Source organism: Carcharhinus amblyrhynchos, chromosome 32, assembly GCF_965287045.1.
Source record: "Carcharhinus amblyrhynchos chromosome 32, sCarAmb.v2.hapA, whole genome shotgun sequence".
In the NCBI taxonomy this organism is placed as follows: domain Eukaryota; kingdom Metazoa; phylum Chordata; class Chondrichthyes; order Carcharhiniformes; family Carcharhinidae; genus Carcharhinus; species Carcharhinus amblyrhynchos.
Genome location: NC_137355.1, coordinates 19560850 through 19632938, shown reverse-complemented (window position 1 = coordinate 19632938; position 72089 = coordinate 19560850). Strand labels below are relative to the sequence as shown.

The 72089-nt window shown below is 49.0% G+C and overlaps 1 protein-coding gene across 1 annotated transcript; it reads right to left on the bottom strand.

Moving 5' to 3' along the window:
• Nucleotides 1–22779: 22779 nt before the first annotated feature.
• On the bottom strand, nt 22780–50608 carry LOC145360772 (uncharacterized). Its single transcript, XM_080216192.1, has 5 exons — nt 50526–50608; nt 48279–48419; nt 35350–45568; nt 32339–32571; nt 22780–31403 (listed from the first exon to the last, which is right to left on the bottom strand). Exons 3-5 carry the CDS (start codon nt 45428–45430, stop codon nt 31248–31250), a joined length of 10470 nt encoding a protein of 3489 aa, XP_080072318.1. The 5' UTR covers nt 45431–45568; nt 48279–48419; nt 50526–50608; the 3' UTR covers nt 22780–31247.
• Nucleotides 50609–72089: the final 21481 nt, after the last annotated feature.

Genomic DNA, 72089 nt, shown 5'->3' with positions numbered 1-72089 from the left:
GGAAACTCCAAAGCAGCCCCACCTGATTGGCACCCCATCCACAAACATTCAATCCCTCCACCTCCCTCGCTCAGGGGCAGCAGTGAGTACCATCTATAAGATACACTGCAGCAATTCACCAAAGATCCTTAGACTGTGAGAGCCTTCTTCCTTCTTCCTCGAATGGTGATGGCTAACACGAGGGGACATAGCTTTAAATTAACGGGTGCTAATTATAGGATGGATGTCAGAGGTAGGTTCTTTACTCAGAGGGTAGTAAGGGTGTGGAATGCCCTGCCTGCAGCAGTTGTGGACTCGCCAACTTTAAGGGCGTTCAAATGGTCAGTGGATAGGCATATGGATAACATTGGAATAGTTTAGGTTAGAGGGTCATTAGATTGGTTCCACTGGTCGGCACAACATTGAGGGCCGAAGGGCCTGTACTGCGCTGGAATGTTCTATATTAGACAGCACCTTCTAAACCCACAACCACTTCCATCTAGAAGGACAAGGGCAGCAGATACACGGGGAACACCACCACCTGCAAGTTCCCCTCCAAGCCACTCACCATCCAGACTTAGAAATATATCACCATCCCTTCACAGTCGCTGGGTCAAAATCCTGGAATTCTCTCCCTAACAGCATTGTGGGTCAATGTGGACTGCAGTGATTCAAGAAGGCAGCTCACCTCTAAGGGGTAACTAGGGATGGGCAATAAATACTGGCCCAGCCAGCAGCGCCCGTGTCCCACAACTGAATACAAAAATCCTGTTTCCTTCTCTCTGCTGCCCAGTGAGAGTATGAGTCTAGTCACCACCTGCTCATTGGCTCCTGACTGGGTCACAGGTCAACGAAAGCGAGAAAGATTTGAGTTTGCCTAGCGCCGTTCACAACTTTAACCCAACACAAAGTGCATCGCAACCAATGATGTAGCTTCTAGAGAGTTCTTTTTAACTCATTCGTGGGACATGGGTATCACTGGCTGGGCCAGCATTTATTGCCCATCCCTAGTTGCCCCTGGAGGGCAGTTGAGAGTCAACCACATTGCTGTGACTCTGGAGTCACATGTAGGCCAGGCTGGGCAAGGACGGCAGATTTCCTTCCCTAAGTGAACCAGATGGGTTTTTCCGACAATGGGTCATCAGTAGATTCTTAATTCCTGATATTTTTTATTGAATTCAAATTCCACCATCTGCCGTGGCGGGATTCGAACCCGGGTCCACAGAATATTGGGCGAGTTTCTGGATTAATAGCCTAGCGATAATACCATTAAGCCATCGCCTCCCTGTTGTCACTGTTGTAATGCAGGAGATGCAGCATTCAATTTGTGCACAGCAAGATCCCAATAACAATGTGATGTTGACCAGCTTGTTTGTTAATGAGAGCACCATGGTGGGGAGGTGGTGGTGGTGGTACTGTCACTGGGCTAGAACTGCCAAGGCCCAGGCTGTTGCTCTGGGGGATATGAGGTCAAATTTTGTAGAAATTAAATTCAATTAATAAAATCTAGAATGGAAAAGTAGCCTTTAGCAATGGTGACCATGAAACTACTATCGTTAAAAACCCATCTGGTTCACTAATGTCCCTTTGGGGAAGGAAATCTACCATCCTAAACCTACATGTGACTCCAGAGCCACAGCTGACTCTTAACTGTCCTCTGAAATGGCTGGGCACTCAGTACAAGGGCACTTTTTCAGGAGACTAAGGAAATTTGGCATTTCAACTATGACTCTCACCAATTTTTACAGATGCCCCATAGAAAGCATTCTTTCTGGTTGTATCACAGCTTGGTCTGGGCTCCTGCTCTGCCCAAGACCACAAGAAACCACAAAATACTGTGAACGTAGCCCAATCCATCACACAAACCAGTCTCCCATCCATTGACTCTGTCTACACTTCCCACTGCCTTGGAAAAGCAGCCAGTATAATTAAGGACCCCACCCAGCCCGGATATTCTGTCTTCCATCTTCTTCCTTTGGGATAAAGATACAAAAGTCTGAGGTCCCGTACCAACCAACTCAAGAACAGCTTCTTCCCTGCTGCTGTCAGACTTTTGAATGGACCTACCTCACATTAAGTTGAACTTTCTCTACACCCTAGCTATGACTGTAACACTACATTCTGCACTCTCTCCTTTCCTTCTCTGTGAACGGTTTGCAAGAAACAGTACTTTACACTGAATGTTAGTACATGTGACAATAATAAATCAATTAATAAAGTAAGCAGGGAGGGTGACAATGCTGGCCCAGCCAGCAATGCCCACATCACATGGAAGAATACATTTTTAAATTGTCCATTCATTTCTCAGTAGGATTGCAGTCTTGTCATTGGGATCTCACTCAAGCAGTTGGGATTAGGTGATGGATATGGATGAGGGATGATTTAGTCCATCTCCATTTATCCATTCAGTAAAGCGTTTTCCCCAACTCCCTTCCTGTGCATCAGCAATTGATTCTTCTAAGACTCAGCTCTCTCAAGGGACCTTGCTCACAATTTCTTAAGAGTTTGCTGGTTTCTTTTTATTTTGAACTTGCCTTTAGTAATTTTCTACATCTAACTTTCCCCAACCATTCACCTGGGAAGGTTTGTCTCTCTGTCACTGGTTTTCAAGACTAAAAGATACCCACACTTCTCTAATGACAGTTTTATAGAATCCTTACGGAGCAGGAAGAGGCCATTCGGCCCATCGAGTCTGCACCAACTACAATCCCACCCAGGCCCCATCCCTGTAATCCCACATATTTACCCAACTAATCTCCCTGACACTAAGAAGCAATTTAGCATGGCCAACCAACATAACCCGCACATCTTTCAGACTGTGGGAGGAAACCAGAGCACCTGGAGGAAACCCATGCAGACATGGGGAGAATGTGCAGACTCCACATAGTCACCCGAGGCTGGAATTGAACCCAGGTCCCTGGTGCTGTGAGGCAGCAGTGCTAACCACTGTGCTACCGTACCCACCCTGTGAGCTTTGTTTGATTTGATTTGATTTATTATTGTCACATATATTGGATACAGTGAAAAGTATTGTTTCTGGCATGCCATAGAGACAAGGCATACCGTTCATGGAGAAGGAAAGGAAAGGGTGCAGAATGTAGTGTTGCAGTCATAGCTAGGGTGTAGAGAAAGATCAACCTAGTGTGAGATAGATTCATTCAAAAGTCTGACAGCAGCAGGAAAGAAGCTGTTCTTGAGTTAGTTGATATGTGACCTCAGACTTTTGTATCTTTTTTCTGAAGGAAGAAGGTGGAAGAGAGAATGTCCGGGGTGTGTGGGACCCTTAATTATACTGGCTGCTTTTCTGAGACAGCGGGAAGTGTAGACAGAGTCAATGGATGGGAGGTTGGTTTGTGTGATGGATTGGGCTACACTCATGACCTTTTGTAGTTCCTTGTGGTCTTGGGCAGAGCAGGAGCCCATACCAAGCTGTGATACAACCCGCTTTTGTGACTGAAACATGTTCAGATTCGAAGTGTCCCATTGGTGGTGGCATCTGGAGGTCGATGAGGACAGAGTCCTATTGCTGTGCTCATGGTTAATCTCCAGTGGTTTGCCTGGTTGAATTTTCCTGACCTTATCCTTTGCTATCTCTTGTCTATATTTTCCGAGAGCTGTATATTTATCTGTGTTCAATGTTACTGACCATTGTTCTACTTAATTTACATTTATTATTTACAGTGATGTTGCCAGGGACCCGGGTTCGATTCCCGGCTCGGGCTACTGTCTGTGTGGAGTCTGCACATTCTCACCGTGTCTGCATGGGTTTCCTCTGGATGCCCCGATTACCCCTCACACTCAAAAGACATGTAGGTTAGGTGGATTGGCCATGCTAAATTGACCCTTAGTGTCCCAAGATGTGTAGGTTAGGGGGATTAGTAGGATAATACCTGGGGTTCCGGGCTTAGGGCCTGGGTGGGATTGCTGTCGGTGCAAGCTTGATGGGCTGAATGGCCTCTTTCTGCACTGCAGGGATTTTATGATTCTATGATTCCAGTGACTGAGTTATAGGGAGTGATTTGACAGGCTAGGACTTTTTATTTGGAGCGCAGGAGACTGAGATGATCTTACAGAGGTGTAGAGGATGATGAGAGGTACGGATTGGGTGAATGAACTCAGTCTTTTCCCCGGGGTTGGGGAATCGAGAACCAGAGAGCACAGGTTTAAGGTAAGAGGGGAAAGATTTAATGGGAACCTGAGGAGCAATGTTTTTACACAGAGGCTGGTATATATGTGGCTGAGGTGCTGGAGGAAGTGGTTGAGGCAGAGACATTGACAACATTTAAAAAGCATTTGGATCTACACTTCCCGCTGCCTTGGGAAAAGCAGCCAGCATAATTAAGGACCCCCCACACCCCGGACATTCTCTCTTCCACCCTCTCCCATCGGGAAACAGATACAAAAGTCTGAGGTCCCGTACCGACCGTCTCAAGAACAGCTTCTTCCCTGCTGCTGTCAGACTTTTGAATGGACCTACCTCGCATTAAGTTGATCTTTCTCTACACCCTAGCTATGACTGTAACACTACATTCTGCACCCTCTCTTTTCCTTCTCTATGAACGGTATGCTTTGTTTGTATGGTGTGCTAGAAACAGGACTTTTCACTGTATACTAATACATGTAACAATAATAAATCAAATCAAATCAAATGGATAGGAAAGGTTCAGAGGGATATGGGCCAGATGCAGGTAAATGGGGTTTGGCTTAGAACAAAGAACAAAGAGCAACACAGCACGGGAAACAGGCCCTTCGGCCCGACAAGCCCACGCCACCCATTTTAACACTCAGTGAGTGCCTCATTCCAATCCTCCTTCTACCTACGACTTTTGTCTACGCCTCATGGACTCCACAATACAGGGGTGCAAATCTAGAGAATTATGTGTGCACCAGGTTAAGGGAGGTCTAAATTAGGGACAATTTATTAACATCAATCAGCCTAAAAGCACGTTTTTGGGGTGTGGGAGGAAATACCCGGCTTAGATGGGCATTTTGGTCAGCATGGGCCAGTTTGGGCCGAAGGGCCTGTCTCCATGGATTCTGTGATTATACGGCTCTATGATTCAGCTAACTCTTCAGAATCTGTCCCTCCAGACTTGGCACAGGGCAGTAATCTGTTACATCTGTTGCTAAAGTGTGTGTTTGTCTGCAGTAAATATCAGTAGTGTCACTCAAACACAGTGTGGCCGCTCCGAACCCACACATGGATTAAAACTGGCACCTTCCACTCTCATTAGCTCAGCACGCAGCAGGTTTAAGCTGTGAACTATTAGGTAGTTCTGAAAGGAGTGGCTGTGTTACCTTAACATCTTCCTCAATCAATGGATTACTTTAACATCTGTTCAATGATGTTACGTAGACAAGAGATAAACCACAGGACTGACTGGTGTGTCTGTTTTGCTTGGTTGAGTAGACAATGTAGCCCGTGACCCAGAGTTGTGCTGACATGCTCTGTCTGTCTAACGCCAACCTCACACATCCACTGCAGGCCATCCACAATCTCTCGGCTACGTTCATCATCCAGATACATCCAGGACTGCCTCTCTGGCTGTTGTCCTCACTCTGCTCTCTCACAGACATGAACCTGGGGTAATGCAGATATTTTCTTTCCTGGATGTCGCTGTTTAAGAGTCCTGTTTGCTCTTTGCAATATCAAACACTTCTCTATTAGTCTAATGGTCTATATTGGAATTCTATTAATTCGTGGGAAGGCTGGAAAGGTGTTTTAATTAAAAGCTGGACAACACTCCTGAACGGACAAAATCATTTCAATGTTATCCGTAGAATTCCACAGAATACACAGCACAGAAACCAGTCGATCGACCCCTACAGTCTTCACTCCACTCCGCTCACCCTCATCTCCAGTTCCACCCTCATCTCAGCCTATCTGCCTTCGAGCAGAGAGGTTTGAGGGGGGGCCAGGGTGAAGTGTACAGTATTGTGTGCAATTTTGGTCTCCTTTCCTGAGGAAGGATGTTCTTGCCCTCAAGGGAGCGCAGTGAAGGTTTACCAGGCTGATTCCGGGGATGGTGGGACTGATGTACAAGGTGAGATTGACCAGGTTAGGATTGTTTTCACTGGAGTTCAGACAAATGAGGGGAGGATCTCATAGAAACTTATAAAATTCTAACAGGGATAGATGCAGAGAGGATGTTCCTGATTGTGGGGGAGTCCAGAACCAGGGGGTCACAGTCTGAGGATTCGGGGTAGATCATTTAGGACAGAGATGAGGAGACATTTCTTCACCCAAAGAGTGGTGAGCCTGTGGAATTCATTCCCACAGGAAATAGTTGATGCCAAAACATAGAATGTATTCAAGAGGCAGCTGGATATAACACTTGGGGTGAATGGGATCAAAGGTTATGGGGAGAAAGCAGGATTAGGCTATTGAGTTGGACGATCAGCCATGATTGTGACGAATGGCGGAGCAGGCTCGAAGGGCTGAATGGCCTCCTGCTCCTATCTCCTGTGTTTCTATAACCTTGCCCCCTTGGGCAGATCTCCCCTCTTTCACCAAGGAAAACAATCCCAGCCTCTCCACCCCTAACCTCGGGGCTGAATCCCCCTCATTCCCGGAACCCTTCTGGTAAATCTCCCTCCGAACCCTCTCAAGGACCCTCACAAACTTTGGAAAGTTTGGAGGCCGGAAGTGGACAGAATCTTCTTCTTGTGGCCGACCCAGAGATTTATTCAGACTCAAATCTCACCCATGTTACTAATAATGAGTATTAACACTGGCAAGGACCTATTGGGGTTAATGATGTATTCTGCACACTATTCTACATAATTCCATGCTGACTTTAGCTCCTGTCTCTCTGATTACTCTGTGCATTTTCAAAGGAGAAAATTGAGACACTGATGACACTTCACACACACAGACACCAAACCTTTCATTAAAGCCATTTGATCAAAGCGTGCAGCAATTCGTTTTAAATTTCAAGACTAATATGCATTTTAAATGCCTAATTATGTGATGTTGAAGCTTCAGTGTTCAAGCTGCTTGGGGCTTTCTTAGCTGTCGAACAACAGCCTGTCTGTAACGAAACATGGGATCGGTTTTCCTAATTGCAAATTTGCACCTTATTGAACTTCCCTCAGTGATGGTCAAAGGACAGGACTTTCAGGCTTGACCAGATTTACCTGAGAGTTTCAGAGCACAGCAACATTCCAACACCAGGGCACGCTTTCTGTCTTTTGTCAGAAGGACAGTTTGGTGGGATGTAGCTATTCCCTCATTATAACACGGGGGGGTGCAGAGCGAACTACACACAGTATCTCACCCTGTGCTGTACCTGTCCTGGGAGTGTTTGATGGAGGACAGTGCAGAGGGAGCTTTACTCTGTATCTAACCCCGTGCTGTACCTGTCCTGGGAGTGTTTGATGGAGGACAGTGCAGAGGGAGCTTTACTCTGTATCTAACCCTGTGCTGTACCTGTCCTGGGAGTGTTTGATGGGGACAGTGTAGAGGGAGCTTTACTCTGTATCTAACCCCGTGCTGTACCTGTCCTGGGAGTGTTTGATGGAGGACAGTGCAGAGGGAGCTTTACTCTGTATCTAACCCCGTGCTGTACCTGTCCTGGGAGTGTTTGATGGAGGACAGTGCAGAGGGAGCTTTACTCTGTATCTAACCCCGTGCTGTACCTGTCCTGGGAGTGTTTGATGGGGGACAGTATAGAGGGAGCTTTACTCTGTATCTAACCCCGTGCTGTACCTGTCCTGGGAGTGTTTGATGGGGGACAGTGTAGAGGGAGCTTTACTCTGTATCTAACCCCGTGCTGTACCTGTCCTGGGAGTGTTTGATGGGGGACAGTGTAGAGGGAGATTTATTAAGTATAAATTAAGTTTAATTAAATTGCTGCAGCATCTGGGAATTAACCAAAATGTGCTTTTAATTGGCCGTGTTTATGAACACACAATAGAAATCCCCAGAAAGAGGCAGGATGTGAACTGGGAGCTGTGGTGTGGGAGACGTACATGAGTCTGCTCCCTTTGTACACAGCAATGCTGTCCTGACTGCATGCTGAAAATGAGATCCAGCAGAGTGTGTGTCTAGACAGCCTGGCCTGTGACAGCTCCCATTAATGTTCGCGCACACACAGCAGAGAGACTCAGCGCCCAGGATGCTGTTGCTAAGGGAGATTAAAGAGATCTGAGATACTTTAGAGGATTAACCAGAACTTCTCCCCACCACTCAATACAACAAAAGCCCTCCTCCCCCCCGAGACATACAGACACGCTCACACATACTCACACATATAGCAACACGCTCATATGTATATCAACATACACCAACACGCTTCCAGATCAACATATCATACATACATTGCCAGGCTCAGACAGTGGTGCCAGGGTGGTGGAGGTAGGGGGTGGGGGTGGGGGTGGGGGGGAGGTGCTGTCTGTTAAACAAGCTCAGGGGGGAAGCCCAGCTATTACACTGAGCAATGGAGCGTGGAATTAGAGGGACATGAGACCAATGATCCCCTCCCCCACCCCCAATGTCCCCTCCCCATTCTTGTTAAAATCCCACCGAGTTAAGATAAAATTCTCTCCTCTGAAATTTGCTCTTCTGGAAATATTGTTAGTAGTGCGGTGAAGTACAGGACAGGTACAGCACGGGGTTAGATACAGAGTAAAGCTCCCTCTACACTGTCCCCCATCAAACACTCCCAGGACAGGTACAGCACGGGGTTAGATACAGAGTAAAGCTCCCTCTACACTGTCCCCCATCAAACACTCCCAGGACAGGTACAGCACGGGGATAGATACAGAGTAAAGCTCCCTCTACACTGTCCCCCATCAAACACTCCCAGGACAGGTACAGCACGGGGATAGATACAGAGTAAAGCTCCCTCTACACTGTCCCCATCAAACACTCCCAGGACAGGTACAGCACGGGGTTAGATACAGAGTAAAGCTCCCTCTACACTGTCCCCATCAAACACTCCCAGGACAGGTACAGCACGGGGTTAGATACAGAGTAAAGCTCCCTCTACACTGTCCCCATCAAACACTCCCAGGACAGGTACAGCACGGGGATAGATACAGAGTAAAGCTCCCTCTACACTGTCCCCATCAAACACTCCCAGGACAGGTACAGCGCGGGGTTAGATACAGAGTAAAGCTCCCTCTACACTGTCCCCCATCAAACATTCCCAGGACAGGTACAGCACGGGGTTAGATACAGAGTAAAGCTCCCTCTACACTGTCCCCCCATCAAACACTGCCAGGACAGGTACAGCACAGGGTTAGATACAGAGTAAAGTGAGCCCCCATGAAACAGCTCTGATGAAGGGTTATCCAATCTTGAAATGTTGGCTCTATTCTCTCTCCACAGATGCTGTCAGACCTGATTTTGATTTGATTTGATTTATTATTTGGATTTGATTTATTATTGTCACATGTATTAACGTACAGTGAAAAAGCATTGTTTCTTCTGTGCTATACAGACAAAGCATACCGTTTTTTAGAGAAGGAAAGGAGAGAGGGCAGAATACAGTGTTACAGTCATAGCTATTGTGCAGAAAAAGATCAACTTAATGCCAGGTAGGTCCATTCAAAAGTCTGAGGGCAGCAGGGAAGAAACTGTTTTTGAGCCGGTTGATATGTGATCTCAGACTTCTGTATCTATCCTGCTGAGATTTTCCAGTATTTTCTGTTCCAGATCGCAGCATCTGCAGTATACTGCTTTTATCTTAGTGAAGGAACAGCGACATATTTCCAAGTCAGGGTGGTGAGTGACTTGGAGGGGAATCTCCGGGTGGTGGTGTTCCCATGTGTCTGCTGCCCTTGTCCTAGTTTGTACAGTCCGTGGGTTGGGAAGGTGCTGTTGAAGGAGTCTTGGTGAGTTGCTGCAGTGTAGGTGGGGCACATGGCTGTCACTGTGCATTGGTGCAGGAAGTGGAAGTTTAAGTTGCTGAATGGGGTGTGAAGGAGCAAAATGATAAGGGAAGGGGCATCCTGGAATAGGTTTTGGAGCAGGGAAGTTCTCAGCAGAGATGCTAAGGCAGCTAGTTCTTCATAGTGAGGTGAGTGTGGGAGCTGTGATATGGAGTGTGGAACAGAGGGAACTGGAAAGGAGATACAGGCTGGGCTTCCATAGAATTCTACAGTGCAGAAGGAGGCCATTTGGCCCATCGAGTCTGCACTGACCACAATCCCAACCAGGCCCTATCACCATAACCTAAGGGGCAATTTAGCATGGCCAATCCACCTAACCAGCACGTCTTTCAGACTGTGGGAGGAAACTGGGGCACCCAGAGGAAATCCATGCAGACACGGGGAGAATGTGCAGACTCCACACAGACAGTGACTCAAGCTGGGAATCGAGCCCAGATCCCTGGCGCTGAGAGGCAGTAGTGCTAACCCACTGTGCCACCTCGGCCATGCAGAGCCACTGGGCCAATTTTTTTTTACTCATCGTGGGACATGGGTGTCGCTGGCTGGGCCAGCATTTATTGCCCATCCCTACTTGCCCCTTGGAGGGCGGTGGAGAGTCGACCACATTGCTGTGACTCTGGAGTCACATGTAGGCCAGACTGGGTAAGGACGGCAGATTTCCTTCCCTAAAGGACATCAGTGACCCAGATGGGTTTTTCTGACAATCGACAATGGTTTCATGGTCATCAGTAGATTCTTAATTCCAGATATTTTTTATTGAATTCAAATTCCATCATCTGCCTTGGTGGGATTCGAACCCGGGTCCCCAGAACATTAGCTGAGTTTCTGGATTGATAGTCTAGTGATAATACCTCTAGGCCATCGCCTCCCTTGTACTCATCTCCAATTCGCAATGTCCACACAGGTGCAGCACTGGAGAGAGTGACTGGGTGTTTCCTGCCTCTCTGTGGCCTCGGGAGGGCACTGAGGTCAAGTTGAACACCCTACCCTTTAGCAAGGAGCTGACCTGGGAGGTCAGGATTCTGTATGAACCTGCACCAATACGGTTCAAGGCGGGATACATTGAACATAGAACACTACAGCACAGTACAGGCCCTTGAGCCCTCGATGTTGTGCCGAGCTATGTCCAAACCCAAGATCAAGCTATCCCACTCCCTATCGTTCTGGTGTGCTCCATGTGCCTATCCAATAACCGCTTGAAAGTTCCTAAGGTGTCCAGTTCCAATTGAGTTGGTTTCTGCGTTCAGTTCTTTTGGCTGGGGGGCAGGATTCTGAGGCTGAACTTAGGGAATTATATAAGTGAAGCCTGGTTGACTGAAATATTTGGGCACCGTTCGGATCACTGAGCTTTCTGTGCACCTCAGATAACCCACGATGCTCCAGGCTGAACTGTCAGTGCGGGGCGAGCCAGCCCAGGGTGATGAGTGGAAACTAAGACAGATTACATAACACAGGCTATAAATATTGCAGCAGCGAGACAGATCAGTTTTTTTTGTCCAATTAAGTGTCATCTTTGGGAGCGGGGACCCTGAGGCAAAACCACAAACAGGCTTGAGACTGTTGATTGTACCTTTCCCTGTAACCATCCCCCTCCAAGCCCAACTCCAAAATGATATGAATAGGAAGGGAATGTACACTTCATTCTTTCTGAATATTTAGTTAGCAATTCGAGTTACCATCGCTCTCCGAATGCAATTTGCAGTACGAGTATTGGGCTGCCAAAGAGACATTCATTGGCAATTGAGAGCTTTCGAGAGTTCTTCAGTCTAATATTATCAAATGTTTGGATTTGGTAGATGAAAAACAAAAGTCCTTTTTAATACCAAGGGTCAGAGGAAATAAAAACAGGTCAAAATAAACCAGAAAACGCTAGAAATACTCAGCAGGTCTGGCGGTGTGTGTGGAGAGAGGAACACAGTAAATATCTCAGGAAGATGACTTCACATCAGAAACGGAAGGTGTTAGAAATGTGGCAGGTTCAGAGTATCTGCAGATGGGGAAGGAGAACGGGCTGAGCTGATGAAGGAGAACGGGTTGAGGCGATGATTTAGAATCACTGAATTGAATCACGTCATTGAATCCCTACAGTGTAGAAGGAGGCCATTCAGCCCATCAAGTGTGCACCGGCTCTCCAACAGAGCATCCCGTCCAGGCCCTCTCCCTGTAACCCCATCTATTTGAGCGGCACAATAGCACAGTGGTTAGTACTGCTGCCTCACAGCGCCAGGGACCTGGGTTCAATTCCAGCCTCAGATCACCATCTGCGCAGATGCTGTACGTTCTTCCCATGTCTGTATGGGTTTCCTCTGGATGCTTTGGTTTCCTCCCACAGTCCAAAAGATATGCTGGTTAGAAACATTGGCCATGCTAAATTCTCCCTCAGTGTACCCGAACAGGAGTGTGGTGACTGGGGGATTTTCACAGTAACTTCATTGCAGTGTTAATGTAAGCCTACTTGTGACACTAATAATTAAACTTTAACTTTATTTTCCCCTCTACTTCCCCTAACCCACACACCTTGGGACACTAGGGGTAATTTAGCATGGCCAATCCACCTAGCCCACACATCTTTGGAGTTTGGGAGGAAACTGGAGCACCTAAAGGAAATGCAGACACAGGGAGAGTGTGCAAACACCACACAGACAGTGAACTGAGCTGGGAATCAAACCTGGATCCCTGGCGCTGTGAGGCAGCGTTACTAACCACTGTGCCACTATTGAACTCAACGTTGGGCCTGGAAGCCAGTGAGGTGCCTCAGTGAGGAATGAGGTGCTGTTTCTCACACACAGGTGGACTGAGGACAAAGTTCAGTGTGGGAGTGGGGCCAAGAATTAAAATGATAGGCTTTTGCTTTTCTGTTGTATATCGAATATATATATATATATATATATATAATTGATCCATAGCACAGGATGTGTTGAATTGTACAGGTTCTCAGCTAGCTCGCTGCACACAGTTTCAGACACCTCATTCTAGGGAAGATGTTAAAGCAATGAAGAAGATGCAGTGTAGCGTCTGTGGGATGGTACAGAGAATAAGGATTTACTGTTCTAACAAGAGGCTCAAAGAGTTTTGACGCTTTTCACAACAAATTGGGTGGTAGGGTTAAGATTGTGGAGGATTATAATGAGATTAAATAGTGAGTGTTTATTTTCACAGATCACTGAGGCAGTAAACAATCAGAACAAATTTCAGAAAAAATTTCAAGCTTTATTCCTGGTTGGAAATGAAAGCGGGTTCTGTGCACTCTTTTAGAAAGGAATTAAGCCTTTGGTTGAACAGGTGGGATATTAAAAAATCTACAGAGTCTTCCGAGGAGGGCACCGGGATTAAATTGGGTGGGATATTAATTTGGAAGTTGTGACACCACTGTGCCTTTAAGAAATATATTCTTTTGATCATGTTCTCTGCAGTTTGTGAGCAAGCCTGCTTTTTAAAATGATTTTCATGGTGGCAGCTGCCGCCTGCTTGGGTCTCCTTCTATTGCTGCTTAACTGGGGCTGTGTTAGTTTTTAATCTGGGCCTCATGTGATGATCTGGAGCTTTTAATGAGTTTATGATCTTTTGAATAGCTTGGGAGAAGAATGATTGACAGGTCAGGTGACAAGAGTTCTTTTACTTTCAGGTTGCTTTGCTGTTTGCAGTTTAGTTAGAAGATGTGTGGGCTCCTGGCTGAAGGCAGTGTGTGACTCTCTCTCCCTGGTATTAGAAATCCTGCTTTGTGGGAAGCAGTTTTCTTGCCTTCCTGGAGTGAAAATTCTGATGTTGGGGGTTTTCTAGTTTGAGGCCAGAGTGCCACTATCTCTCGCTCGAGGTGCTGGGATTTCCAGAATGGAGAAACCAGTGTTTCAATACTCCATCCAAAGGCAGGAGCTGCGGGGCTGCAAAATTACAGGAGCATTTGTATTTTCTGTGCTAAGTCTGAGATGGGTGTATGTTTCGAAAGAGGTTTGTTGTGTTGGTACAGAACATTTAGATGTTAAGGTTTATACAATATCATGGTTGTTTTTGTTCTTATTTGTTATTGGTAAAAGTTATTGCTAATTTTCTTTTCATACATGTTAACTATATTCTTAAATAAACTTTGTTTGATAAAAGCTCCCTACTGGGTTACTTGAATCACACCTGGGGTGAAACACCTTATGCTTGCCTGTGCCAAATTCAAAACGCAGAATGTATGGGCTGGCTGATTTCATAAAATACCCCAGAGTTTCTGATCTGGATTATAACAGAATGAGCAGGAGAGTGGGGTGAGGGAGTGGCTGGGGGAGTGGGGTTAGGGAATGGCTGGGAGAGTGGGGTTAGAGACTGGCAGGTAAAGTGGGGTTAGGGAGGGGCAGAGAGAATGGGGTTAGAGAGCAGCTGGGAGAATGGGGTTGGGGAGTGACTGCAAGAGTGGGGTTTGGGAGTCACTGGGAGAGTGGGGTTTGGGAGTGACTGGGGGAGCAGGGTTAGATTTTCCCTAGAGAGTGCTGAGAATGTGGAGCGCCTGGGACAAATAGCACAGATACACACCCAAGGGTGAGTTTGAGTTTGATTTGATTTGATTTATTATTGTCACATGTAATGGTATACAGTGGAAAGTCTTGTTCCTTGCATGCTATATAGACAAAGCGTACTGTTCATAGAGAAGGAAAGGAGAGAGTGCAGAATGTAGTGTTACAGTCATAGCTAGGGTGCAGAGAAAGATCAACTTAATGCAAGGTAGGTAGTGGAGAGAATGTGGGACTCGCTCAAATCTTTGGACTGTGGGAGGAAACCGGAGCACTCGGAGGAAACCCACACAGACATGGGGAGAACGTGCAGTTTCTGCACAGACAATAACCCAAGCCGGGAATCGAACCCAGGTACCTGGTGCTGTGAGGCAGCATTGCTAACCCACTGTGCCACTGTCCTGGTCAACATTCTCATTCCAGCACCAGGAAAACAAAAGGAGCAGCTGGACTCGAAACATCAGCTCTTTTCCCTCCTTACAGATGCTGCCAGACCCGCTGAGATTTTCCAGCATTTCGGTTTCGGATTCCAGCATCCTCAGTAATTTGCTTTTATCCGGGAAAGCAATCAATTAAATAAACCTCGCTCCTGCTCCTGGGATCTTGCTGTGCGTAACAAGAGTTTCCATGTCTGTTACTGCACTGGAGAGTGTGTGTGTGAGGTGTCATCCCTAAGCGAGGGGTCAGTATAAATGTGGGTGTTGGATGGGAATGCCCACCTCTCTCACTCCGTGGGGATATTTATCACCATCACACACAGACAAACGGAGAGTGGGATTATATTCCCAGTGTGTGTCACTGCCCATGGTGTGACTCATTCAATTATACAGCTCCATTATCCCTGACACATGATGGGATTTCGAGTGATGATCTTTTGCAAATGCTAATCCAGTTTTCATTCTTTGTTGCCCGTGATTTAAAAGGGAAATTGCAAAACAAACAATAATTTGAGATTTGTTTTGGTTTAGGGAGAATTGGAATTGGGCTCATGTGCTTTCTCACACATCTATGTTGTGAGCAGCAAGATAACAGACCTTATACAGGGAGTGACAGTGTGGAGTATTAACAGAAACCAGCTATTGGTCTGCACCAGTGTTACAGCTCAATACGAGCCTCCTCTCCCCTCTACATCAGACACTTCATCAACATCACCTCCTAATCCTTCCTCCCTCGTGTGTTTATCCAATAAACCCCAACATATCAACAATATTCACTTCAGCCGCTCTCTATGGGAGTGAATCCCAATCCTTCCACTCCCTTGTTGGAGCGGTTCCCACATTCTCCCCCACTCCCCATGGGAGTGAGTCCCACACTCTCCCCCACTCCCCATGGGAGCGAGTCCCACACTCTCCCCACTCCCCATGGGAGTGAGTCCCACACTCTCCCCCACTCCCCATGGGAGCGAGTCCCACACTCTCCCCACTCCCCATGGGAGTGAGTCCCACACTCTCCCCCATTCCCCATGGGAGCGAGTCCCACACTCTCCCCACTCCCCATGGGAGTGAGTCCCACACTCTCCCCCACTCCCCATGGGAGCGAGTCCCACACTCTCCCCACTCCCCATGGGAGTGAGTCCCACACTCTCCCCCATTCCCCATGGGAGCGAGTTCCACACTCTCCCCCATTCCCCATGGGAGCGAGTTCCACACTCTCCCCCATTCCCCATGGGAGCGAGTTCCACACTCTCCCCACTCCCCATGGGAGCGAGTTCCACACTCTCCCCATTCCCCATGGGAGCGAGTTCCACACTCTCCCCCATTCCCCATGGGAGCGAGTCCCACACTCTCCCCACTCCCCATGGGAGCGAGTTCCACACTCTCCCCATTCCCCATGGGAGCGAGTTCCACACTCTCCCCATTCCCCATGGGAGCGAGTCCCACACTCTCCCCACTCCCCATGGGAGCGAGTTCCACACTCTCCCCACTCCCCATGGGAGCGAGTTCCACACTCTCCCCCATTCCCCATGGGAGCGAGTCCCACACTCTCCCCACTCCCCATGGGAGCGAGTTCCACACTCTCCCCACTCCCCATGGGAGCGAGTTCCACACTCTCCCCATTCCCCATGGGAGCGAGTTCCACACTCTCCCCATTCCCCATGGGAGCGAGTTCCACACTCTCCCCCATTCCCCATGGGAGCGAGTCCCACACTCTCCCCCATTCCCCATGGGAGCGAGTCCCACACTCTCCCCCATTCCCCATGGGAGCGAGTTCCACACTCTCCCCACTCCCTATGGGAGCGAGTTCCACACTCTCCCCCATTTCCCATCGGAGCGAGTCCCACACTCTCCCCACTCCCCATGGGAGCGAGTTCCACACTCTCCCCCATTCCCCATGGGAGCGAGTCCCACACTCTCCCCACTCCCCATGGGAGCGAGTTCCACACTCTCCCCCATTCCCCATGGGAGTGAGTTCCACACTCTCCCCCATTCCCCATGGGAGCGAGTTCCACACTCTCCCCATTCCCCATGGGAGCGAGTTCCACACTCTCCCCCATTCCCCATGGGAGCGAGTCCCACACTCTCCCCACTCCCCATGGGAGCGAGTCCCACACTCTCCCCCATTCCCCATGGGAGCGAGTCCCACACTCTCCCCCATTCCCCATGGGAGCGAGTCCCACACTCTCCCCATTCCCCATGGGAGCGAGTTCCACACTCTCCCCATTCCCCATGGGAGCGAGTTCCACACTCTCCCCCATTCCCCATGGGAGCGAGTCCCACACTCTCCCCACTCCCCATGGGAGCGAGTTCCACACTCTCCCCCACTCCCCATGGGAGCGAGTCCCACACTCTCCCCCATTCCCCATGGGAGCGAGTCCCACACTCTCCCCCATTCCCCATGGGAGCGAGTCCCACACTCTCCCCACTCCCCATGGGAGCGAGTCCCACACTCTCCCCCATTCCCCATGGGAGCGAGTTCCACACTCTCCCCACTCCCCATGGGAGCGAGTTCCACACTCTCCCCATTCCCCATGGGAGCGAGTTCCACACTCTCCCCCATTCCCCATGGGAGCGAGTCCCACACTCTCCCCACTCCCCATGGGAGCGAGTTCCACACTCTCCCCACTCCCCATGGGAGCGAGTTCCACACTCTCCCCATTCCCCATGGGAGCGAGTTCCACACTCTCCCCATTCCCCATGGGAGCGAGTTCCACACTCTCCCCCATTCCCCATGGGAGCGAGTTCCACACTCTCCCCACTCCCCATGGGAGTGAGTTCCACACTCTCCCCCATTCCCCATGGGAGCGAGTCCCACACTCTCCCCCATTCCCCATGGGAGCGAGTTCCACACTCTCCCCCATTCCCCATGGGAGCGAGTCCCACACTCTCCCCCATTCCCCATGGGAGCGAGTTCCACACTCTCCCCACTCCCTATGGGAGCGAGTTCCACACTCTCCCCCATTTCCCATCGGAGCGAGTCCCACACTCTCCCCCATTCCCCATGGGAGCGAGTCCCACATTCTCACGGCCTGACTACATTCCAGAAACACTCCAATGGTTGTGCACAGAAAGATCCTACAACAGCCATGTGATAGTGACCAGGTATTCTGCTTTGGTGCTGTTGAGTGAGGAATAAATGCTGGTGGGGAGGACGGGGAAGGGGAGGGGGAGAAGGGACCTGCTCTCCCTCAAACTCGTGCCACTGGTATGTTATAAACCAACCTGACAGGGTCGAATGTTTTTGCCCAAGTTGCTGTGTCGTCAGTTTCTGTTTAACCCAAAGTTAAACACCAATAAGGTCCCTATCCCTGCATCCCCACATATTTACCCCATAAATCCCTCTAATCTACACATCCCACAACGCTAAGGGGCAACTTAGTGCGGCCAATCCACCTAACCCACACATCTTTGGAAGGTGGGAGGAAACTGGAGCACCCGGAGGAAACCCACACAGACACGGGGAGAAGGTGCAGACTCCACACAGACAGTGACCCGAGCTGGGAGTTGAACCCGGGTCTGTGAGGTTTTTATTGGTGTTGCTTTCTCTCTCTTGCTGTGTCTGTGACTGGGAGAAGGGGGAGTGGAGGAGTTGGGGGGGGGAATGTTGAGTAATTTATCAGTAAGTAGGGTCTTGATCACTGGCAGCAGCTATACTGATGGCCCTTCCAGAATTAAATGCTGAGTAAATACCTCCCACCGTCGATGACACTCAATAAGTCTCGCCAATTTCACCAATGAACCTTTTTTGCTAGTGATCTGCCCCAGGCTGGGTGTCTCAGCCAGTGACTGGGTACTGCGGTGAATTGTGGCCTTCAGGATTTCACATCGAATAGAAACTGTGGGGGTTCTGAAAGAGGCAGTAGCAATGCTGCTGGCAGGATTGATGGAGCAGGTTTGATCTCTTTACTCAAGGACTGTGACAGAGACCCAAAGTGGCCTCGATAATCGTCAACTATTGAGGGGGAAGGTCAGTTGTGTTTTGCATTCATATTAAATGATTTTATAAGAAGGAAGAATTAACATTCATAAACCTTTTTTCACAACATTAAGACGTCCCAAAGTGCTTTTTATCCAATTAAATATCACTGTTGTACTGTAAGAAAGGTGGTGGTCAATTGGTACAGTGATTCACACTGGCGATGTTGGGGGTGTGGTGTAGGGGGTTGCCCAATGATACCCTGAGCATTCTGCTGCTGGCCTTTCCAGCAGGATCAGCAACACCGCCCCCCAACCCCACCCTCACCCCTGCCCCCCACCCTCACCCCCCCACCCCACCCTCACCCCTGCCCCCCCCCCACCATCACCCCTGCCCCACCCCACCCTCACCCCTGCCCCCCCCACCCTCACCCCTGCCCCCCCACCCTCACCCCCCCACCCCACCCTCACCCCTGCCCCCCCCCCCACTTCCAACCCCCACCCATCTCTCTCTCTCTCTTGCTCGCTCTCCCCACACCACACATCACCCCCCCCCCCACCCCTCCCAGTGTTGTAAATGATCCAAAGCCAGCTCACCCAGAAAACAAAGCACTTTTGGGAAAAAAAAACCACATCCCTGAACTTTGAGAGTTCCAAAAAAACCCAGCAATTAAAGAGTTAAAATGGGCAGCTCTATCTTTCTCTCTCTGTCCTTTAAATCTAACCTCCTCCCCTCCTTCCTTCCCAAAGGATAGATTTACTGAGGTTTCAGGACAGACTCCCTCCTGCAGCTCTCACTGAGAATTCTACAGCACAGAATGAGCTATCCTTTCAGCACTCTCTGTGTATGTCAGATAATAACCTAACGCTGCTGGCAACCCGCTGGAGTCCTGAGGCTTTACAGCCTCACTCACAGCGCCTCACACAGAGATAAGCACATAATGGGTTAACCACTCATAGAATCAACTCCTAGTGCTGGAGAGGTTTGGGGACCAGAAGCCAACTCCCGGCTCGGGTCACTGTCTGTGTGGAGTCTGCACATTCTCCCCATGTCTGTGTGGGTTTCCTCTGGGTGCTCCAGTTTCCTCCCACACTCCAGAAACATATGGGTTAGGTGCATTGGCTGTGCTAAATTGCTCTGTAACTGTCTCAGGATGTGTAGGTTAGAGGATCAGTGGGGATAGGAGCTGGGGTGGGATTATTGTCAGTGCAGACTCGATGGGCCGAATAGCCTCTTTGTGCACTGTAGAGATTCTATGAATGATATAGATTGAGTGACAGGGAGTCAAGCTTTGGACTATAACCTTCCCACAGAGAGAGAGAGAAAGACCAGCCCCCATCACTGTTGTACTCTGACAGCTTTAGCTCCAAGTTGCTGCTGCTTTTGACACGGGTGGAACTGTTCACAAACACAAAAGGAAACGATTTGCCTCCTCCAAGATTGGAGAGTCCATGTATAAACCCCGCAATGAGCGACTTATGGAAATGTAACCTGTTGCTAGCCTTGTGCAGTAACATCGAGCCCTGTGTTACTCAAGTGTTCCACTCGCAGTGTGTCACCCTCCCCTTAGAATGTGAATGTGTCCCCCCCCCCCCTCCACCGCCTGCCACCCCACTCATCATTATTCCAGACCCCAGTCATCTGTTCTGCTTGACTGAGAGAGAGATTGTTAGCCCCATTCATTCTTTGCCCCGAGAGAGAGGGCCCCCCACCCCACCCCACTTCTTCTCCAAGTCCTCTCTGCCGCTGCAACACAATGTGTGTTTTCTTCGGCTGCCTCGCTGTTGGAGATGAATAGAAATTCTCTCCCTCCCTCCCATCCACCCCCACCAACTCCATCCACACAAAATCCATGAGGCAACGCATGATGTCATTGGCCAGGCCATTCAGCGAGGGCCAGGGCACTATCCTTCCCCCCTCCCCCCCCAATGCCATTTGCCCAGGACACGGTCAAGGCAGCCAGACAGAGGGGGAGATTGTGATCTGGAATGAATATCACTTTGTTGGAAGGCAGTGTCAGCGCCTGCGACTGAGCAAACAGCTAGTGGCTGGTTTTTTTTTTACCCCCTTTTCGTTGGAACATTAAGTCGTTTGTACAGAGCAGAGATGGCATCAATATAGACTCTACAAAACAACAGCATTCCCTTTGTTCTGCCAGCTTTCGCAATTAACAAGTGAAGTTCACCATGTGATGTTTTCCCAGAAATATTCACTTCCTTCTTCCTGATTTTAACGCCGCATTCTGATTTTGACTTGATTTATTACTGGGATAGAGTGAAAAGTGTTGTTTTCCTCGCACTATACAGACAAAGCATACTATTCATAGAGGAGGAAAGGAGAGGGTGCAGAGTGTAGTGTTACAGTCACAGCGAGGGTGTAGAGAAAGATTAACTTAATGTGAGGAAGGTCCATTCAAAAGTCTGACAGCAGCAGGGAAAAAGCTGTTCTTGAGTCGGTTGGTACGGGACCTCAGACTTTTGTATCTTTTTCCCGAAGGAAGAAGGTGGAAGAGAGAAGGTCTGGGGTGTGTGGGGTCCTTAATTATGCTGGCTGCTTTTCCCGAGGCAGCGGGAAATGTTGAGAGTTTTTAACCCCTCATCCCAATCATTTTGATTTGATTTATTATTGTGACATATTGGGATACAGTGAAAAGTATTGTTTCTTGTGTGTTATACAAAACATACCGTTCATAGAGAAGGAAAGGAGTGCAGAATGTAGTGTTACAGTCATAGCTAGGGTGTAGAGAAAGATCAACTTAATGCGAGGTAGGTCCATTCAAAAGTCTGGAAAGAAGCTGTTCTTGAGTTGGTTGGTACTTTGCTATGTGCCCTCCAGAAGCTGACTCAAAGCAGGTTGATTGGTCAATGGGCCAGAGTTGACCCTGATCCCCGCTTATGGTACGTTGGGTCTTTGCCTTCCCCTCAAGTTATACTCTAATTATTGATAATTGGTTTTATTAATAATCAAGAAAGACAGGGGTGTCAGTTCCTGGTGGAAACAATGTCTGAATTTGCAATGGTTTTATTGAAGTGTACTCAGGAGTGGAACCCTCTTTTAAAATGAGGGGTGGCCCTTTCAGAATAGAGACGACAAGAATTTTTTTCTCTCCAAGGATTTTGCAACTTTGGAACTGTCTGCCTCAGATGGCAGTGGAGGCAGAGTCATAGATCATGGAATTGCTATAGTGCAGGAGGAGGCCATTCAGGCCATCCAGCCTGCACTGACAACAATCCCACCGAGGCACTATCCCCTTTAACCCCATATATTTATCCTGCTACTCCCCTGATACTTAAGGGGCAATTTAGCACAGCCAATCCACCTAACCCGCACCTTTGGATTGTGGGAGAAACTGGAAATCATAAAATCCCACAGGGCAGAAGGAGGCCATTCGGCCCATCGAGTCTGCACCAACCACAATCCCACCCTGGTCCTATCCTCATAACCCCATGCATTTACCCTAGCTAGTCCCCCTGACATTAAGGGGCAATTTATCATGGCTAATCCACCTAACCCGCACATCTTTTGGACAGTGGGAGGAAACCAGAGTACCTGGAAGAAACCCACATAGACATGGGGGAATGTGCACACTCCACACAGATAGTGACCCAAGGACAGTATTGAACCTGGGTCATTGGCACTGTGAGGTGGCAGTGCTAACCACTGGGGTCACCTTGCTGCCCATTGAATATTTTTAACTCAGAGGCAATTGCATTCTCGATAGCCATGGAAATCTAAGGTTCTCGGGGGTCGATGGGAATGTGATACTTGACCACAATCAGCCTTACTGGATGGCAGAGCAGGCTTGAGGGGTTCACTTTTGCATGTGCGTATATACTGGCCAAGCTTTTCTCACATGTTGCTGAACCCAGTTATAGTGACCCCACTCCCCCAACTGAATCAGCTACCAGAGAAAGCTCAGGCTCCAGGGTGAAGGCGTCAGTTACTCACTGATTAACCTTGTGAACCTGTGGGGGGGGGGAGAACTCTGCAGTTTCAGAATGCTTAATCCAATCCCCAACACGGAAGGAAAAGAAACACTGCTTCACACAACAGATTTTTAATAGATTTTTTTTATTGGTGATAATCAGACTGTTCCCTTTTACAATTTCAGTAGTTCGCTATTAAAGAGATACAGAATATTGCACACAAATTCTGAACTAAATATTAATATTGCGCAGAGAAATGATCACTATTGTTTATACACCATGAAATTGAACAGAGAAAGAGCTTCAGTATGTATAGAGGTCCATCTGATTACAATTAAGACAAGTTGCTTTTTATAGTTGTTTTTTTCAAATTTGTTTTTTTCAAACTATTACATACAGGAATAACGTAGGAATAAATGTACCATGCAAAAACAAGCAATAGGTTTCCTTTCCTTAAAAAGTTTTAATTAAATTCCCAATGTTCTACTCTAAGCAGGGGTGCCCAGAATTGTGTACCTCCTTGTGTTAAGTCTCAAAATTTTGACAGGCCTTTTTTTTTGTTTGTTTTGCTTCCTGAACGGAATTACGGCTTGTTTTGTACCCCACGTCTTGAAAACCCCAAAACCTTTCCTGTTGAACGTCCCAGGGCAATAAAAATTAAAGTGGTCACAGATTGTGTTTAACCTGGTCATATCTCCCTCGAAATCGAGGGGTTTTACCTATTTGGTTAGAAAGGCAGTTTCGGCGCAGAGGTCCATATTCTCCAAGTCAATTTCTACATCTTTAGTTACTCGGTACGTTCCGTTTTAAAAATTTAACCTTAGCTAGGATGGATGGCATCAATTGAAGCTTCCATATACAGGCTAAAAAGTCAAACAGTTCTTCCTATATATATATATAATATATATATAATTCTTGGGTAAGAGGTGAGCGTTGGGTTCTTTCAAAAACATTCATTGTGGCATCTACCCCAATCGCAAATAAATAGTGCATCACCCTTTGAAGATTATCAGTCCGATTTGGGGGAGAAAAAGGGAATGGAATGTTTTTTTAATTCTATCACTGGTTGGGAGGATTCGGAGTCAGTAATTTTATCAAGAGTCTGGATTCTAATCACATTTAATTTTTTTTATATAAAAGAGGAACTAATTCCGTTGCATAAACTCTAGAAGCAGGGGTTGTTTAACATTGATTTTGACTTTTACCCTCCCCCAGGACCCACACTGGACAATTCTGATTATAATGTGTGTGCATTTCGTAGCAGCTTGGTCATGTTGAAGAATAGGTAGGTCCCTATTTGATTCATCTGTTTGGGTGCACATTCAGAAGTCTAGAGAGAGCAAAAAAAATCACACACACATTCTGCCAACAGAGAGATGCTTGGATGGCCGTGTTGGGACTGGAAATGTACAAAATTTTGGGATGGTTAATGAAGATGGACGGAATAAAAATGTCCATTACCCAAACTAAGGTCATTGCCTGAACGTCAAACGACCCTAGTGAAACATAGTGGCAAATGAGAGGCTTGTTCTAAAGCCAAGTTGAAGATACTCTATGGCGCATTTTACAAGGCTGACAAAAACACTTCTTAATTCCCTTGACTAATGTTCATTAAGTTTATTGCTGTGTAAACAATTGAAGACTGTCATGTAGCGCCAGGCGGTACCAGTCTCCCTGGAGCCCTCTCCAACTTCTTCAAGCCAGCAAAAAATAGAGAGTTGTGGTTTGTACAAACTACCACCCACCGCCACGTGTGACACACACATCACAAAGACAGGCTCAGGAAACAGGATAAAACACTGCGGGCAGGAGGGAAGGAGGAGAAAAAAATATATTTTTTGAACATCAACGAGGTTTTTCAAAGATGTTACTCTGCTCTCCCCCCATTCGGGCAAATGTGACAAAATCCAACAGGAGGAATAGAATTATTTTTGGACAATGATTTATCACTCAGTCCTGTTAACCAAACCAGGGTTGTACCGCACTCGGTAAACTCAAAGGATTTCTGGTTTATTGGGCAAAATTGTGATAATAGTTTAAGAATGAGAGCACAGTCAAGAGGACATTGGGCCCATTGATCAATGCTAGCCTACTCCGACCCCATACCTCTTACCCACTGCCCCTTCAACACTCTCTCAATATGGGAACATGAAACAGTATCTCCTGACTTTATTTTGAACTGGTCTTCACCATCTGTTCCAGAATTGTTTCTGGATCTTTCTGTTAGGGTTCCCGCTTTTGACTCTTTTGAACAATATTTAAAATTATCCCCAAGATCCAACTCAGAAGCAATCGCTGATGAAGCCTCTCTTCTTCCAAAGTCACTAATGCAAACATTTAGTCCAATATTTCACATACTTTCTCTCCGCCTTGCCCTTTGGGGCTGGAACTTTGGGAGGCAACTGGAGAGATTCAGAGAATCTTACAGCCACACAAGACCCACAGGGCGCCAGTGCCAGCTCTCAGAGCTATTCACTGCCCCTGCTTTTTTACTCATAGCCAGTCTCATCCACCTCCAACCTCCCTCCCCACCTATACTCCAAAATCCATTAGCCATTCTCGCCAACACCTCTCCCTCCCTCTCTTTCTTCAACCTACATTCCCCAACTCTCCATTCATCCACTTCTCTGACCCTGCAAATTATAGGAGTAGGCCATTTGGCCCATCAAGCCTGCTCTACTATTCAAACCTATCATGGCTTATCAATACCATCTACCTCTACGCCATCTCACCCCCGCCCCACCTCCAACTAGCCCCATATCCTGTTAGTATCTAGAAATCCACCATCTCTTCTCCAACTCCCATCACGAAGATTCCCTCTCTCGTTACAGAAGGAAAAATAAAAATTATAGAATAATCTTCCACCCCCCGTCTTTGACTAATTGGAATCGAATTATCCTGCCCCTTACAAGATGCCCCTTGGGTTGTGAGAACTGAATAACACCATTGCAAAGAAAATGCCTTCATTTACAGGGCTGAATTTATTTTATTCATTTGTGGGACATGGGCATCGCTGGCTGGCCATCATTTATTGCCCACCCCTAGTTGCCCTTGAAACTGAATGGCTCACTTGGCCATTTCAGAGGGTATTTAAGAGCCAACCACATTGCCGTGACTCTGGAGTCACATGTAGGCCAGACTGGGTAAGGACAGCAGACTTCCTTCCCTAAAGGGACATTAATGAACCAGATGGGTTTTTCCCACAATGGTTTCACGGTCATCAGTAGGTTCTTAAATTCCAGATATCTTTTATTGAATTCAAATTCCACCATGGGATTCGAACCCGGGTCCCCAGAACATTGGCTGAGTTCTTGGGTTAATAATCTAGGGATAATACCACTGGACTGCTGCCTCACTGCATACACCTCCTCGAATGGTACAAAACCCAAGAATCGATATATACCCCACATCCTGCCCATATCGATGGAGCAAGATTGCGTGAAGATAGCTCCTAAGTCGTGGCAAAGACCAGCTGATTGATGGACTGTTAGGAGTGGGGAAATACTGTAGAATCCAACCCATGGGCTTATCTTAGTAATGGACTATACTCGATGTCTAGTTGGCAAGTATTTGGACATGATGTGAATGAATTTAAGCTGAATTGGTTCAAGGGCCCTCTGGGAATGGGTTCAGGGTGTGAAATGCTAAGAATATTGTAAAATCTTTCCCCATGACCTTTTGAATATACAGAAATTCCCCACAGGAGATCTACATGTGGATGGGTCCATGATAGAGAGTAGACTCTGCAACAAAGTGGGAGTGACGGGCAGATTGGCCTTTCCCTTCTCCGCCTCGATATCACGTGTGAACGGGAGTGGTAGAGGAATCGAATGGACTGCGGCCGAGACATTTCAGAGCTCAAGTTACTACCCTGCTACAAGCGGGGATAATGAGGAAAAACAGAGAAAGGGGGTTCGTAAAAACCTCCCAGTAAACAAGTTCAACACTTTCTTCAAAAAAAGTCTCAAATGAGAAGGAGTTGTTCTGTTGTCTCTTAGACTTTCAAAATACAAATAAAAACTCAAAATGGGCCCAGGCGAAAGGCACAGCCTCTACAGATGGAGTGCAAATTAACTATGTAAACATTTCTTTGTACAGCTACAATACTGATTAGAGTTGTGCTTATAAATTAACAAACTATAAATCTATATAAAACACCAATATAATCTACAAGACAAATAAATTATAAATTAAACTTCACAAGACTAGTCTCTGGACTTGAATAATGTTTCCTACAACCTAACAGTTGATGCCCACTGGTGTAAAGTAATGCAATGATAACCTTACACAAGGTTCCCAATCAAATGGTTACAGCACTGCAATGCAGAACGGTCCAGTCCCTTGAGGTGTGGGTCTTAAACAAACAAAGTAAACTTATACGGAAAGGAAAAAAATCCTTTTTTGTTTCTAATATAATAACAAACATGTCTACACTAATGATATTCCCTTTGTATATCTCCTTTCTCCAGCGTGCCCTTTCCCACGCTCACACGGACGGTGAGGCCTAATTATCCGGGACAATGGGAAGGGATTAAAGTATCCCGGACCCAGTCAGGAGGGAGCAGTGTAGGAGGTAATTGCCTCCCTCTGCTGAGTCAGCTAACAGTAGAATTGGGATGCCGGGGAATATCCCTTAAAGGAGGTGCTCCTGAAGCTACAGGGGCAGCCCACTGCGGACAGGTCGCTGTGTCTACCACAGGACCTTCTGCTCATTTCAATGTCAGCATTGCTGCTTTAAGTGGAGAATCCGTCAACTGAAGAACTGCCAACTCACTGGCATCAAACACACACTCTGGTTGCTTTTCTCTTTACTCTTACTACCTACTGCACGCCTCTTAATTCTGTACAACTGGCTTAATACTCCAACCAGATCTGATCAAAACAGACTTTACAAACTTTTGGCGCTAAACTAAACATCTTCCTCAGTTTGCACGGTGATGGTAGTTTTAACACAATGACTGGAGTACACGCACAAACTGTGGGTTCCACCGTCTCAAACACAGCTTGGAACGTTCCAATACCAGCTACCATGAACCCAATGTGCACATTCTTAACCAATATGCATACATTATACACTGACCCAACACAGGAGAAACTACAGACATTGCACACTCTGTGTTAACAACCCTCAAACCGTGCAAATCCACATGCCTCGAGATAGGGTGTCCTAAGCATCCTATCAAACTAGATCCAAATACATTTAATATATACAGATGCACGCACACACACACATGCACACTATGCATACAAACCAGCCAACTTCATACATGTACATACAGACACAGACAGGGAATGACTCAGTACTCTATACCTTCCTCTGCTATACACAGATTATGAGCACCGAGGTATTGTGCTATGCCTAACAAATTGTCACATTGCTGTGGTTTCTCCTCTCCGTCAACGGACGGATAATCACTAATCCTTAAATAAAAGCAAAATACCGCGGACACTGGAAATCTGCAGAACAAGTTTTGCAAGGATCTGTGCGGGAGGGGAACAGAGTCTTGCGTTGGATATGATTCTCTTCTGGATGTACCCAGTATCCAACCAGTCTGCAAAGTAACTGGTGTGCCGTCTAACTGACTAACAAACACACGGGGCAAGAGACTCTGTCATATATGACTCAAAACGTTAACTCTTGTTCTCTCTCCACAGATGCTGCCAGACCTGCTGATTACTTCCAGCCTTTTGTCTCCATTTTCAGCCACAATCCCCGTTCGAACCTTCCCCTTCTGAGTTTGATGTGGAGTTGCCGGCGTTGGACTGGAGCAAACACCGTAAATAATCTCACAACCACCAGGTTAAAGTTCAAACAGGTTGATTTGGTAGCACGAGCTTTTGGAGCACTGCCCCCTCAATGGGCGAGTGAAGGAGCAGCGCTCTGAAAGCTCGTAAAAAAACAATAAACCTACTGGGCTTTAACCTGGTGGTTGTCAGACTATGTGGCTTTTTTTGCGAAATCTACGTTGGAATTTATTGGTCTAAATGCTTTGGGGGAAAACCACCCCCAGCATGTTCAAAGAAAAATGTACCTCTGCCACCCCCCCACCTTGGTAAAGTTTGTTGGAATAATTGGATGATCTGGTCCCTTACAGTTTCAATCGATGGGAATTTTGCGTTAGTTTTAGCTCAAAAGTAGCAGTGCTGCGTTATCGGACAACCTCTGTTGATGGTATCATGTTGTACATCAGCTGTTATGACAACAGATGTGAAACAGTCTGAGGTGTAATTACTACACTACTGGGTAGAATTACCCATTGCACGTTAGAACTTATGGAATTACCTATAGCTGAGGGGCAACGGGAGAAGTCCCACAGCAAGGGGCCCAATGGTGATGGAAGCAAACACGTTTAGCCCAAAAAAAATGACTGCAAGTATACGCTTGGGAAAATGCCCCACGCAGAGAATTTATACATATATGTATAGCTGTGAGTTTATCCACGACCTTTCCCTGTTCAGTTTTAATCCATTTTTCCTTTAAATCCAAGCTCACACCATCAGATTGAACCTCCTGCTGGAATTCAAAGATTAAAAATTAAAACAAGGAAAGTGCCCTGGGAAAATCGAAAAGGAATCTCAAAGGGAGTGGCGGGCGGGGGAGGGGGAGGTCACATTGGCTGAAAAGATGCCCAGGAAGAGAGCACACAGTAAGTTGGCAACACGAAAAAGAACACAGCCGCTCGCAGCTTTGCAGTGCTGTAGCGGTAGTGCATGAATTAGCTACATTCATCCTAAAGTCTAAGGCAACCACATCTGATATTTAAACTGAATACAGGCTACTCATATGTCCTTTGGTTTTGTTAAAAAGGCAATATCCAACGTTACCAATCTCCTCCCCCGAAAGAAGGAGCTGTAATGTCTCGATATCCTGATATCCCACAACACGCAGCGTTCCAATCATCCACCCATCACTCTATGTCACTTGGTCCATGACTGTTGCTGGGAGAGGGGGGCAGACCCCGTGACTTCTAGCACATAACTCAAAGCGACATTGCTAATTAATATCAATGGATTATGGTTCTCCACTTGCCAAAGACCATTGCCCCGTGAAAAACCACGGGGAAACCCTAAATCGGTGGGTCAACAGGGAGGCCAATGGGATGGAGTGCATGATGTGGGTTACGAGGTCACGTTACCGTGAACCACAGAACACAAAGGTCACCATTTTTGTACACTTCTGGTTTTTGGTTCACAATGCGATCCATTAGTGACATATCCTGCTTCAAGTGCATTCGACTGAGGTCCTGCACTGAAGGGCCCCCATCAGGAACCTTCAGAAGTACAGTGTGGTCAAAATATACCCACTGAAGGGTATCCTTAATGATGGACAACTTTAAGAAATACTATTTAAACCAGATATTGCCGTCTTAAAGAGACAGGTCCCCTTTTGTTCGATTTGATTGGCTGTGTTTGGAATGGAATTCCATGACGGTAACTTCTCAAGTTTCAACATTACAACTTGCTCACAAACAATTTAAATAACACTATAAATAAAGTGGTCTTTAGTCCAAGGCCTGCGTGTACATTTTGTTCAGGGATAGTTTCAATGTCCAGTTGCCTGGTACAGTTAAAAAAAGGAAGCTGTCTCTTTAAATCTATTGGGTATCTATTGCTCGTGCCTCTCGTTCACAGTTTGTGTTGTATCCGATCGCTCGGCTAAACACCTCGCGTTTGACAAGCTTCCTTCCAAGGAAGCAGCCCTGCACGGATCATCTTAATCAGGTCCTCCAGTCCCTGCTTTGAGAGAATTTTGGACAACAGATGGAAAAATAATTGAACCAAAGTTTGTTATCAGAGGACTGACAATTCTAAGAAATGGCACATCCAATATCCACCTCTTAACCGCGTCGCACCAGTAACGTACGAGCTTTGCCTCACGGTTTAAGCTTCAATCCAACTCTTTGTATCAGATGGTGCCTCTCTAACCTACGACCCCTTGCATCTGCCACCCAGTTTTAGACCCTGGCCTGGTCAATTGTACTACCTGCCCTTAACCACTGGCAGTTCACAGAGCAGAGAGTCAGACAAAACACATCTAACTCACAGCCCCTTCCTCCTCCTCCTCCTCTCTCCCAACTCGACCCTGCCTCGAGCAGTTACATTGGTTAGCTTTGGACTGGAGGTTAGAGGGGCGGATACTATTGGAAATGAAAGGTGTATTTCCATTTGAGCTTAGGATGTGAGGCTTAACTTCAGGTTTCCCAAAACTGAAACCTGGGAACCCACTTAGTCCCTGAACCAACTAACGTAACCATTATCTCTGGACACTGTTCATGAGTCAATGACCCTGGTAACCAGGCACCTCCCAGTTCTATGAACCCACACAATCAATGTGGGATAAACCAGTGTCCTAACTCCAACATACAGAAGCTGCAACATATATGGGATGATCCATAAGGCTCCCCCCCACCCCCCAAACTAGTCCCCTTCTCAAATAGGTCAATACCATCATTTTGTTTCCCTTTATCTTAACAGTAAGCTGCAAATCTAGCCTTAAATGCACTTTTTAACGTAACTGATAAAAGATTAGTGTAGGAAGAGAGGATGGAATGACAAAGCAGGTTTTTTCCCCATTGGGTGTTACAAGCAGGGAGGCTGGAGCTCAGAACTCAATCTTGCATGCTGGAAAGGACTCATCCTGCATCACCACCGTACTGCTGCTGGCCAACACCATGATGTTCAGGTCCTGCTGTCGCTTGTGTGTCTGCTGGTACCACTCCCGTGTGACTTCCGTATCATGCGTTGGTATTAGTGTCACCTAGAACGGGCAAACAAAGTCCCCCTGTTACAGAAAGTGAACACTGCCGAGAATCATACAATCCCTGCAATGTGGAAGGAGGCCATTCAGCCCATCGAGTCTGCACTGATCACAATCCCACCCAGGCCCACATATTTTACCATAAGACAGAGAATTAGGCCACTTGGCCCTTCGAGGCTGCAGCCACTGTAATCCCACCTAGGCCCTATACCCAAAATCCCACATACTTACCCTAGCTAATCCCTCTAACATACATATCCCGAGACACTAAGGGGCAATTAAGCATGGCCAATCCACCTAATCTGCACATCTTTGGACTATTGGGCAATTTAGCATAGCCAATATACCTAAGCCACACATCTTTGGACACTAAGGGGCAATTTAGATAGCCAATGAACCTAACCTACGCATCTTTAGATACTAAGGGGCAACTTAGCATGGTCAATCAACCTGACCTGTACACCTTTGGACACTAAGGGACAATTTAGCATAATCAACCTAACTTGCACATATTTCGGACTGTGGGAGGAAATCACAGCACCTGAAGGAAACCCACGCAGACATGGGGAGAACATGCAGTCTCCACACAGCCAGTGACCCAAGCCAGTAATTGAACCCGGATCCCTGGCGCTGTGAGGCAGCACTGTGCCACCGTACCACCCCTTCGCAAGGGCAAATAGGGATAGGCAATAAATTCAGTGACACCCGCTTCCCATGAGAGAAAAAAATATAAAGAAGAACCAGCTGCCTCTTCCCCAATCCAAGCACGTTCCAGAGGGCAGTGACCCCTGGATGGTAACTGTTGGGCCTTTTCTATTTCTTCTTTCACTGCGGGTTTGCCAGCTTTTGAATCTTAGAAACCCCAGTGAAATGACCGACACAAACGGACTTGGAGGCAGTGGATGGAAAAGGAGAGGCTGTGAAGAGTTACCCACCTGAAGGTTATTGTTCCATTGGGCCTTTCCTTCCAAAAGAGCGTCCAGCACAGCTCGGCTTGGCTCCCCGCTGCCGGGATCGTTCCCGCTCACCACATAGTAGGAAGATCGGACACGTTTGAAGAATTCCTGGTCTACGTTCTTCCCGCTGCAGTGGTTGGGGATATACGCCAGGTCCACATACACTGGGGGACCCGGGGGGACTCCAGAACTGGTCTTTGTGTTGACGGAAGCTGTGAATCAAGACAAAGTAGGAAGCAGGTTAGAGGTTTAACCTGGCCATCTTAACACAGTCTAAGATCACAGTAAACAAAGCAATGGTGACAAGGATTGGAAACCTATTGCCCCTTTTTAAAGTTTATTTATTAGTGTCACAAGTAGGCTTGCATTAACACTGCAATGAAGTTACTGTGAAAATCCCCTAGTCGCCACACACTTGTTTGGGTACACGGAGGGAGAATTTAGCGAACCCAATCCACCCTAACCAGCACGTCTTTCAGACTGTGGGGAGAAACTGGAGCACCAGGAGGAAACCCACGCAGACACGGGGAGAATGTGCAGACTCCGCATAGTAACCCAAGCTGGGAATCAAACTTTAGGAGTGAGATGAGAAATTTTTTTCCCCCAGAGTGTGTTCAGCCGGTGGAATTCGCAACCACACAAAGTAGCTGAGGCCGGGAGATTGTATGTTCTCTCGAAGGGGTTCGATACAGCTCTTGGGGCTGGAGGGATCAAAGTAAGTGAGGGGAAAGGGGGAGCAGGTTACAGAGGACCAGCCATGATCATGATGAATGACGGGGCAGGCTCGAAGGGCTGAATGGCCTCCTCCTGCTTCTATAACACACAAAATCCTTCCAAACACGCCAATGGCTGGGAGAGGCTCCGGGTCAGACACGCGTGATGTCGAATGGTGCTCCTCAAACTATAAGCCCCCGGGAATAGTGCGTATTTTCAGGAATTCCTCACACATGGAAAAGGTGGAAGTTTCTGCCTTAGTGCATCACTAGGTGCAGGGAGAGATTTGGAACTGGGATTTGGATGGCAAATCCCTGACTATGACACTACCTAAGGGGAAATGACTTCCACTGGCAAGGGTGGCACAGTGGTTAGCACCGCTGCCTCACAGTGCCAGGGACCCGGGTTTGATACCCGGCTCAGAGCACAGTGTGTTAGCACTGCTGCCTCACAGTGCCAGGGACCCGGGTTCGATTCCCGGCTTGGGTCACTGTCTGTGACGAGTCTGCATGTTCTCCCCATATCTGCGTGGGTTTCCTCCGGGTTCTCTGTTTTCCTCCCACATTCTAAAGATGTGTAGGTTAGGTTGATTGGCCATGCTAAATTAACCCTTAGTGCCAGGGGGATTAGCAGGTAAATGTGTGGGGTTAGGGGGATAGGGCCTGGGTGGGATTGTGGTCGGCGCAGACTCGATGGGCCGAATGGCCTCTTTCTGCACTGTAGGGATTCTATGACTGTGAGCGGAGGGGACAGATTTCAGACAATTAGCAGAAAATATAGCCCACTGGCCAGAGGATGGTGATTCACTGTATGCAATGCGTTGCCGCGGGGGACCCGGAACGCACAGCCTCGGAGAAGTGTACTTTCGATGGAAGCAGGCTCTCGAGTCAGTTTCCAAAAGGAAGTGGATCGAGTCACTGCGGAAAGAGCAGGGACTAACTGGATGGATCTGTCAATGAGCCAGCACAGGCACGATGGGTCGAAGGGCTCCCTTCTTGCTGCGACTCTATAACTGAGGCCAGCAGCGAGATCGCTTCAGAAAGGGTTTCTCCCTGAACACAGGCTCCAATAAAACTCCCCAGTTTGGACACTGATTACTCATCATTGCTGCTGTGCTCTGAATGAATTTAAATGGGGTTTTTTTTTAGGACGTCTCAGATTAGAAACGCAAAACGCTTACATTTCCCTCCTGTGTTGTATTTACACCATCAGGGCCCGTTACTGTGTGGGGAACACTGCTGGTGGGTTCAGCACATCAAACAGCCACTGAGTGAATGATCAGAGGAGCCAATGGCACTGCGGAGAATATTAGCAGAACTCACCTCCTCCGAAATCAAACAAGGTCTTGGGATCTTACACACCCACACAGCCAGCAGACAGGAGATAACATCTCACAGGAAATAATGGTACCTCTGACAGTGCGGCACTCCCTCAGCACTGACCCTCTGACAGTGCGGCACTCCCTCAGCACTGACCCTCTGACAGTGCGGCACTCCCTCAGCACTGACCCTCTGACAGTGCGGCACTCCCTCAGCACTGACCCTCTGACAGTGCGGCGCTCCCTCAGCACTGACCCTCTGACAGTGCGGCACTCCCTCAGCACTGACCCTCTGACAGTGCGGCACTCCCTCAGCACTGACCCTCTGACAGTGCGGCACTCCCTCAGCACTGACCCTCTGACAGTGCGGCACTCCCTCAGCACTGACCCTCTGACAGTGCGGCACTCCCTCAGCACTGACCCTCTGACAGTGCGGCACTCCCTCAGCACTGACCCTCTGACAGTGCGGCACTCCCTCAGCACTGACCCTCTGACAATACGGCGCTCCCTCAGCACTGACCCTCTGACAGTGCGGCACTCCCTCAGCACTGACCCTCTGACAGTGCGGCACTCCCTCAGCACTGACCCTCTGACAGTACGGCACTCCCTCGGCACTGACCCTCTGACAGTGCGGCGCTCCCTCAGCACTGACCCTCTGACAGTGCGGCACTCCCTCAGCACTGACCCTCTGACAGTGCGGCACTCCCTCGGCACTGACCCTCTGACAGTGCGGCACTCCCTCGGCACTGACCCTCTGACAGTGCGGCACTCCCTCGGCACTGACCCTCTGACAGTGCGGCACTCCCTCGGCACTGACCCTCTGACAGTGTGGCACTCCCTCAGCACTGACCCTCTGACAGTGCGGCGCTCCCTCAGCACTGACCCTCTGACAGTGTGGCGCTCCCTCAGCGCTGACCCCTGGCCCGTGGCGGAGAGCAGGTTTGCATTTGTTTCTTACCGGAATTTGATTTGACTCCGTTGACCATGCCTTTGCCCATACTGGGCTGGCTGGATCGGGAGATATCATCTCGATCCTCGATTCGGGATGAGTGAAGGTCGCTGGCTCGGGAAGGTCTCTGCTTTTCGCCTGCATCTTTCTCCTTCTTTTTAGTAGATGTCGTTTTGGGTGATTTTTCTGTTGAGTCTTTGGAGGGTGATGGCTTTGCCGGCATGGCTGGGTGTTTCCCTTTGGAATCGGCCTTGCGGCCCGGAGAGGCTGACTTGGATTTGTTCATCATCTTCCTGGTGCTCTTGGCCTTATCCTTCAAGTCCTTCTTCAGGAGCTTGTCGGCCTTGCTGAGGTTCTGCTCGTTGGCGAGAACCTCGGGGTCGACCATGCAGACGTCGGGCTGCGGAGGGTGCGGCTGTGGGTCCACCATGGGCGCGGGGGGTGGGTCGTGACCGGGCCTCGAGGAGGAGTGATGGGAGGTCCCGGTGGCCTTGTCGACGGGGAGATAATCAGCGTCCGAGTCCGAGTCGATGGCCGCGTCTGCCGTGATGGACGGGCATTCCTCCGTCTCCGGGGGCACGTCGGAGTCAGAGTTCAAGGGGAAGGACTCGCTGCCCGAGGTGGGGGGGGTTTCCTCGCCCACGGTTTGGTGGGGGTGGCTGCCGCTGGGCTGGGGGGCGCAGCGTTTCTGGACGGAGGTGCGGACGTCGTCCTGGGAGTGGCCATCGTCATCGTCGTCCTCGTCAGACAGCTCGTGGGGGCTGGGGTTGATAAAGGAGGGCGAGAGCTCGTCCTTCTGGTGCTTGTACTCGCTCGGGGTGAAGGTCAGCTTGTAGTCCGAGGTGGCACCCGGGCACCCCTCCCAGTCGTGGGCGGCGTCGCCCTGGTCACCAGCCAGCCTGCCCCGCTGGGCATCCGGCAAAAACGGCTTGAATGTCTGGTCGGTGGTGGTGAGCGAGGAGGGGCGGACTAAACACTCCGCCTCTTCCTCAGAGTAGGATTTGTCGTGTTCGGAGGCCGGGCTGCTCTTGTCTGTTAGATCGGAAGTGCTGAAGGTGTCTCGGTCTTTCTCTGGCGTGTGGGTCAGGTAGGGGCTGAAGCTCATTTCCGTCGGCCCGTTGGTGGCTGCTGGCTGCTCCTGGGCAGGAGGGGGTGGCGGGAAGAGGCTGAGAGCTTGCCCCATTCCCACCGCCTCCGAGGGGGCACCTTCCTGCTCCAAAGTGCCCTCGGCCAGGGTGGACGAGGGGGCTGGCCTCTGGCATTCCACCCTGCAGGACAAGGTGGAGTCTTCGATGTCGCACAGGTAGGCTGGACTGTGCTCAGCCTGGGCTGCAGACAGGTCCTCAACCTCCGGAGGCTCAGGGACAGCCTTGTCCGCTGGCACCAGGGGAGAAACTTCATCTAAACTCCTTCCCTTGGCTTCCCCGAGGGATCCCGGTGACAGTGACTGTGTGCTGGGCGGTGAGGGTGACACTAGGGAATAGGTGTCTGCAGGTGGGGCACAGATTGAGGTGCTGTGATCCTCTAGAGGTGGTGGACCTTTTAAGGAGCTCTCGCTTTCCAGCTGCGTGGGAATTCCTGGCGGGAATGGTTTGGTTTCCTGGAAGGGGCTCGGAGCCAAGATTTCAGATTTACCTTTTGGTGACACTTCCAAATACTCATCCTTAAGGCTGCTGTATTGAAACGCTGCCCCTGGCAGAGTGGGGGAAAACACTCTGTCCTCTGTGAAGGAGGAGTATTCAAACTGAGCACCAGATTGCTTCTCTCCCTTGGTTAGTGCTGAGTGTTTGTCTGTCCATTGCTGTGGTTCAGTGCTGGCTGGAAAGTCTTGGACAGGTTCAGGTAGGTCCTGATATTCGCTGTGGGAGATTACCCCTGGACTCAGTGGCTTACTCTCGACCTGTCCCTCCTGGAGTTTGACTTTGTCCAGATCCTTCCCCACATCGGAAGGTGGTTTTGCGGTTTTCCCGATACACTCAAACTCTGTCAACGGAGACTGTTCCAGGCTCGCTCCAGCTGGCTCTTCCTGTTTTGTGCGGAATGGGTCAGTGTCTTCGAGATAAGGGTACTTGAGCCCATAGGAAAAGCTCACCAGGTCACTTGTACACGAAACGTCCTTCTCTTCCCGATAAGAGGTGAGCTCCTCCTTCTGCGATTTGGCCAGAACCTGCTCTTTCTCAGTCTCCTTTTGTGCGCTGTCCCCTGCGGCCAGCGGCCCCGTCTGGGACTCATCCCAAAGCCGCTGGCTGGGGCTGGGAGAAACGGCCTTCCCGTCCGCTTCCCGCATCTCGGAATACGAGTAGCTCAGTTCCTGGTCTTGGCGAGACTGGGCCGATGGAGATTCCTTTTCGGATTTTTCCTTGGCACCTTTCTCCAACTCTGAGTCGCTGCTGCTGTCGTCCGCCTCCTTCTCGTAATAGTCCAGGACATTCGAATCTGCTTCTTTCCTCCTGAATGGTGCGTCGTCCAGGCTGCCAGCAGACAGTTTGGTGTCTAAATGTGGGATCTCAGTGTAGGGCAGTGGAGGTGGAGGTCTCTCTTTTATCTCAGAGCTGCTGGGAGTTGGGGTCTTGGTCTCTCCGGGTGAGGCAGGGTGAGAAGAGACATCTTTCTTCTGCCCGTCCTCCACAGGTTGCTGTGTCGTTTCAGTGAGTTCCTTCTCCTTTCCATCCGGCCCCAGACTGCTTGATGGAGCTTCTTCCAACACTGGAGAGGGAGATTTATGTATATCTGGAATTTCGGTATATTGAGCTGCTCCTGTTCTCGTTTCACCTACGGGTAAGTGCGGTGTAGGCAATGGTTCCTGTGCTGGTACTGATGATTCTTTTTCTGTTGGTGTGGACTCTTTTCCTGCCTTCCCGGTCTCCCAAACCATCTCAAACGCCACCTCCCGCTCTTGCGAGAGATAGCCCAAACCTTGTGTCTCGCTTTCCTTCTGCGCCTTGGCCAGGTTCTCCAGTCCCTGGGCGGTCACCTTCTCGTCAATCTCCGCGTAGGTGAAAGCCTTCTTCTCGGTGTCTGGGCCCTTCGCCACGGGAGTCTCCTCCGGCACGGCTGTGGGCTCCGGTTCTTTGGGACTGGCTGCTTTGGGTTCCTTGTGGGTCACAGAATGGTAATCCAACACAGGCAGAGCCCCTTCTGGTTTGTCGACTGGGGGGTGCGTTGGTTGGCTGAAAGCGTGTATTGGTTCATCGAGAGCAAAGCCGTGTTGAGTGGGGATGTCGCTGTCTCTCAGGACATCAGCGTACCCGCCGGGCACAGGGTACACACCCCCTGGTTGCAGTGGCTTTCTCTCTTCACCAGTAAGGCTGCCCAGTTGAGTTGTGTCTTTCACGAGGATTTCCCCAGCTGAATCTTTGAGGGGTTCTTGTGTAGTTCCTGGTGTGGCACAGACATCATGCCCGGTGTCTGTCCAGGAGTATTCAGGTTCCGGAGGAGAAGTGAGCGAAGGCTTTAGCTCCAGGGACACATCTGCCTTCTGCTGAAACACACTGGTATAGTCAAACGTAGCCTGGCTGCTTTCCTTTCCGATAGTCCAAGAATAATCAAACCCACTGGAAGACTCCTTCTTATCACAGGGAGAGTGCTTGTGTTCGCTGACCGCCTCTTTCTCCTCCGGCCGTCCAGTTAACGAGCCCTTCAACTGGATTCCCTCGGTTGAGAGATCCTCCGGAGAGGATTTTGGAGATGGCACGTCCGCACCCTTTTCCAAATAGCACTGAGACGGATAGGACGGCAGATCCCATTCACTGGGTTCGGCTGCAGGCTTTGTGTCTGTGGAAACTTGTCCAGTCTTGCTTGTGGATTGGCTCCCAGTCTCTGGGTGCATCTGTGTGGGTTCAGTGTGCGCCCCCCATATATCTAGCTTTGTGGGGGGTTCAGCTACCTTCACATCTGCCGTATGGACGCATTCAATCTCGTGCTTCTCCTGACTTCCGAGCATCGTCCCACTTTCGGGATGACTGAGTTCAGCAGTAGGTTTATCCGGAGACTGGATGAAATTATTGTCTGTGATGTCAGTGGGTTTGGTTTTCTCGGGTAGGAGGCTCTGGCGATCGGTCGGTGAAATGTCCTTCACGGAAAGCTCTTCTTCAGTTTTGGGTGATAGCGACTTTTCGGTGGTTGGTGATCGCTCACTTTCCAGCGTTGTTTTGCCCTTCATAATCTCAGGGAGATCTTCACCTTCTGATGAGTAGCTGTCCTCGCTTTCTCCTCGATCTTTTAGTAAACTGTGTGTCTCAACCGGGGAATGTTGGGATTTGAAAGGTTCCCCTTCTGTTGGGATAAGTTCCTTCTCTGGGACATCTTTGGGAAGTTTTTCTGTTGTTGGCGGCTCTTTCTCAAGTTTGTCTTTCTTTTCTTGGATGTCTTTATCCACTTTTTCTGCTGTGTCCATCTTTCCTAAAATAGACTTTTCAATAGCCTTCTCCTCTTGCTGCACCTTCCCAGGTGTTCCAAGCTCACTCTCCAACACATCCTTTCCTAATTTTTCTTTATCTACAAGTTTTGTTTCAAAATCCTCCCTGTCCACTTTTCCAAAATCTCCCATTTTCTTTTCCAAGTCCTCTTTTTCCGGTTTTATGGTGTCTGGAGTTTTCTTATCCGCTGTCACTTGGTCCATTTTTTCGACAAGTTCTATCGTCTCCTTGTCTACTTTATCTGTGAGGTCCCCTTTGCTCACCGTTCCAACGTGTGCGGATTCCGGTTTGATTTCCTCTTTTGTAATCTGTCCGACATCTCCGACTTTCTTTTCCAAATCCTCCTTTTCCGGTTTTCCGACATCTCCGACTTTCTTTTCCAAATCCTCCTTTTCTGGTTTTCTGACATCTCCGACTTTCTTTTCCAAATCCTCTTTTTCCACTTTTCCTACATCTCCGACTTTCTTTTCCAAATCCTCCTTTTCTGGTTTTCCGATATCAACTTTCTTTTCCAAATCCTCTTTCTCCAGTTTTCCAACATCTCCAACTTTCTTTTCCAAATCCTCCTTTTCCAGTTTTCCAACATCTCCGACTTTCTTTTCCAAATCCTCCTTTTCTGGTTTTCCGACATCAACTTTCTTTTCCAAATCCTCTTTTTCCAGTTTTCCAACATCTCCGACTTTCTTTTCCAAATCCTCCTTTTCTGGTTTTCCGACATCTCCGACTTTCTTTTCCAAATCCTCTTTTTCCGCTTTTCCGACATCTCCGATTTTCTTTTCCAAATCCTCTTTTTCCGGTTTTCCAACATCTCCGACTTTCTTTTCCAAATCTTCCTTTTCCGGTTTTCCGACATCTCCAACTTTCTTTTCCAAATCCTCTTTCTCCGGTTTTCCAACATCAACTTTCTTTTCCAAATCTTCTTTCTCCAGTTTTCCAACATCTCCGACTTTCTTTTCCAAATCTTCCTTTTCCGGTTTTCCGACATCTCCAACTTTCTTTTCCAAATCCTCTTTCTCCGGTTTTCCAACATCAACAACTTTCTTTTCCAAATCTTCCTTTTCCGGTTTTCCGACATCTACAACTTTCTTTTCCAAGTCCTCTTTTTCCAGTTTTCCGACATCAACTTTCTTTTCCAAATCCTCTTTTTCCGCTTTTCCTACATCTCCGACTTTCTTCTCCAAATCCTCTTTCTCCGGTTTTCCGACATCTACAACTTTCTTTTCCAAATCCTCTTTTTCTGGTTTTCCGACATCTACAACTTTCTTTTCCAAATCCTCTTTTTCCGCTTTTCCTACATCTACAACTTTCTTTTCCAAATCCTCTTTTTCCGCTTTTCCTACATCTATGACTTTCTTTTCCAAATCTTCTTTTTCTAGTTTGCCAACATCAACTTTCTTTTCTGAGTCCTCTTTCTCCAGTTTTCCTACATCTCCGGCTTTCTTTTCCAAATCCTCTTTTTCCGGTTTTCCGACATCTCCGACTTTCTTTTCCAAATCCTCTTTCTCCGGTTTTCCGACATCTCCGACTTTCTTTTCCAAATCCTCTTTCTCCGGTTTTCCGACATCTCCGATTTTCTTTTCCACATCCTCTTTCTCTGGTTTTTCGACATCAGTAGATTTTTCCAGTTCAATCTTTCCAAAGTCTCCCAGTTTCTTTCCCAAGTCCTCTTTTTCTGTCTTTCCGATGTCGAGGGATACCTTCTCCTCTCTTTCTAAGGTATCAGAATCTGGGAGTTGCTTTTCCAAAGCCTCTTTTGTCACCTTTTCAGCATCAGTCAAGTCCTTTCCCAAATCCTTTTCCAATGTATCGCTGATTCCGGGTTTCTGCTCCCACATTTCGGGGGCTATCGCTATAGTATCTGCTGCTTTAGGCTCTGGGACCTCAGTTGTTCTCTGTTGCTCGATGACCGGTTTCGGCTCCAGGTCTTTCTCGACGTCCACCTTTCTCTCGGGGAACTCTTTCTCTGGTTCTCCCGTATCGGCTGGTTTGGTTTCTGTGTCTGTCGGTTTGTGGGGGGCAGCTTTCGCCTCCTGAACATCTCTCTCCAGCTTCTCGGTTGGCGTGTGCTCCGTCTCGTGGGCATCTTTTTCCATTTTCTCCGTGGCTCTTAGCTCCTGTTCGTGGATCAGTTTCTCTTTTGGGGTCAGCTCGGGTTCATCGGAGTCAGAATCTAAGATGATGGGTGAGTACGGCAGGAAGGATTCCTTAAATAACTCGGCTTTCAAGGGCAGATCGTGGAGAGGACTCTGCTGTGAGCTGGGTAGGGTGGTCCCTTCACCTCTGGTTGCTTCCTCAGGGAGCAGGGATGTGTCTGAAACTTGTTCTATTAGATCACCCTCAACAGAATCAGTCCTTTCCTCAATAGGTGACTGGTGGAACGGTGTGTGGCCAGCGCTGGTGGGCCCCGATTGGGTTGGCGAGGCCATTTTTACTGTACTATCATCCGGACTGATACACTTATCATCACTCTCTGGCAAATCAACGTCAAAATGTAAGGAATGTTTGGGTTTATGATCGGCACTTTGGTCATCGATTATATAGTCGCTCGGTGTGTAGGGAGCCGGAGCGCTCTTTGCCGGGAACATTGCAGAATATTGCTCTTTGAGCTTTGTCGGGACCTCCACGTTTGGCGTCTGGTCTTCCTCCTCTTCCTCCTCCTGTTCCTCCGTTTTGGCAGCGACTGTGGCCATGGGGTGGAATTCCTCAGAAGGTGGAGATTTGAAACACTTGTCCTCCTCCAGTGAGGAAGTGGGTGATATGGTGCCGGCGGACGGTACGTAATCCCTGCCCTGTGTGGCCTCGGTCCTGGAGGAAGCCATGCTGTTGACAGTGTCCAGCAGCAGCGAGCTCTTCCCCGTCTCCTCGGTCTGGGGCGCCGTCACCGAGGCCACTGATTGGTCCTCGGCCACCGACGTGGCGAACGAGGAGAGCTTGTCGCACTCGGTGATGGAGGCGGCTGACGAGATGTGCTCCTCCTCGGCCAGGGGGGCAGCTACCATCTCCGAGGGGTAGACCACGACCACCGGCTCCTCTCTGGGAAAGCCCTTGGTCTCAGCGACGAACATGGCCTTGATCTCCTTCATACCGTGCACTGTGTCGAAGGAACGTGTATCGTCCGGCACAGAGATGTCGTAAGTATCTACTTCATACTTCAGGTGTGACATCTGATCCTCCTGTTCGTCGTGAATTTCCTCATCGGAAATGGTTTGCTCCGTCTCGGAATAGCCTGGGATTGTCTCGTCTTGGAGATATGAGATGGGTTCAACCACAGCGGCTTGTGTAATCGGCTGGGCTACTGTCGTTGGTTTAACCTCTTTGTCTGCCGGTGTTGTAACTTCCCTTCTTTCCACAGGAGATGTTTCACCTTCAAGAACATCGTGGACTGGTTTTTCACCGGGCAGCTCTTCAGTTTTAATTTCAGCGTGCGGGGTTTCTTTCTCTCGGAATTTGACCTTTTTATCCTCCTCTGCACCTTCCGCCGTTTCTTCCAGCTCTGCTTTCTCCACCACCTCTTCCCCCTCGCTTTCCTCCACTGCCTCCCTGCTCCCCATCTTTTCAATGTATCTTTCACATTTTTCCATCTCTTCCGTTTCGTCCTTCCGCCCGGCCTCTTTCTCCAGCTTCTCCGGCGTTGTGACTTTCTCCTTCAGCAAATCTTCCTCTTCGTCAAGTTGAGAGTCTAGTCCGTCCTTCGGTAAGCTCTCCTCGTCCTTCTCCAGCCGGACTACCTTCTCTTCCAATTCACTCATTTCCAACGATTCCTCCATTCCTGCCCCTTCGTCCTCAAACCTCTCGGGTGTAGGTTCACGTTGGCAAATGACCGGTTCCTCGTGCGGCGATTCCCCCTCGACATCTGTCGTGGTTATCCCTTCGTCCGGGGATTCGAGAGGGGCTTTTGTGGGGGTAACAACTGGCGCTATTATGGTGTCCTGTTGGGGGCTGGGCACAAGTGTGTCGGGTAGTGTCTCGCCTTCCAGAGGAGCTGTTTCTTGGGCAAGGACAGGGCCACTGACGGGCTCCTCGCTCACAGTCTCAGCTTTAATCGCCTCCTCGTTTCTCAGTTGCTCAAAGTCCTTGGTCAGATCCTCTGGTGAAGACATTATGGATCGTTCGTCTTGTAACTGAGTGGCCATTAGCTCGGCTGTCATGCTTTCGGGAGGCGTGGGCTCTGCCTTTTGCTCCGCGATGGCTTCTTTCGCCACTTTGGTTTTGCCAGAGTCTAGTTTCTTCCCTGGTCCTTTTGCTTTGTGTAGGGTTTTCCTCACCTCAGGAGTAAATGGTTTTAAGTCAGCTTTGAGGGATTTCTTTGACTCCTTCTTGGCCTCTTTTTCCTTCTTCTTTTCATCTTTCTTGATTTCCTTCTTCTCCTCCTTCTTTGTCTCTTCCTTCTTTACTTCCCTCTTCTCCTTTTTGATCTCTTTCTTCTCTTTGTCCTTCTTTTCTTCCGATTTGGCCAACTTGTCTTTGGTGTGCTTTTTGAGGGTTTTTTCCTTGACTAACTTCTTCTTCTCGGTTTTTGTCACGTCTGTCGTGGCCTTCTCCACCTCGGCCTTTGCCTTTTTCTCCTCTTTCTTTTCCAGCTTGTCCTCCTTCGCTGCCTCGGTCTTGAGATCGGCGAGCTTTGGAGCCGTCTCCTCGGGCGTTTCCTCCTTCTTGGCTGCTTTGGCAGCCGAAGGCTTGGGCGAAGACTTGAGGCTCTCTTTGCTGTCAGTCCTTTGCCTCATCTTTGTCTGCTTCACAATGGGGGTGGTCATGCCAGCCGAAAGGTCCTTCTGCGTGGCAACGGGGTACTTGAGAAAGTCCAGGTGTTTCAGCTTCTCCAGCCCTTCCAAGATTTTGTTTTGCGGCGCGTTGCCGGGGAACAGGACACGGACTATTTTTTCTGTGGGGTTGGCTGGGTGCCACACAACTAAAGCTGTGATGGACGTCAGATAAGGGACGGAGATTTCGCCCTCCTTGCCATTCGGTAGAATGATGCCAGTCTTGGCTTTGCTGTTGCCCGCCCATTTTTGCATCAGGAACTGCATTTCCTTGCTGTCTTTGACTGGGTTGAGAATGTACATATCCAATCGCCCAACACCCATCTTGTGGAACAATGGAATCGGGTCGATTGTAGCACCAACGACTCTGTTGAGTGGTTCTGGTTTAACTCCCAGTTTGGTTAAGTACTGTAGTGTTAAGCAAGCTTCTTCAATGCTCCGTTTAACCTTCATGGAGGATTCGTGCATTTTTAACTTATCAGGAACATTGAAAAATACAACTCCCAACTCCGGGGAGATAAGGTTCTTGATCCAGTCACTGTACGTGGTGGATCCTTGAGATTGTTCCTCATCTTGCTCAGCGATCTTTCTCTGAAGCAGCCCGTTAATCCCGGGGAGATTGTCCGCACCAATGTGCGTCAACAAAATGGAGTCTATTCTGTCCAAGTGACGAACCAGCTTCCAGAAGCAAGACTTCCGCTCGGATCCTCCATCCACCAGGATGTTGAAACCATTGACGGCGAAAAGGGCCGAGTCGCCTCTTCCGCCAGGGAAGATGTAGCAGCAAGGCTTGGACAGTTTGAGGAAGCCCCCAGAGGTCGGAGGCTCCAGCAGGTCAAAGGGCGACGGCACCTCGACCGATTCGGTGAGGTACTCTGTGAACTCAGAGACACCGTCCATCTCTGGCAGCATGGGTGCCGGGTTCAGTTTAATGCTGATGAACCCTTGCAGGTTGTGTTGTTCGAGGTTGCTCCAGTCTCCTTCTCCAGAGTGGCAGAGAGTGACGCAGGCCTTGGTGTCAATGTCTGTACTGCTTAATATTTCTGTGACCTGAATCAACAGCAATGAGAGAGAATTAGGCACCATCATAGAAACATAGAATCCCTACGGTGCAAGGGGAGGTCATTTGGCCCATCGAGTCTGTACTGACTCTCTGACAGAGCATCTCACCCAGGCCCCACCCCCATAACTCTATGTATTTATCATGGTTAATCCACCCAATGTGTACATCTTTGGACACTAAGGAGCAATTCAGCACAGCCAATCCACCTAAACCCACACATTTTTGGACACTAAGGGGCAATTTAGTATGGCCAATCCCCCTAACCTGCACATCTTTGAACACTAAGGGGCAATTTAGCATGGACAATCCACCCTAACCTTTGGACACTAAGGGGCAATTTAGCATGGACAGTCCACCTAACCTACACATTTTTGGACACTAAGGGGCAATTTAGTATGGCCAATCCACCCTAACCTGCACATTTTTTCCAGAGTGAGGCAGGAAACTGGAGCGCTCGGAGGCAACCCATGCAGACATGGGGAGAATGTGCAGTTGCCACACAGGCAGTGACCTGAGGCCAGAATTGAACCCAGGTCCCTGGCGCTGTGAGGCAGCAGTGCCAACCACTGTGCCACCCACTACACCTATCCACTACAAGTCAGTAAGCTCTGGTCTCTATATTATAGAAGGAATATTGAGATACCTGGAAAACTGAAAAAAGGATTCACAAGGACAATATCAGCAGCAGAAAGATTCAGAATCAACAGGATGTGGAGAATACTGACAAGATCAGAATTTGTCCCCCATCCCTAATTGCCCTTGCACTGAGTGGCTTGCTGGAGCTATTTCAGAGGGCAGTTAAGAGTCAACCACATTGCTGTGTCTCTGGAGTCACATGTAGGCCAGACCGGGTAAGGATGGCAGATTTCCTTCCCTAAAGGGACATCAGTGAACCAGATGGGTTTTTCCGACTATCGATGATGGTTTTGTGGTCACTGTTAACGAGACTAAGTTCTAATTTCAGGTTATATTAATTGAATTAAAGGATATATTCTTGTAAACAGAAATAAAGGTGATGTGTGGGAAAAGGCTTGGAGGCAGATTCAATAGGAACGTTCAAACAGGAACTGGAGCAATGCTGGAGGGGTGTATGTTACAAGGATAAGGGGAGAGAGAAAGGATGGACAGTTCTTTCAAAGGGGCCTCCTTCAGGATGAGATCACAGCACCAAAACTGATAGGATGGCATGAGAGTATAACACCAGAACCCGGGTGGCACGGTGACACAATGGTTAGTGTTGCTGCCTTGCAGCACCAGGGACCTGGGTTTGACTCCCAGCTTGGGTCACTGTCTGTGTGGAGCCTGCACATTCTCCCTGTCTCTGTGTGGGTTTCCTCTGGGTGCTCCAGTTTCCTCCCACAGTCCAAAGATGTGTCAATAAGGTAGATTGGCCATGCTAAATTCCCACTTAGTGTCCAAAGATGTGCAGGTTAGATGGATTAGCAGAGTAAATATGTGGGATTGTGGGAATAGGGTAGGGGTGGGCTGGGGTTAGATACTCTGTCAGAGAGTTGGTGCAGACCCGATGGGCCAAATGGCCTCCCTCTGCACTGTAGGGATTTGATAAACATTGGTATGGGCATAGTGGGCCGAATGGCCTGTTTCTGTGCTGTATATTCAATGTAATATTTAAAATGTCGAACATTTAATGGTTACAATGGTTTACACAGAAGCAATATATTCACATAATGATATTTCCCCCTCCACTTAAAGCAGTAATCACAGCTCGGGTACAGATCCGAGCATCCCTGAAGCCCTACAATCCCTCACCCAGGGGACGTTCTTCATTGGATGAGTTGGCCCCTCAAACAGGGAAAGTGTCACAGCCAAAATCAACCTGTCCTGACACCACCTTCCCCGGAGCAATGGGAATGGTGGATACAGCGTTCCCCCAGTCCAGAGGTACAAACCTGACCTCCCACCACGGCCAAGGTCAACCAAGCTAAACATTAGCAATCCTGGGGTCAGGGCCAGGCCAATTATTACTTACAGCAGAGTCAGGCAAATTGGTTCCAGATGTTTCTGACAGATGTGAGAAGGACACGTACTCCTTCTCACCTTGCCAGACCCTCAGATCACTGCTGCTCTCTTTCAACCATCAGATGCTTGGGAATTCCGAACAGCAAATCTTCGTATCCATTCATGGGATGTGGGCATCAAGGGCTGGGCATGGCATTTATTGCCCATCCCTAATTGCCCCTTGAAAAGGTGGCGGTGAGCTGCCTTCTCGGACCGCTGCAGTCCCATGAGGTGTAGGTACACCCCACGGTGCTGTTAGGGAGGAAGTTCCTGGATTTTGACCCAGTGACAGTGAAGGAACGGCCGATATATTTCCAAATCAGGATGCTGAGTGACTTGGAGGTGGTGTTCCCCTATATTCTATAGCTCTTGGGGCTAAAGGGATCAATGACATTGGGGAGAAGGTGGGGTGGGGGGGTGGAAATCAGGATATTGAATATGATCAGCCATGATCAAAATGAATGGCCAAATGGCCTCCTCCTGCTTGTAGTTTCTGTCTGCTGCTCTTGTCCTTCTGGATGATAGCGGTCTAGATGGATGGAAGGTGCTGCCTAAAGAACCTTGGAGAATTGTTGCAGTGCATCTTGTAGATGGTACACACGACTGCCACTGAGCACCGGTGCTGGAGGGAGCGGACGTTAAAAGCAAGTTAAAAGCTCGTGTTTAAGGAGTTCTCACCTCCGGGTCGGCAAACGTCTCGATGAATCTGTGAAAAGAGTAGGTTCCGGTTTGCAGAATGAGGTCTCCACCCTGATCAGAGGTTTGTCCACAGAGAATCAAGAGCTTCTGTTGGGATGAGTCTGTCACCAGGGAGTGAACCTAGAAAAGGATGCAAGAAATAAGGAATCAGCTCCATCTGCGCCCCACGCCATGATGTCAATCTGTGCTGCTGCTGCCACTTAGGGAAGTGGTGCCAACTCAATGAGCCAAGGCAACATTCCCCACACTGGGGACCTCCCAATGGCAGCCAGTCAAAGCAGGGTGTTAACTCACTTAGCATCCATCTGATAAAGGAACAAGCTGGAGCCAGTCTGCCTTTAACTTGGGTTTCGTTACAAAGCCCTTGTAATAACATGCGCTCGTGCGCCCTCCCACACTGCGCCCACCACACCGCACCCCCCCAGGAACAAAGGTGGCACAGGGGTTAGCACTGCTGCCTCACAGCACCAAGAACCTGGGTTCAATTCCCAGCTTGGGTCAGTGTCTGTGTGGAGTCTGCGCATTCTCCCTGTGTCTGCGCGGTTCCCCCCCCACCCCCCCAGGTGCTCCGAAGATGTGCGGATTAGGTTGATTGGTCATGCTAAATTGACCCGAGTAAACCACAGTACCCCTACAGTGCAGAAGGAGGCCATTCGGCCCATTGGGTCTGTACTAGCCACAATTCCACCAAGGCCCTACTCCTGTAACCTCACACATTTACACATGCAAACACTTCTGACACTAAGGGGCAATTTAGCATGGCCAAATCACCTAATCTGCACATCTTTGGACTGTGGGAGGAAACCAGAGCATTCGCAACCAAAAGAGAAAAATGTCAGCTCTTTTCTCTCCCTACAGATGCTGCCAGACCTGCTGAGATTTTCCAGCAATTTCTCTTTTGGTTTCAGATTCCAACATCTGCAGTACTTTGTTTTTATTATCTAACTTGCACATCTTTGGACACTAAGGGTCAACTTAGCATGGCCAATCCCCCTAATCTACATATCTTTGGACTGTGGGAGGAAACTGGAGCACCCGAAGGAAACCCACACAGACACGGGGAGAATGTGCAAACTCCACACAGACAGTGACCCGAGCCGGGAATCGAACCCGGGTTCCTGGTGCCATGAAGCAGCAGTGCTAACCGCTGTGCCGCCCTAATAATGGGTTGCAATAACCATCACCAGGGAGAGTAGAATGAACCATGTTTACAGTGACAGCGTTAAATGAAGAGCCGAGACTCACAAAATAATGATGAGATAAAGTGTTCAGCACAGCATGCTTCAGCAGCAGGGCTGGGGGGGAGGGGGGTGAGATTTCAAGGCTCCTATATTGTCTAGACACATGCAAGCGTGAGAGGTTGTGGGTGATTGTAACATACAGATAAAACATAGGGAAAGTATTGTGCGCTGTGCACTCTCTCTGTATCCATCTCACTTCCTGTAATGCTTGTCCCAACACCAGTTCTTGGTTGGGGGAGATGAACAGAATTTGACTTTAATTCAGTCACAGTAAATCAGTTCTAACTCACTATGTTAAGTAGCACAATGCACTGCTTGTCGTGAGTTAGTGTCTGCTCAGTGCCCAATGGGAACCCTATTAGTTCCTCAATGATATATTTGTGAGACGTTTTAATTAGGCCAGAGAGTTCTCCGTGAAAGCCTTCGGCACTGCTTGCAGACTGACTGTGATCACAAAATCATAGAATATCATAGAATTCGTACAGTACAGAAGGAGGCCATTCAGCCCATCAGGTCCGCACCAACCACAATCCTACCCAGGCCCCATAACCTTCATTTACCCTGCTAATCCCACTGGGGCGGCACAGTGGTTAGCACTGCTGCCTCACAGCGCCAGGGACCCAGGTTCAGTTCCTATTTTGGGTCAGTGTCTGTGTGGAGTTTGCACATTCTCCCCTTGTCTGCGTGGGTTTCCTCCGGGTGCTCCAGTTTCCTCCCACTGGCCATGCTAAATTACCCCTTAGTGTCCAAAGATGTGCAGGTTAGGTGGATCGGCCATGCTAAATTATCCCTTAGTGTCCAAAGATGTATAGGTTAGGGGATTAATGGGGTAAATATGAGGGGCTGCAGGGATAGGATGATCTGTTGCAAAATTGGTGCAGAGCTGATGGGCCAAATGGCCTCCTTCTGCACTGTAGGGATTCTATTCACTGCAATGGGAAGGATAACAATGGATGGTGGTAAATTATGAAGTGTTCAGTCTTACCTCGGAGGCAACTGTGTCTTCAGCAGGATTAACTAGGACCACAGTCTCTAGAACGTCACTCCTGTGGTGAAGTGTCTTCTGGCCTGGAGATACAGAAAAGACAACAGCTTTCAATTATAGAACCTCCAAACTGACCACCCTGCAGCGGGTAATTGGGCTGCCACCTCTCCAGGACTCCCCCGGAGTCTCCAGGGCTGGAAGGTCGAATCTCAATCAAGTTATAAGAACTAGGAGCAGGAGTGGGCCATCTGGCCCCTCGAGCCTGCTCCGCCATTCAATAATTTCACAACTGATCTTTTTGTGGACTCAGCTCCACTTACCCACCGGCTCACCATAACCCTTAATTCTTTTACTGTTCAATCTATCCTTGCCTTAAAAACATTCAATGAGGGAGCCTCGACTGCTTCACTGGGCAGGGAATTCCACAGATTCACAACCCTTTGGGTGAAGAAGTTCCTCCTCAACTCAGTCCTAAATCTGCTCCCCCTTATTTTGAGGCCATGCCCCGAGTTCTAATTTCACCCACCGGTGGAAACAACTTCCCTGCTTCTATCTTATAAGATTATGAAGGGAACAGATAAGATTTTTATAAGATCCCTCCCTCATTCTTCTCAATTCCAATGGAGTAATCGTAAGTTGCAAGTCTCAGGATGAGCCTTATCAAGAGACCAATTTGGCTGCGATAGCCAGCCCTGCCAGACACATCCCAGAATTAAACTTCATAGAATCCTATAGTGCAGGAGGCCATTCGGCCCATCAAGTCTGCACCAACCACAATCCCACCCAGACCCTATCCCCACAAACCCATGCATTTACCCTAGCTAGTCCCCCTGACACGAAGGGGAAATTTAGCATGGCCAATCCACCCAACCCGCACGTCTTTGGACTGTGGGAGGAAACTGGAGCACCAGGAGGAAACCCATGCAGACACGGGGAGAATGTGCAGTCTCCATACAGACCCAAGCTGGGAATCGAACCTGGGTCCCTGGTGCTGTGAGGCAGCAGTGCTAACCACTGTTCCATCGTGCTGCCTCTCTTGGTCTACCATCTATGAAATCTCCACATTACAACGTCAGGTCAGGCCGAGATATCGCATCTAGACTACAGCGAGATGGAGAGAAGAGCTTCGATTCAGTGGATGGGGTTTTCCAGCCACACTTGCCCCAAATCCAGAAACTTCCAGCCGAGGTCAATGGACCTTCCTGTGGTCCGTGTCCCATCTGTTTCAATTTCTGTGGCAGATAGGATGGGAAAATTACAGCTATTGCCTTTCCAAGTCACAGTGTCTCTGAGAGCTTCACAGCCAAATAAATACTTAGTTTTTGAGGGAGCATGGCAACCAAGTTGGGCACAGCAAGATCCCAGAAACAGCAATATGATAATCTGCTTTCTTGTGTTGGTCGAGGGATAAATATTCAACCTCGGACAAACACGAGAATGTCAAATTTCAGACAATTGTAACAATTTATACTACAGGAGGTTAGAGTGAGACCTCCCCCCACCACCCCACCCAAAAACCATGCCCCTCCCCCTATCACATTGTTCCTTCGAAAATCACAAGTCTGTACCTCTTACACCATCAGCCTTTCCTTTCCATTACAAAACTTTTTAACTGCTGTCATAACAAAATGAATATGCACTTTCCTCCTCCCCACTTCTCCTCAGTACGATGAACACCTAAGTAGCACAGTGGTTAACACTGCTGCCTCACAGCGCCAGGGACCCGGGTTCGATTCCCGGTTTGGGTCACTGTCTGTGTGGAGTCTGCACATTCTCCCCGTGTCTGCGTGGGTTTCCTCCGGGTGCTCCGGTTTCCTCTGAAAGACGTCCTGGCTATGGTGCATTGGCCGTGCTAAATTCTCCCTCAGCGTGACCGAACAGGTGGTGTGTGGCGACGAGAGGATTTTCACAGTAACTTCGCGGGTTGATGGGTTTTTGATAAGCGAGGGGATTAAGGGTTATGGGGAGAGGGCGGGAAGGTGGAACTGAGACACGACAGATCAGCCATGATCTTATTGAATGGCGGGGCAGGCTCGAAGGGCTAGATGGCCTACTCCTGCTCCTATTTCTTATGTTCTTATGTTCATTGCAGTGTTAATGTAAGCCTACTTGTGACACTGATAAATAAATTTCAAACCTCCTGTACAGAGAGCACCAGGAATGAACACTGAGCCACTGCTGGGATTCTGTTCAGTAAAACACTGGATCCCAGTCTGTAAATGCACCACTGGAGAGGGGTGGGAATGGCAGATTGGTTCTCTCTGCAGGAGGCAGTGTTTTTGCGTCAGGGAGAGTTTCAGTGAATCGAATGAAGCAAAAATAGGAAAATGGTTGGAAGTAAATTTGCGAAATTGTACCAAAAGCAAGGGGTGAGTTTTCAGGTAGTCCCTTCTCCTGGATAAAAATGTGTCTCTTTGTGTTTAACACCACTAATCGCTGTCCATTAAACCATGCCGCCATTCATTTTCCTACTCGAGTGAAAAGCTTGAAGTGAGGCCTATAGCATCTTTCAAAGAATTCAACGGCTTGTTCGAATACAAAGATCAGTTCTGTTAGTCCGGCCCAATTAGTCATCTCTGGTGACATGCTGTGCATTCAACCAGTTCACGGCAGCTGAACGTGTACAATAGTCAGCCCCCCCCCACCCTTTGTCCGCTAGTCTCATTTACAGAGCGAGAGAGAGAAAGCGTTCAGATACTTACAAATACCCGGCTCTCTCTGATGTCCCGTACACCTGCTCAATCGACCTGTCCAAAACGGCCGTGCCTTTGTCCCATTTTCGGACTAGCCATGACGTGTGACGTGAATCTTTGGGGCTTTCCATCATTGATCCAATTAAAGCCACTGTGCCAATTAGAGCTCTGGTATTTTTTGGTAGCAACCAAGAGAAAGTGAGAGCAGCTCGATTCCAGCTGCCTCCAGTTTCCATCTGGTCAAATACTGAACAGGTAATTATCGAGTGCTGTACTTTCAATGACTCTCCTCTGATCCCTACACTTTCTTCCTGTGTTTATCTCATCAGCTGTGTGTGTGTGTGTGTGTGTGTGTGTACTATCTACAAGATGCACTACAGAAATTCACCAAAGATCCTTAGGCAGCACCTTCCAAACCCAGGACCACTTCCATCCAGAAGGACAAGGGCAACAGATACATGGGGACACCACCATCTCCAAGCCACTCGCCATCCTGACTTGGAAATATATTGGCCATTCCTTCACAGTCGCTGGGTCAAAACCCTACAGTTCCCTCCTGGGTCCAGTGTGAAGTCTCACAACGCCAGGTTAAAGTCCAACAGGTTAACCTGGTGTTGTGAGACTTCTTACAGTGCCCACCCCAGTCCAACGCTGGCATCTTCACATCATGGCATTGTGGGTCAACCCACAGCACGTGGACTGCAGCGATTCAAGGCAGTAGCTCACCATCACCTTCTCAAGGGGTATCTAGGGATGGGCAATGAATGTTGGCCCAACCAGCGACACCCAAGTCTCACAAATGAATAAAAAATCTCACCACATTGGCTGGGATTTTTCAGTTGCTGCCATTGGCCTGCCAGTGGGATCTTCCAGGCCCGCCGATATCAACAGCAACTTGCATGGCTCACCCAGCCCTCCCGACGAGGGTCAATTTCAGGGGGATGGGAGGATCCCACCAGTAGAAAGAGCTGAAAAACTCCATCCATTATCTCTCACTCTCATCGTCCCAAGTCCCAGAAAGCAGGGGGAAGGACTCCCCAGCCTCCCTGTAATCTTGGTTAGCAAACTCTCTGCTCCCAAAGACTCCTGTCTCCGTGGCAGCCTGCATTCCGGGCCTCAGCATTGAGTGTTCCTTCACTGAAGACCATGCAGTGACTGTTTGGTTTGTCTTTACGCTGCTGATAAGCTCTAATTCCACCGTGACTTTGCCTGTACAGAAAGTCTTTCATTTATATAGAGCCTTTCACCCCCGCATGGGACGTCTCCGAGCGCTTTACAGCCAATGAAATAATTACGGAAGTGCAGTCACGCAGGAAAGGCGGCAGCCAAAGTGTACACAGCAAGATCCCACAAACAGCAGTGTGAGACTGACAGGATAATCTGTATTTTTGCAATGTTGATTGAGGGATAAATATTCCCTAGGTCACTGAGGGCGGGGAGGGGGCAAGGGGGGGGGGGGGGTTAACCCCCTGTCATATTGCTTTGAAGTAGAGCCTTTTTGATCTTTTACACCACCTGATCAGGCACAGGTAGGAGTCTCAGCTTAATGTCTTGTTAAAAAGATCACACGACTGACAGTGCAGCTCTCCCTCAGCCGGGACTATCTGGTTTTATACATGGGAGCAGGATCAGGGAATCCATAGAATCCCTACAGTGTAGAAGGAGGCCATTCGGCCCATCATGTCAGCACCGACTCTCTGACACAGCAGGTTAGCCAGGGCCTATCCCCCCAATCCAATGCATTTACCCTGTTAATCCCCGTAATCTACACATCTTTGGAGGGGCAATTTAGCATGGCTAATCCGCACATCTCCGGCGCTGGGAGGAAACCGGAGCACCCAGAGGAAACCCACGCAAACATGGGGAGAACGTACAGACTCCACACAGACAGTGACCCAAGCTGGGAATCAAACCGGGGTCCCTGGCGCTGTGAGGCAGCAGTGCTAACCACTGGGCCACCGTGCCGCTCCCTGGATGGGCCGCAGTGCGGGAGTTCAGTGTTGTGGATATTATTTAGCATTAGCTCGGAGTGGGGAGCTGGGGTTCACAGGTTAACAGCAGGAGAAATGACAGGAAGTTATACTCTCACCCAGCAGACAGACATCATCGCTGCCATTTCCGATCGGGAGGCTGGGACAGCCTAGGAACGCGGAGAGGCCATGAGGAGGGTCGTTCTCTGTGTATCACAAGGGTCATCGTATCTATCACTCCAGTCACACACACACACACACACACACACACACACACACGATCAGACAGTCTCTCACACAGTCAGTCAGAGACACTCACACGTGCACACAGTCAGACAGTCAGACAGAGAGACACGCACACTCACAGTCAGACAGTCTCTCACACAGTCAGACAGAGACACACACACAGTCAGACAGAGAGAGACACACACACATACACAGTCTCTCACACACAGTCAGAGACACTCACACATGCACACAGTCAGACAGAGAGACACACACACACAGTCAGACAGTCTCTCACACACAGACAGTCAGAGACATTCACACGTGCACACAGTCAGACAGTCAGACAGAGAGACACACACACTCAGGCGCGTGCACAAACCAACAGCTGAGAAATTATGTCAAGAAGCAAAGCGAAGTTTGGATCGGGACTGAGTCAGTGAGTGGGTAACGCAGGCAGCAAGAGGCTCTGGATGTCTGAATAGAAATGATGTGGTGATGCCAGCGTTGGACTGGGGTAAACACAGTAAGAAGTCTCACAACACCAGGTTAAAGTCCAACCAGTTTATTTGATAGTAAACCCACAAGCTTTCGGAAACGCTGTTCCTTTGTCAGGTGTGGGGAACCTTTGAAGAAACACCATTTCCGAAAGCTTGTGGGTTTACTATCAAATAAACTGGTTGGTCTTTAACCTGGTGCTGTGAGATTCCTTACTGTGTCTGAATAGCAGCATGCAACTAAAAACCGACCAAGTCTCCATGGAACTGAGCCCAGCTGAATAAAAACCTCGCAGCAGTGGCTGTGTTGTGCTGGAATCTGGCTGGTTTCAGCTTCTCCTGGCACTGAGGCCAGTACCACAGTCCAAAAAAGATGACTTTGCATTTCTGTAGCGCCTCCCAAGACCTCAGCTAGTTTTTCACAGCAAATTAATTACTTTTTGAGTTGCGGTCATTGATGTAATGGAGCAAATAGGGTGCAAAACATCTGCACAGCAAGATCCCAAAACACAGTAAATACCAGGTCACCTGTCTACCAGTGATGATGGCTGAGGGATAAATGATAAGAAATTAGAGAGTGCAGATGTACAGAGGGACCTGGGTGTCCTTGTCTATAAGTCACTGCAGGCTATTGTTTAGATGCTGCAAACTGTTAACTTTAAGTTTATTTATTAGTGTCACAAGTAGGCTTACATTAACACTGCAATGAAGTTCCTGTAAAAATTCCCTAGTCGCCACACTCCGCGCCTATTCGGGTACACTGAGGGAGAATTTAGCATGGCCAATGCACAGTCTTTCAAACTGTGGGAGGAAACCGGAGCACCCGGAGGAAACCCACACAGACACGGGGAGAATGTGCAGACTCCACACAGACAGTGACCCGAGCCGGGAATCGAACCTGGGTCTCTGGCGCTGTGAGGCAGCAGTGCTAACCACTGTGCCAGCCAATTGGCACATAGGAGTAGTGGGGTCTTGTTTCAATTGTACAGGAGGTTGGTTAGACCTGCACTGAGGGTACTACGTATAGCTTTGATCGCGTTACCTCAGCAAGGACATCATTGCCACAGAGGGAGTGAAACAAAGGTTTACTTGTCGTCTGGAGATGGTGGGACTGTCTTATGCAGAGAGAGATTGGGCAAACTGGGCCTGTATTCTCTTAAATTTCGGAGAATTCATTGGTCCAAAGATACTGGGGAGAACTCCCTACCCCTTCTCTGAATATGGGATCATTTACAGAGGACATCCGGAGTCTCAATTTAACACTTAAAGTTAAAGACAGCGCCTCAGACAGTGCAGCACTCAGTGCTGCATTGGAGAGAGAACAAGCTTGGATTTTGTGTTGAATTATCCCTGATAACTCCATCAAGAACCCAAGCAAAACCTGCAGTCTGGATAATCATACAAATACAGTGCAGAAGGAGGCCATTCGGCCCATAATAATTGGCAATTGCTGTCCCTGCAATGTTATTAACTCCATTATAAACAACTGGTTAAGTAGCCAATGCAAAATGAAAAGCAGAAACTGCCAGAATCTGTTCATCAGCAGAGTTTGGCAACACACACGGTGTACAGAGTCATCCAAAACTCCTTCCTTCCTTTCCCAATTATAAACCTTCCCCCTCTACAACTCCAGGAAATACCACACCGGTCTGGTTGGTGTGATCTGGAATCTGAGAGAGGGAAGATTCTAGAATAACTTTCAATAGGATAAATAGTCAAACTGCAAATAAAAACAGGAAAGGCCAGGATGGAATGGGATTTATTGGATAACCAGCCTCCCATCCACTGACTCTGTCTACACTTCCTGCTGCCTCAGCAAAGCAGCCAGAATAATTAAGGACCCCACGCACCCCGGACATTCTCTCTTCCACCTTCTTCCATCGGGAGAAAGATACAAAAGTGTGAGGTCCCGTACCGACCGACTCAAGAACAGCTTCTTCCCTGCTGCTGTCAGACTTTTGAATGGACCTACCTCGCATTAAGTTGATCTTTCTCTACACTCTAGCTATGACTGTAACACTACATTCTGCACACTCTCCTTTCCTTCTCTATGAACGGTATGTTTTGTCTGTATAGCGTGTGAGAAACAATACTTTTCACTGTATGTTAATAAAAGTGACCATAATAAATCAAATCAAATCAAAGACCACGGTGGGAATGGGATTGATTGGGTAACTCTTCTCAAAGAACTGGGGCAAACAGAAGAGGGTTAAATAGCCTCCTGTATTGTCATATCATTAGAACGAGCCATCCAGCCTCGGATACTCTACAACCTCACACACATACTGTGGCTACAACAACAGGCGAGGCATACTGCGGTAACTCACCTCCTGATTCCCCCAAATCCTGTCCAGTCAGGAATGTGACGGAATACTCCCCATTTGCCTGGATGGGTGCAGCTCCAACGACACTCAAGAACAAACTCCAGCATCAACAATAAACCAAATATGTTTGAGAACATTACACATTTCTTTAAATTCACATACGGGATGTGGGCATCACTCGCAAAGCATTTGTTGCCCATCCCTAATTGCCTTTGAACTGAGTGGCTTGCTAGCTGGGTATGGATTTACATGTAGACCAGACCGGGTAAGGACGGCAGATTTCCTTCTCTAAAGGGACATTAGTGAACCAGATGGGTTTTTCTGACAATCGACAATGGTTTCATGATCATCAGTACATTCTTAATTCCAGATTTTTATTAAATTCCAATTTCACCATCGAACCCGAGACCCCAGGACATTACCCTGGATCTCTGGAATACTAGTACAGTGACAATACCACGATGCCATCACCTCCCCCAACTGTTGAGAGGAGATTCCTTGGTAAACAGCACCCTCTCCTTACCTAATCCACTCAGGTTATTCATGCAGACGACTTCTTCTTAACATTATTTCAGAGAAAGAAGAAGAATAGCATTACCCGGATGGAAGGAGTTAGTCCCAGTCAGACTGAAGGACTGTTGTACAGTCGATGTGCTGGGACCTGTGTAGCGACTGTATCACTCTGGGAGATACATCAGTTTGACACCTCATTGAATCACTTCAGCCCAATGCCTCATGGAGTGTTACTCACTCCACTGTGTACAGGGGAGTCATGTATACATAAGTTCCATGTACAGAGTGAATAGCAAACACAGAGCTTTGTGTACAAGCTGAATCAAACATGCAGAGAGATCCAGGTACATGAAAAATCATGGCACACACAAAGCTCTACGTACATGTAGAATCATACATGCACAGAGTTTAGTGTATGTGTGGAATCATGCACACAGTTATGTTTACATGTGGAATCATGCTAACAGAGTTCCATGTACACATGGAAACATGCACAGAGCTCCATATACATGAGGAATCAGGGCACACACAAAGCTCTTATGTACACATAGAATCACACATGCACACAGTTACATTTACACATGGCATCACACACAGAGTTCATTGAATCATAGAATCCCTACAGTGCAGAAGGAGGCCATTCAGCCCATCGAGTCTACACCGGCCACAATCCCACCCAGGCTCTATCCCCATAACTCCATGCATTTACCCTAGCTAGTCCCCCTGACACTAAGGGGTCATTTAGCACGGCCAATCCACCCAACCCACACATCTTTGAACTATGGGAGGAAACCGGAGCACCTGGAGGAAACCCACGCAGACACAATGTGGTCTGGGGAGGCGATGGCCTAGCGGTGTTATCGCTAGACCATTAATTCAGAAACTCAGCTAATGTTCTGGGGACCCGGGTTCGAATCCCACCGCGGCAGATGGTGGAATTTGAATTCAACAAAAAAAAAATCTGAAAATAAGAATTTATTGATGACCATGAAACCATTGTCAGAAAAACCCATCTGGTTCACTAATGTCCCTTTAGGGAAGGAAATCTGCCGTCCTTACCCGGTCTGGCCTACACGTGACTCCTGAGCCACAGCAACGTGGTTGGCTCTCAAGGGCAATTAGGGATGGGTAATAAATGCTGACCCAACCAGTGATGTCCATGTCCCACAAATGAATAAAAAAGCAATTCTATTTACTATCAGATTATCCAATAAATCCTCACTGCTTAAACACAATTCAAGCTCATCACCACGGCAACAGGCATGGAGGCCTGCATTTTGCCTGACAAACAGCCGCTGAAACTGTTCTCTGTCAAGGATTTAATTCTGTCCCTAACCCCCCTCTCCACCTCCCCTCACCCCACCCCCAAGCTCCTCAAATCACTTCGACAGCCTGACTTTTCTACTTAGAAACAAAGCACCAACCATCACCTCTTTCCCTCACCGTAGTAACCAAGGAGTTATTGGATGCCCAGAGATTTCTAGGCCCCAGTCAAACACTGTGCATCCTGTTCCGAGGAGAACATGGCTTGCCCGTGTGTTAGGGTCATTAGCTTTGGCTGTGAAGCACTTTGGAATGTCCTAAGGTCATGAAAGGCGCTACATAAATGCAAGTTGTTCCAATAATTTGATTTAAACCCAAGCCCAGTGTCAAGTATTTAATTTCAAGAGTGAGGTAGGCAGATATTACTGGAAAAGGGGTTGAGAGATATGGTTGGAATTACAGAAGAGGCCCTTCGGCCCATCGAGTCTACACCGACATGTGCAAAACACCTGAACTCCTACCTAGTCCCATCTACCAGCACTTGGCCCAGAGCCCTGAACGTGATGATGCGTGGCTCAGGAGTCCCACCTATCTACTCAGATATCTCCTTATTGTAGACCTGGGTTAGATCTTGTTTGATAACCACTGCTGGCTGATGTTTTACTAGGTCAAGAATGTTAGAACTAGCCGTAGCCAAATTTTTCAGTCCCGTCCATCAAGATTCCCCAGCAGGGAGGCTGGAAACAATGAGAAACCCATTGACAGCGGGAGGTCTCTAAGATCCCACAACGGTGGACTGCCTCCGTCACCGCAAACCAGGCTGTGTGGGGGGCTTGGGAAATCCCACCCATCGTCCAAAAAAAACCACAGGTACCACTCTCCATTAGACAGAGATCATAGAATTCCCTACAGTGCAGAAGGAGGCCATTCAGCCCATCCAGTCTGCACCAGCCACAATCCCACGCAGGCTCTATCCCTGTAGCCCCACACATTTACCTGCTAATCCCCTTGACACTAAGAGGTAATTTTGCATGGCCAATCCATCTGACCTGCAACCACAGATGCTGCCAGACCTGCTGAGATTTTCCAGCAATTTCTCTTTTGGTTCCAGATCCCAGCATCTGCCGTAATTTGCTTTTATCATCCATCCTGCACATCTTCGGACACTAAGGGGCAATTTAGTACGGTCAATTCGCCTAACTCACACATCTTTGTGACAGTGGGAGGAAACTGGAGCACCCGGAGGAAACCCATGCAGACGTGGGGGGAATGTGCAGACTCCACACAGTGACCGAAGTGGGGAATCGAACCCAGGTCCCTGGAACTGTGAGGCAGCGATGCTAACAATTGTGCCACCGTGGGTAAAGTGGGCTTGTTTAACTACCTTGAGGTCCCTGGCACTGTGAGGCTGCAGTGCTAACTGTGCTGGGCAGCACGGTGGTACAATGGTTAGCACTGTTGCCTCAGTGCCAGGGGATCCAGGTTCGACTCCCAGCTCGGGTCACTGTCTATGCGGAGTCTGCACATTCTCCCTGTGTCTGCGTGGGTTTCCTCTGACAGTCTGAAGATGTGCTGGTTAGATTGAAGATGTGGGGGTTAGGTTGATTGGTCATGCTAAATTGCTCCTTAATGTTCGGGAGATGTCTGGGAAAGTGGGGGGGGGGGGGTGGATTAGTAGGGTAAATGTGTGGGGTTGCGGGGGGCTTGGGGGTGGGATCAGGGTGGGATTGTGGTCGGTGCAGACCCGATGGGCCGAATGGCCTCCTTCTGCACTGTAGGGATTCTACGACGTTAACCATCGTGCCGCCCCTAACCCAGAGGGAAAATCCTGTTTTCATGGCAGTGGATGGGATTCTCCGGTCTCCTTCGCGGTGAGGCTGGTTGCGAGTGGGAACGGAATATTTTGTGGTTCCATTAATGCTCAGCGGTCCCGGAGAATCCCAGCGGTGAACGCGGACGGGGGATTTTGGCCAATGTTGGCCTTGGCTTTTCAAATTGGAATAAGACAAATCTCTCACAGCCTTTCCGCTGCTTACTCTAAGGCTGGAATTACAACATTCCCCAGCATCCCTGCACAGTCTGCTTAGGAAACACGAGCCCTCGCGTGCCGTACACTGGGAGCTTTTCAACCTTTGCTTTTATGGCTTGTAACAGTTTATAAACACACGGCGGCTCAGTAAATCCCTGACAGCTGACTCAAACACTGGAAAGAATTCCTCCCGCCCTCCACTCAGGAATTTGGGCATCGGCGGGTCAGAAGTCACATAGCTCGGATAGTTTGTCACCCGATGTAACAAGAGGGGCCGTCCCTCCAATGGAAACAGATTCACACTCTTAACCTGTTGGTGGTCAGGGGTTACGTTAGGAACAGCATCAGTTATGCGACCTCTTAATGTATCATTAACAAATCCTACAACACTACACATCACACGAGGAGGAACATTGTTCAGGACAAAGCCAACGTGATTTGCACAAACTCACTTTTTAACTCAATCATGTGGACACTGTGGTCAAAGCCAGTATTTATAGCCCATCCTGAAGGGAGTGACCCTGGCATCAATTAAATCCCCCCCATAACTCTCCATTAACCATTAGTGTGGTTAGGCTTGTCATCACCAGCCTCCTCTGTCCCCTGTAAAAGCGAAAGGCCCTCTCTCCCCACGAGGGTCCCGGGACACTGATTACTAACAAAACGACAAAGACAATTACAGCACAGAAACAGTCTCTCCCAGCCTGCACTGACCGTGTTTGAAGATCGGTTGTGGACACTGAGTCTGTACTCGCTGGAGCTTAGAGGGGGGATCTTATCGAAATTTATAGGACACTGCGAGGCCTGGATAGAGTGGACATGGAGAGAATGTTTCCACAAGTGGGAAAAACTAGAACCAGAGGGCACAACCTCAGGCTAAAGGGACGATCCTTTAAAACAGAGATGGGGAGGAATTTCTTCAGCCAGAGAGTGGGGAATCTGTGGAACTCTTTGCCGCAGAAGGCTGTGGAGGCCGGGTCATTGAGTGTCTTTAAGACAGAGATAGATAGGTTCTTGTTTAATAAGGGGATCAGGGGTTATGGGGAAAAGGCAGGAGAATGGGGATGAGAAAAATATCAGCCATGATTGAATGGCAGAGCAGACTCGATGGGCCGAGTGGCCTAATTCTGCTCCTATGTCTTGTGCTGCCCGATTGAACTAAAAACCCCCTACCTTTCCAGGGACCATATCCCTCTATTCCCATCCTATTCATGTATTTGTCCAGACGCCCCTTAAGAGTCACTATCGTATCAGTTCCCACTATCTCCCCCAGCAGTGAGTTCCAGGCACCCATCACTCTCTGTGTAATAAATCTGCCTCGCACATCTCCTTTAAACCCTGCCCCTCACACCTTAAACCTGTGTCCCCTGGTAACTGACTCTTCCACCCTGGGAAAAAGCTTACACACAGACATCCCACGCTGTTTAAAACCCTTTCCTGTAGCCAACATCTGCTCCTCTCCCCCTCGCTACCGGGGCAACCCAGAGACGCCTAGCCGCAGGCACCACTGGAAGCACTGACAGAGATAATGGACTTTTCCAGATGCTGAAGGTTAGGAAGCCGGGTTAACAACTTGCACCTTTGAAATGAAACGTTCCCAAGGTGCTGCACAATAGCATTCTCAGACGGAATTAGCCAAACAACCCACAACAGGAGACACTCAGAGTGCCTTAAAGGAGGAAAGAGAGGCGGAGAGGTTTAGGGAAGGAATTCCAGAGCTCAGGACCCCAGGCAGCTGACAGCCTGGCTGCCACTGGTGGAGTGATGTGCATCTGAGATGCTCAAGAAACCAGAAGGAAAAGTATTGAGATTTCTGACAATTGTGGGGCTGGGGGAAGGTACAGAGATAGGGAGGGGTGTAGGAGCTGGAGGTGGTTACTGAGATAGGGCAGGGTGCAGGGATTGGAGGGGGTTATGGGGATAGGGAGGTTTATAGGGACTGGATGAGGATACAGAGATAGGGAGGGTTGTAGGGACTAGAGGAAGTTACAAATTTAGGGAGGGTTGTAAGGGCTGGAGGTGGTGACTGAGATGGGGAGGGGTGTAGGGATTGGAGGAGGTTACTGAGATAAGGAAGGGTGTAGGGACTGGAAGAGGTTACAGAGGTAGGGAGAGTTGTGGGGTTGGGGGAACGGTACAGAGATAGGGAGGGTTGTGACTTTGGAGGGGTTTACAAAGTTAAGGAGGGTGTAGGGGCTGCAGGAGATTACAGAGATAGGGAGGGTTGGACGAGATTACAGAGATAGGGAGGGTTGGAGGAGATTACAGAGATAGGGAGGGTTGGAGGAGATTACAGAGATAGGGAGGGTTGGACGAGATTACAGAGATAGGGAGGGTTGGAGGAGATTACAGAGATAGGGAGGGTTGGAGGAGATTACAGAGATAGGGAGGGTTGGAGGGGCTGGAAGAGGTTATAAAGTTAGGGAGTGTTGTAGGGGCTGGAAAAGATTACCAAGTTAGGGAGGGTTGTAGGATGCTGGAAGAGGTTACAGAGATAGGGAGGGATATAGGGGCACGAAGAGACTACAGAGTTAGGGAGAGGCATAGAGGCTGGAGGAGGTTAAAGAGATAGGGAGAGTTGTGGGATTGGAGGAGGTTACAGAGATAAGGAAGACTGTAGGAGTTGGAGAGGTTACAGAGTTAGGAAGTTAGAGGTCACAGAGTTCTGCATCATAACAGTGTAGAGGGAGTGTAACTCTGCATCATGACCCTCCCACAGTGATTACAGCCTGGAATGATATCATCTTGTTTATGTAGAAAAGCTGGAATGAGCTCATGAACAAAATTCGGAAACTTTCATTATTTTGCAAAAATATCTCAACATTTTCGAATGGGTTGGGTAGGAGTTTTATAAATAGAGAGGGACTGAGTTTATCCAATGGAGTCGAGCTGACGTCTCCCATATATAACCAATATTGGCAGTGTCTCAGACAGCAGATGTCACAACTGAGGAATCTTAAAATATTTTGCAAAAATAAGGAAGTTAATTCTTTGAAAAGTCTTTTTTTGGTTTTCAAGTAAAGCTGGTGTTGGAATGTGAGTTAACCAGGAAGAAGGACAGAATGTAGAATCCCTACAGTGTACAAGGAGACCATTCGGCCCATCGAGCTTGCTCCAACAACAATCCCACCCTATCCCCGTAACACCGCATATTTACCCCACTAACTGCCCTAACACTCAGGGGTAATTTTGCATGGCCTATCAATCTAACCTGCACATCTTTGGAGTGTATTTATATAGCGCCTTTCATGGTTGCAGGAGATTCCAAAGCAGTTCACAACCAATCAAGCACTTTGGAAATATTATTACTGTTGCAATGAAGCCGCACAGCAAGATCCCACAAAAAGCAATGTGACCAGGAGCAGAACATCTGTATTTGCAGGGTTGTTTGAGAGCTAAGTATTGGGGAGGACACTAGGGAGACGTCCCCTGTTCCTCTTCGATTACTGCCTGCAATTGATTACATCCAGTGGACCGGACAGAGAGGTCTCAGACAGTGCAGCACTCTCTCAGAGAGGGCAATCCATGATTCTGTGCTCAGGTCTTCATTTGAACCTTCTGCTGGAGAGGCAAAAGGACTGCTGGTAGTCATCATAGAGCTTTACAGCATGGAAACAGGCCCTTCAGCCCAACTTGTCCATGCTGCCCTTTTTTGTTAAACCCCTAAGCTAGTCCCAATTGCCCGTGACAGAGCAAACTGACACAGCAGGGAAGCTTCTCACATTGATCAATCTTTCATTTACCTTGTTACCTTTCTAGATCATCGCTGCACAGGCAGTGACCGGGAGAAAATGAACAGGAATAATTCACTGAAGCTCCTTCAACAGCTCCCTCCAAACACACAACCGATAGCAGGACAAGGGCAGCAGACACACGGGAACACCATCACCCTGAAGTCCCCCTTCTAGACACTCACCATCCTGGCCACCCCTTCACTATCGCTGGGTCAAAATCCCAGAATTCGCTCCCTAACACTGTGGGTATCCTTGTTTTTATTCATTTGTGGGACATGGGCATGGAGGGAGGGCATCATAGACCCATAGAACCCTACAGTGCAGAAAGAGGCCCTTCGGCCCATCGAGTCTGCACCGAACACAATCCCACCTACATATTATACTCACTAATCCCTCTAACCTACGCATCCCAGGACACTAAGGGGCAATTTCTTAGCATGGCCAATTAACCTAACCCGCACATCTTTGGACTGTGGGAGGAAACCGGAGCACCCGGAGGAAACCCACACAGACACGGGGAGAATGTGCAAACTCCACACAGACAGTGACCCGAGCCGGGAATCGAACCCAGGACCCTGGAGCTATGAAGCAGCACTGTGCTGCTGTGCTGCCAAATGAGGCAGTGAGGCACACATTGGGGAGGCACAGTACCATGAGAGAGCGGGTGGCAAGCTGGCACAGTGGTTAGCACTGCTGCTTCACAGCTCCAGGTACCTGGGTTTGATTCCCAGCTCGGGTCACTGTCTGCGTGGAGTTTGCACATTCTCCCCGTGTCTGCATGGGTTTCCTCCCACAGTCCAAAGATGTGCAGGTTAAGTTGATTGGCCATGCTAAAATTGCCCCTTAGTGACCTGAGATGCGTAGGTTAGAGGGATTTTGGGTAAGTGTGTAGGGATATGGGGGTAGGGCCTGGGTGGGATTGTGGTTGATGCAGAATCGATGGGCTGAATGGCCTCTTTCTGCAGTGTAGGGTTTCTATGATTCTATGAAGTAGCTCCCCTACCACCTTCTCAGTAGGTTTTGGTCTTGTGAGAGTCATCCATCTCCATTATTCAATAACAGAATATCAGGGCCACAGGAGATCAAGTCAAAACCAAATGAATCAGACTGAATCCCAATGGATTGTCAAGAACATAAAACAATGGACAGCCCTGAAGAGGGAGCTGTGCGTGATCACAGGCCCATACTCAGCCTCACTGAGGTGACTGGGCTCAGGGAAAGGGAGCCTCAATATCCCTGGGTTCAGACAGGGAAAGACGGAAATAACTTCTCGAGAATCCTGCTGATTATTATTGCTGAGGGAGCGCCGCACTGTCAGAGGGTCAGTGCTGAGGGAGTGCCGCACTGTCAGAGGGTCAGTGCTGAGGGAGCGCCGCGCTGTCAGAGGGTCAGTGCTGAGGGAGCGCCGCGCTGTCAGAGGGTCAGTGCTGAGGGAGCGCCGCGCTGTCAGAGGGTCAGTGCTGAGGGAGCGCCGCGCTGTCAGAGGGTCAGTGCTGAGGGAGCGCCGCGCTGTCAGAGGGTCAGTGCTGAGGGAGTGCCGCACTGTCAGAGGGTCAGTGCTGAGGGAGTGCCGCACTGTCAGAGGGTCAGTGCTGAGGGAGCGCCGCGCTGTCAGAGGGTCAGTGCTGAGGGAGCGCCACACTGTCAGAGGGTCAGTGCTGAGGGAGCGCCGCGCTGTCAGAGGGTCAGTGCTGAGGGAGTGCCGCACTGTCAGAGGGTCAGCGCTGAGGGAGTGCCGCACTGTCAGAGGGTCAGTGCTGAGGGAGTGCCGCACTGTCAGAGGATCAGTATTGAAGGAGCGCCGCACTGTCAGAGGGTCAGTGCTGAGGGAGTGCCGCACTGTCAGAGGGTCAGTGCTGAGGGAGTGCCGCGCTGTCAGAGGGTCAGTGCTGAGGGAGTGCCGCGCTGTCAGAGGGTCAGTGCTGAGGGAGCGCCGCGCTGTCAGAGGGTCAGTGCTGAGGGAGCGCCGCGCTGTCAGAGGGTCAGTGCTGAGGGAGCGCCGCGCTGTCAGAGGGTCAGTGCTGAGGGAGTGCCGCGCTGTCAGAGGGTCAGTGCTGAGGGAGCGCCGCGCTGTCAGAGGGTCAGTGCTGAGGGAGCGCCGCGCTGTCAGAGGGTCAGTGCTGAGGGAGTGCCGCACTGTCAGAGGGTCAGTGCTGAGGGAGTGCCGCACTGTCAGAGGGTCAGTGCTGAGGGAGTGCCGCACTGTCAGAGGGTCAGTGCTGAGGGAGTGCCGCACTGTCAGAGGGTCAGTGCTGAGGGAGTGCCGCACTGTCAGAGGGTCAGTGCTGAGGGAGTGCCGCACTGTCAGAGGGTCAGTGCTGAGGGAGTGCCGCACTGTCAGTCCACTCTGAGGCCAGAATGTATTCTGATTTCAAGAAGAAATTAGATTTTGCTCTTGGGGCTAAAGGGGGAAAGGGGGGGAGTCTGGATATTAAATTCGATGATCAGCCATGATCAAAATGAACGGGCACAGTACGAAGTCTCACAACTCACCTGAGTTGTGCTCCAAAAGCTTGTACTATCAAATAAACCTGGTGTTGTGAGACTTCTTACTGTGCCCACCCCAGTCCAACATTGGCATCTCCACATTAAAATGAATGGGCGAGCAGGCTCGAAGGGCCAAATGGCCTACTCCTTCTTCTAGCTTCTATGTTTCCAGCCCTCATCCAGACACATAACTTCCAAGGCACAACTCAGGACTCATTTAAATTTTGAGATACGTCTGTGTTGTTATATTCTTCCAGTTGGAAAATGCATCAAATTTTCCACTTGTTTTGGACAGTTTCAGTCAGGAGTTGAACGCCACTTTTGTCCACTGCTGAAACCCAGAGAGTCATCTCCAAGACTAATTAGCTTCATGTCTGGTGTTCTGGGAAATCAATATCATTTTTCTGCCTCCACACAATACTATTTCTCCCCCGTTCGATTCTATCCTCTATCCATCTATTTCCTTCACTTGTGTAAATAGATCCCATCTCTGTGAATTGGAGCTTTCCCAAACTCAGGGAACAACTCGTAAAGCATCCCATTCCCCCTGACTGCCCAAATCGATCGCTGAAACTAACTCGCCAACTGCCGCTCTCCCTCTGCATATCCAACAGAAGATTCAACCCACACGACCATCCTTCTTCCTGCAATAAGTCTTCAGAAGCAGAGATCCCGCCACCAAAATCCATTTATTTACAATTCCTATAGCAGTACACAGAGTGCTCGCAATCAGCAGTCTACCTGTGGGAGTGCTAGAGGAACTGACACTCCCAGTTACATACAAGGAAAAGACTCCCTGATTGGACGTCAATTGGATCTTTAATCAGGGAGCTCATACTCCAATAGACCAGCCTCCATGGCCTGATAGATGTTATTACACTTCCCATTAACCTTTTAGTCGTGGAGTGGCCATTCATCCCATTGTACTGTTGCTAGCCCAATATGGCGGCATGGCAATTACCACGGCTGCCTCACTGTGCAGGGACCTGAGTTTGATTTCCGGTTTTGGGTCACTGTCTGTGTGGAGTCTGCACATTGTCTCCATGTCTTCATGGGTTTCCTCCGGGTGCTCCGGTTTCTCCCACAGTCCAAAGATGTGCAGGTTAGATGAATTGGCCATGCTAAATTGCCCCTTACTGTCCAAAGATGTGTAGGTTAGGTGGATTGGCCATGCTAAATTGGCTCCTTAGTGTCCAAAGATGTGTAGGTTAGGGACTTTGGCCATGCTAAATTGCCTCTTAGCATCAGGGATTAGGAGGGTAAATGTGTGGAGTTTACAGGGATAGGGCCTGGTTGGGATTTTGTTGGCGCAGTCTCAATGGGCTGAATGGCCCTCCTTCTGTCCTGTAGATTCTACGAATGCAGCAATGATTGGTCCAGATCCAATCAGCCTGGGACTTTGACTAATCAGAAACAGTTCCACCTCATTGTTTCGGCTGACTGCAAATTTCCTGCCAAGATCAAATAAATCCTCAACATTTCTGACACCTCACCGGTCCCAAAAGATGGTACTCAGCACAGTAGGATCAGCGCATCAGTCTCTCCACTTCACTTTACAACAGCGCACACTTCTCCCGTACCGATAACATGGGGGAACATCCCAAAGTGTTTCACCCACAAATATTATCAAACAAAATCCGACAGTGAGCTGCCTCAGGAGATATTAGAACAAGTCACCCAAAGAACAATCAAGGAATTTGTGTCAGGAGCATCTGGAAGGAGGAGAGGGAAATAGAGAGGCTCCAGGAGGGAATTCTGGAGCCCAGGTCCCCAGGCAGCTGAAGGTACAACTACCAATGGTGGCTTTTAATAAGTTTAATATTATTAGTGTCACAAACAAGCTTACATTAACACTGCAATGAAGTTACTGTGAAAATCCCCTAGTCACCACACTCTGGTGCCTGTTCGGGTAAACTGAGGGAGAATTTAGCACGGCCAATGCACCCTAACCAGCTCGTCGTTCGGACTGTGGGAGGAAACCGGAGCACCCGGAGGAAACCCACGCAGACATGGGAGAATGTGCAGACTCCACACAGACCAGTGACCCAAGCCGTGATCGAGTCCGGTCCATGGCGCTGTGAGGCTGGTGCTAACCCACTGTGCCACCGTGCTGGAAATCAGGGCTGAGAGAGGGGCGCAGTTGGGAAGAGAATGGATTCTCCCCCGGTTGACTCCAAAGTAAATGGAAAACAGGACGCTAAATTCCCCATAATTTTGTTCCTTCACACAACAGGAAGACTGCGAGTTAGTGAGAGAGCAGCAGCCATTGTTAGCATCAACTGCAGCAAGAAATCAGAGCATTCTGCAGGCAAGCTGCAGCCAGTTAGAAGGAGGAAAGGTTTGGAATTCTTCTGGACATCCTGAAGCTGCTCAGTACGGGCATCGAGTCGCTGCGGCTGAGTCACTGGAAACCATTTGGATGCAGCAAGGTCACCCAAAAGGCAAACAAATGGTCAAGCTTCATCCATAACACTCTCAGAGATGACAGCAGTGGGTGTCCCATAACGCCAGGTTGGCAGATGTTGTGACCCCCTCAGTTAGAGGGTTAATAATAAAAATAGAAAAATCCCCCGAGGCTCCCAGACTCACTGCGAATCCCGGCGCAGATCCCGAGGAGAGTTTTATAAAATCGGTCGCTGCAGATTCACAAACCATCCTGCCACCCCGCGGGTAACGGGGAAAAGCCGATCGCTGGGGGCAATCCTAGCACTGGTCAGGACGATCCGCATTTTGCCCTGGGACAGGATCCTGTGCTCCGTCTCTCCGCTCAGATAGAATCCCAATGGAGCAGCCGGCACCGGGAGAGAAATATTCAGCAAGAGGGGGAGGGGCCAGGGGAAGGAGAGGGCGGGGCCAGGGGAGGAGTGGGAGTGGGAGGAGCCAGAGGGAGAAGGGGGAGGGGCCAGAGGGAGAAGGGGGGAGGCCAGCAAGGGGAGGGTGGGGGCCAGTGGGAGAAGGGTGGGGTCAGTGGGGAGGGGGTGGGGTCAGCAGGAAAGGGCCAGTGAGGGGAGGAGGAGGGCAAGCAAGGGGAGGGTGGGGCCAGTGGAAGAGGGGAGGTACCAGTGGGGTTGGGGCCAGCATGGGGAGGGGGAACTAACAAAGACCCTGAAACCACTGTCAGAAAAACCCATCTGGTTCACTAATGCCCCTTTAGGGAAGGAAATCTGGCCGTCCTTACCCGTCTGGCCTACACGTGACTCCAGAGCTGAGGCTATGTGGGCCGGACTGTAAATGCTGGCCCAGCCCAGCTCCCAGGTAAGAATTAAACAGAGGGCTGGGGAAAGCAGGCACAAAAGGATGATGGTGGAAGGAGGGGCGGTGATATGTGGAGAGTGACCCAAAACAGAAGAGAAAAATGGGGACTGTGACTGAGATTGAGAGGGGAGAAATGGATAGGAGCAGATTAAATAGGGGGAGGGAGGGGAAATGGGCAAAGAACAATGACTATTACATTAAATGGGTTGCTTATCCCAGTCTGATTGCCTGCTGGATAAATTGTACTCCATCTGCAAGTGTTTAACTAGAAACTGTGGGAATGGTGAACACACACAAAGTCTACAATATCCAGAATGCCGGAACCTTCCCCACTGCTCCTTACTGTGCCGACAGTATCCCTGCCCTCCCTGAAGGATTCTTTAGCAGGTTGGGGCTGAGCGATGTGGGGGTGGGGGAGTGGGGTGAGTGGGGGGTGGGGGGAGGGGGCTGTAGCAATATTGTAATACCTCCTGAATGAATCCAGTCCGGATCTTGCCTCCTGCCACTGCAGTAAGCTTGATCACTGGACACCCAGAGCAACCGGTCTGAATCATTAATAAATAAAAATTGCAGC

Coding starts and splice junctions, on each gene's coding strand:
- LOC145360772 (XM_080216192.1), bottom strand. CDS start 45,430: ATGCTGCCAGAGATGGACGGTGTCTCTGAGTTCACAGAGTACCTCACC. Junction 32,572..35,349: donor CGGAGTCAAATCAAATTCCG/GTAAGAAACAAA, acceptor CTTGATTCACAG/CTTCCGTCAACACAAAGACC. Junction 31,404..32,338: donor AATGGAACAATAACCTTCAG/GTGGGTAACTCT, acceptor TGCCCGTTCTAG/GTGACACTAATACCAACGCA.